This window comes from Terrapene carolina, unplaced genomic scaffold (assembly GCF_002925995.2).
Source record: "Terrapene carolina triunguis isolate 2854851 unplaced genomic scaffold, T_m_triunguis-2.0 Scaffold69, whole genome shotgun sequence".
Lineage (NCBI taxonomy): Eukaryota > Metazoa > Chordata > Testudines > Emydidae > Terrapene > Terrapene triunguis.
Window position 1 is genome coordinate 20240582 of NW_020664420.1, and position 72089 is coordinate 20312670.

At 42.0% G+C, this 72089-nt stretch overlaps 2 protein-coding genes across 2 annotated transcripts in view; one reads left to right on the top strand and one right to left on the bottom strand.

Annotated features, from left to right (window-relative positions):
• The first annotated feature begins 3216 nt into the window (after positions 1–3216).
• Positions 3217–54536, top strand: OSMR (oncostatin M receptor). The gene is made up of 18 exons (XM_024198978.3): positions 3217–3316; positions 14424–14510; positions 21371–21534; positions 27090–27258; positions 33018–33305; positions 34767–34896; positions 36106–36269; positions 37738–37883; positions 42779–42941; positions 43843–43919; positions 44594–44816; positions 45571–45771; positions 47342–47443; positions 47969–48148; positions 50050–50214; positions 52196–52271; positions 52565–52637; positions 53531–54536. Exons 2-18 carry the CDS (start codon positions 14441–14443, stop codon positions 54137–54139), a joined length of 3000 nt encoding a protein of 999 aa, XP_024054746.2. The 5' UTR covers positions 3217–3316; positions 14424–14440; the 3' UTR covers positions 54140–54536.
• A 10381-nt stretch (positions 54537–64917) lies between these two features.
• Positions 64918–72089, bottom strand: part of RICTOR (RPTOR independent companion of MTOR complex 2) — a 164303-nt gene continuing 157131 nt past the window's right edge. Inside the window, exons 36-38 of the mRNA XM_026649060.2 lie at positions 71501–71624; positions 70400–70538; positions 64918–69799 (exon numbers count right to left, since the gene is read on the bottom strand). Coding sequence (XP_026504845.1) covers positions 69725–69799; positions 70400–70538; positions 71501–71624 — 338 coding nt within the window. The 3' untranslated portion in view covers positions 64918–69724. The remainder of the gene's footprint in view (positions 69800–70399; positions 70539–71500; positions 71625–72089) is intronic.

Sequence of the window (72089 nt, forward strand, 5' to 3'; positions counted from 1 at the left end):
CCAGTGAATGTGGGAAACTGTACTTTGATCCATTATGAATTTTACACTATTGATCAATAAAGTATACAGTGTTACCCAGTATAAACTAGACTGAAAGGATCATGTCCGTCTTATTACATCAGATGTTATGTACTAAAGGAATTTTTCCCAGCAGAATTACTGGTAACATTTACATTTGTGTGTGAAATGCCATGTTCAGTGTTATGTCAGTGCTGCACTCAGGAGAGTGGGGAGGAGTGGCTGGCAATCTGCTTGCCCTATTCTCCCACAAAAACTGAAACCTTAGGAAGATGATGAGGGAAGTAGGGGCAACTTGAAAATTGGGGTCCTAAATCTCCACAGCCACCAGCTGGCCTATCAGAACTCAGTCAGCTCTATAAGAAGTCACAGTATGTGTTGGCAAGTACCCTCGGTTTTATCCATATAATGTAAACTGTCTTGCAGTTTGGCACAACTATCAATCCCTGCTTAGGAGAAGTTTGTACTGGAGTAGCCAGTGATGGTACAGGTTAGAACTGAGAGCCATTTGGGGAAGTTTGCACAGCACTTGCCTAAACTGTGCCCTCGATGGATCATATGCTCCCCTTCCCATGTAAAAAACCCCAAAGAAGAGGAACACCTACCTTCCGCATTGCCTGGTGTTTGGGGGAACAGCTGTTCTATCTAATCTTTCCTTTAGGATTGCTGGATTAGTAGTGATGCTGCTGAATAGGCTGTCTTGTGGCCAAAATGTCACACACAGATCACAGATTCACAAGTGGAGCCCTATGAGTTTCATGCCCTTCACTGTTCCTCTTTGTCTCTTGGCCTTCCACCAGCAGTGGCATTGGCAGTATTGCCAACCCTAAATGTTCAAATATCATGAGATTGGCTTTAAAATCACGAGATTATGTAAAAATAATACAATAGATGTGGTGTTCTTTTTATTTGCCTTCTGCTTTTTGAGCCTTTAGGGTGCACTGGAGTCACATTTTAAAGCTTTCTCCACAGCCACGAGGGCTAGAAACTTACTTTTTCTTTAAGAATGAAGGCTGAAATCATCACATATCTACTTGATTCCTGGAGCTAGGGCTTTAAGGAAAACAATAATTATCAACAAAGAGTCCTGTGGCACCTTATAGATTAACAGATGTATTGGAGCACAATACATCTGTTAGTCTATAAGGTGTCACAGGACTCTTTGTTGCTTTTTACAGATCCAGACTAACACGGCTACCCCTCTAATAATTATCATGATATTCATGACAAAATCATGGGAGATGGTAACACTGCATTGGCTACACCTCCCTGGCAACCAGTCCTGTCCTTAGGCATACACAGCATATGCGTAGATTTTTAGAGGCACAATCATCTTTAGCCTTAAATGCTTGGATCTTCAGACATATAGTTTTTTAAATAAATCCTTCAAAAGACCACCCTTATCTAAAATACACATTTTAATTTTAATTACTGTAGTAAAAACTTGCTTCCAAAGTCTTCCTGTCCATCCCTTTCTCCCTCCTCCCTCCCCCATTGAAGAGAGCCCTTAAAGGGACAACACCCCTTTCCTTCCAGATAGCTGGACAAAGAGTTTCCCTTTCTTTACTTCTGACTATCTGATGAACTAGTTTTAAAAGAACCCTCCAGCAAAATCAGTACCTAGTAAGATGTAAAATCCTTTGTTATGCCTAAAATCTTTGGAAACTTTTTTTAAAAATGGTGAAATTTCATAAACATGTCTATTGTTATGGAGATCACACAAAGTAAAATAGGGTTCCCTTTTTCTAAAAGCAATTAACATTGTTATGAACACACTAAACCTCTGTGACTGATTACTTTAAAATAATGTCTTTGTTTCAGTGAGTTAAATATGTAGTAATCTGGAACGATTACTTTATGAAGGCTTAAGAGTACATTTAAAATGTAAAATCGGCTTAGAAATAGTGATTAAGAAAACATAAAACAGAAGAACTGCATCATGCATTCCATAATATTTAATGTTGTATTCAGCAAGACAGCTGACTCACCCTTACTACAAAGTTTTGGCAAATAAATTTCTGACAAACTTCAGGGCATATCAAAAAACCTGTGACTGACATTTTTTATTCCCAAGTTTAGTGCTTTTAATTAGTTACCATCTGCATATCCAGTCTTCACCATCTGGCATGTTTTCCACTGCATGCCAGATGGTGAAGACTGGACATGCAGAAGGTATCTAATTAAAAGCACATTTTCTTTAGAAAGAAATTGCAGAAGTGTTTTTTTTAAATGTCATTTGCTTCATTTGGGTGAGCAGGGTGGGGGAGGGAAGAGAGGAGGGGCAGGGCCTGGGCAGAGTGGGGGCGAGGCCTGGGGCAGAGCGTGGGGTGGAGTATAGGCAGGGCCACAGGCAGAAGAGGTGGGCTGGGGAGCTAGCCTCCCCAAGCAGCAGCTTCACCCACTGCCCATGACAACAGGTAAGAGCAGGTTGGCTCCCGCACACCCAGTGCGCACTGCAGTCTCCTTAGGCAGGGGCCGTATTCACAGAGCTAAATGCGCCGGCACTGCGCATTCTGCGTGAGGGAGAGGGCATGGGGGTCTCTGCAGGGAACTGTGACTCTCTGCTGCCATGAGGCAGGCCGGGCGTCTCGGTATCCTTTGCTGCCTTGTCCCTCCCCCATCCTGGGCTGTGAGCCCGGGCTGCCATCGGGCATAGGGGCACCAGTTTAATCAGGGCCGGCTCCAGCTTTTTTGCAGCCCCAAGTGGTGAAGCGAAGGAGGAAAAAAAAAAAAAAAGATAAAGCCGATCAGTGGCACTTTGGCGGCAGCTCAATCGCACCGCTTCCTTCTTCGGCGGGTCCTTCGCTCCCTCTCTTCCTCTTCAGCGGCAGCTCAAAGAGGAAGAGAGGGACTGAGGGACCCGCTGCCGAATTGCCGCCAAAGACCTGGATGTGCTGCCCCTTTCCATTGGCCACCCCAAGCACCTGCTTCCTTCGCTGGTGCCTGGAGCCAACCCTGAGTTTAATACTACTACATAGATCCCCATAAATCCTAAGGACGGCCCTGCTGGCAACATTCCTGTGATTCTCCCCACCCTCGCAACTCCTCTCACTGCACAGAGCAAAACCCACGGTGTCACAGAGCAGCATTAGCTTACGAGTTTCCTTTGGCTGCTCTTCAAACATTATCCTGAGGGGAGACAGGAGAGGAAGACAGGAAAACAGGAAATAAAGTGCAGGGTTGAGAGAGAGAGAGAGGAGTAAGCCAGGGAAAGGGTGAAAGGAATTAACAAAGTTGGACTGAAGGACATGAAAATTGCAGAAGAAAGTCCTACAGGGAAAAACTCAGCTGACACCTGGTAGGTATTTGTGTTAGCATGTTATTTTTAACAGGTTCCTTTGATTTGTTTTGAAAAGGACAGGCCTTTTAGAATAATGTCCCGTACTTCGGACACTCTGTTATCATTTGTCTTTTCTTTTTTTCTTCTTCAGATGCAGTTTCTTTATTGCTGTCATCATCTGTCTCCCGGGGTTTTTTTGTTTGCTTGTTTTGTTTTTTAAATTCCTTCACCATCACACTCTCACTTTCATGCCGGACAGTTCTTGAGCCAGACCTGAGAAGGGATGGGAAGGATTGGTATGAGCAATGTTGCTGTTAAAGCCATAGCCATTGCGGGGAAAGGGGAAGGGAACACATTTGTTGGGGCAGTTCTTGAAGGAGTAAGACTGGTGGATTGCTAGTGTGCCTAACATCAGTTCCCTCTACGGATGAAATCCGCTCCTGCAAACCCTTCCTCAGAAGCTGACCTCACTCCCATGAATTGAGTTTGCAGTATCAGGTCTTAAGAGTCACATATTGAGGGTCCTTAAACTTGAGTAAACAGGCTGAAAAGGGAGTAAATGTTTTAAAGAATAGTGGAAACTTGGATCCTTAGCTGGTGTAAAGTGGCATATCTGTATTGAAACCAATAGAGCTACACTGATTTACACCAAATGAGGATCTGACTCAGGGTGTTGAAATGGCCAGAAGAAAATGTACATGACTAAAGATAAGGAAAAAACAGTTGGCAAGTAATAAGTTAGCCTTATGTGTATTTCTGATTTTAGTGCAGATGTGAAAAATATTCAGACATGCAAATTCCTCTGTTTATTGTAATATGGAAAATATTTTTTAAAGCCCCACAATTTAGTAAAATAGTTTATTTATGGATTTAATTTCTTACTGATAAAATTTAGGTATACAGGCATCTTTGCAGACACAAAATTAGCTCATAAATGTAATTTGAAGAAGCAGATTTTCTCTACAACCTAATGAAACTTGTGAATAAAAATCTCTCAAATTAGCAGTAAACTAAAATAAAAGACTTCGGAAACGGGGCCTGATTATCATTTATAGTAAAGGTATTTTACAGCACTCTGGCAATGGGTCTTAAAGTGAGTTTCATTTAACATCCATTTAAGGCCCCATTACATTACTAGAGTGGTGTAAAGCGGGTTAGTGTAAATAAATCTACTCATATATAGCCTATTACATCTACACATATACAGCCTGGTCCTGTTGTGTCATACTCCAGTATGGGACTGTTTGTGCAGTTAGCGCTACTCTGCATGAGTAAGGCTCACAGAATCCATCCCAAAATATGATGATATCGTATTTAATCTAATCACTGAGTGATAAAATATGTGGTTGAACCATTGTAGTTGACTACTAAAGAATTGCTATTTCAAAATATGGAATTATTTTGATGACTAAAGTAAATGGCAAGGAAAAAGTATGAAAATTCCATGTCTACCTTATTCAGGCTACTTGCGTGAGGGTTCCTTGACCTTTTTTACAGCATGCAGGAATTAAATAAATAGACATTCTGGTTCCAGTGAACTCATTACAATAATTCATGACTTCCTCTAGGGCCAAGCAAACTGAGGGTAATGTTTCATTAGATAGCACAGTACAGTAGTATTTCTCGAGGAGTATAACTTTATTATCTCTTTGGAATGACAACTGAACAATTCAATTAATCAGTGGGACAGGAGCTATATTTGTCATCTTTTCTGAGATTTGGGGGCATTTTTCATTTGCTCACTTTGGTCTTGCAGGCAATACTGTTGCCTGACTATTGGCTATGGGAATAACAGATGTTTTTCCTCTCCCTCCCCCCAATCCTTTTCCCCTTTGTTGTTCAATTATGACACTATTTTCCCTTTTAGAAAGATTTGGTTAATCTTAAAATGACTGTTCAAGAATTATGTTTTATTGAAATTAAATATGCATTTTATTCAAAGGTTGCGATTCTTTTTGTCCTCATGATGACAGCTGTGTGTGTGTGTTGCCTTCCTGCTTATTTTCTGGTTCCTGCTCTCTAAACTCAATGTTCCAGTTCCTATTCCTGTATATGTACATAGCATTGGGTGTGTGCGATTACCCAAGGCCTGCTGCTTCAAACCTGCTATTTGGACTGTTATGTTTTGTTCACACTGTTGCTGACTTGCCTGGTTCATGGTTATTATATGTTTTGGTTTGATTGACCACCTACTTGCATGTCTAGCTTCGATTTCCTTGTGTTTTGGTATAACTGTTCTGGGGTGGACCAGAGAGTAACATTATGGCGACGAGTGATTCTATTCTGCAATACAGGCTGCCTGCACATTCTTTGGCTGTTGACTGGCAATACTTTATTTGGAATTTTTGGAACTACAGTATGTGCAGATCTTGAACTTTGTGATGCTGCTAGATTACCCTTTCTACAGAACTACTTAGCCTGTGATGGCATTGATATTTATGATGCACTCCCAGAGCCCAAGTCCTCCTTTTGATGTGGCTGTGCAGCGCCTCAATGATTATTTTGGGACTGGAGATTCTGTTTTGCTGAGGAAAACATATTTTGAAGCTTGCCAGCAGCCCAACAAAACCATATGTGAGTTTGCGTGTCATTTGTGGTGCTTGGCCCAGGACTGTGAATTTGGGAACATTATGATGAACATGCTCAGGGATATTTTTGTGACTAGCATAGCCAATGACTGCCTGGGTGAACAGTTACTGGCTGAAGATGTTAGAACTCTAACTTTTGATGCTTCAGTTGCTGGCAGTGAGACATTTGAGAGGGCCCGGTTTGAAAGGGGTCTGTGTCTCAGACTGCTGCTACCTTTGTGTCTGCACTTAAACCATTAGCTGCTCCTGCTTCCATCACCCCAAAAAAGACATACAATGCTACTTACTTCTGTTCCACACCCTCAGCAGCAAAAGTTGCCAGCTTCTCACTTTCTGCTGTGGTAGTACGAGTCACTTGGTCAACTTCCCTGCCTGCCTGTATAGAACTGCTGTGTGCTGGGCTCGTGGGAATGAAGGACACTTTAAATTAGAGTACTGTCGTATACTGGTTCGCAATGATGGGAGGCCTGAAATGCATGCTGTAAACGTGGAGCCACACGCGACCACTTTTATCAGGGACTCTGATATGTCCTTTAGTACAATCATCGCATGCGGCAAGGCGCTGGGCACTGGTATCCCATATCCGATAAATTAATGGTGTACCTCTAAATGCATGGTGGATACAGGTGCTGAAGTTAACCTTCTCCCCTCTGGATTAGTTCACTGGTTATAAAAGATTGGAATTTGTATGTTTTGCAGACAGTGGGTAAAGCTATATGCTCTGTGCTCTACAAAGGCATAGCCTTGACTGAAATGTTTTATATTGTTAAAGAGACTCTGTGAATGCTGCTCTGTTGCTCTGTTTATAATTATTATTTTTATTGATTGACAGTAATTGGTATTAATCATGGGGTAGTTTGTTTACTACAGGTATTTGCAATCTGAAGCTTTTGTATAAATGAAGAATGAATGTTTATGGCTCTGTGGAAGACACTTGAGTCAAAGCATTAGCCATAACTATATATTTTACATATTAAGAATTATGTTTCTTACCTAGTTCCTAATCAAATGTTAGTTATTTAAATGTTTAAATTTTTCTTTTGGTTTTTAATGGGGTGTTATAGCCTTTCTCCTTGTAATTTGGTTTAATTAACTACAATCACACACAAATATCAAAATATAGCATTATATTAGATCAGTGGTTCTCAAACTTTAGCAAACCGAGGACCCCCATTTTGATTTAAAATTTTTCACAGACCCCCAAATCCCCCACTTAGCCCCAGGCCCCACCCCAGCCCCTTCTCTTCCCCGCCTCTTTCTGCCCCCCCTGAGCACGCCCCGTCCCCGCTCCTCCCCCTCGCTCCCAGTGCCTCCTGCACGCCACTGAACAGCTGTTCCCCGGTGTGCAGGAGGCACTGGAAGGGAGGGGGAGGAGTTGAGCAGCGGGGTTGATGGACCCCCTGGAGTACCCTCACGGGTCCCAGTTTGAGAAACGCTGCATTAGATCATTATAGTGCTGAATGCTGCAGCTATCTCAGGAATATATATGATGCATAGAAAGGAATATAATATTGTACCAGCCATTCTTAATGTATAATAAGTAACAATACAATATCATAAATGAAATGCACTAAATCAATTGATGCTGCACATGAATGGAGTTAGGTGGTCACATTTGTATTCATTTTTAGAAAGTAGTTTAAAATTTCAGTTTAGACAAACTTTTTTTTTTTTTTTTAAACTAAAGTAGTTTAGGCAAAAGGCCTGATGTTGCAGTTCTTACTCAGTCAAAATTCCCAGTGAATTTAGAATCATAGAACCATAGGGTTAGAAGGGACCGCCAGGGTCATCTAGTCTAATCCCCTGCCAAGATGCAGGATTTGTTGTGTGTATACCATCCAAAACAGATGGCTGTCCAGTCTTTTTTTGAAAACGTCTAGTGAAAGAGATTGCATGACTTCCCTAGGCAGTTTATTCCATTTTCCTACCATACTTACTGTTAGGAAGTTTTTCTTAGCTGGTTACATCTATGACATCAAAGTCAAAGAACAGAAGTGCACGCAAATGCAGATGGGCTCTCTCGCCTGCCCATGCTAGTTGGAAGGCGACCTGTAATAGAGACAGGCTTTATCAGATTTGCCAACTTGTTTCACATTAGGTGTGCCCCAGTGACTTGTTTAATGGAAAGTTAGCTTGTATAAGGACTACAGGATTGACCCCCTGGTTAGAGATAAAGACTGCTTTCTCATTTCATTGTGTGTGTGTCATGAGTGAGCTTGATACTATAAATTGCTGAGTGTGCTAGCTCCAATCTAGAACAGCACTTAAGTGCATATTTAATTTTAAGTTACTAGGACTGCTGATGTGCTTAAAGTTAAGCATGTATTTAAATGCTGTGCTTAATCAGGGCCAGGGTATTCGGCATTTCACAGTATCAAGGCCATAATGAGCAACAATTAGTCTGCATCACCAACAGCAATCAGATAAAATAATTTGGGCTAAATCCTACAAGACATGACTCCTTTATACAGGGAATAAACAGGGAATAATACATCTGAAATAAACAGTTATACTGGCAGGGCTGGTGCAAGGAAGTTTTGCGCCCTAGGCGAAACTTCCACCTTGCGCCCCTCCAGCCCTGCGGCAGCTCCTCCCCCCCCCCGCCCTGAGGTGCCACACCCCTGCGGCAGCTCCCCACCCCAGCTCACCTCTGCTCCGCCTCCTCCCCGAGCACGCCGCCCCCGCTCTAATTCTCCTCCCCTCCCAGGCTTGCGGCGCCAAACAGCTGATTGGCGCTGCAAGCCTGGGAGGTGGGAGAAGTGGAGCGGCCGCTGCGCTGGGAGGGGGAGTCTGAGCTGCACATATCAGCGTGCCGTCGGCAGCCTAGCCCAGGAACGCTGTAAAAAAAAAATTGGGGGCACCGCTTTTTGGCGCCCCCAAATCTTGGCGCCCTAGGTAACTGCCTAGTTTGCCTTAATGGTAGCACCAGCCCTGTATACTGGCATGAAATTGGTGCGAATGCAAACAGACTCAGCACCACTGACTTTAAATGATTTTTCCCCTAAATAAGGAGAGAGAGAGCTGTGTCTCTGTACTCCTTTGGTATAATTGAAATAAAATCCATTAAATAGAATGTTGTCCGAGGTTTAATGTTACTTACTTTGAAAGGATTCTGCTTAGTTGCATATTGCACTTATGCAGCAGAGACTAACCATTAGTCTACCAGAAAGGGAAATTTGTGCAAAACTCATATGAATAATTTTCCGTTGATCTCTCTTAAATTAGATCAGCTAGAATTTTTTTTCTAAATTTTTTAACAGTGCAAATAACTGGTTTGCTATAGCCAGCTCTTGCAGCAGTCCTTTGGTTATATGTGAATTCACTGAATATGAACATACTATGTATTATAAGTAGGGAGATCAATTATTTGGCCAAACAGTACAAAAATTCACTCCAGGTGACAAATTAATATATTCCTGAATCGGTAACATTTTTAACAATAAAGTCGGTATTTCCATTCCTTTGACCCCTCTTAACTGGCTGTCTCATATAACTAGTTTCTGTGTTCACGTACTTCAGCATAAATGCAGAGAAACTCATTGAAGTCAGTGCTCGTAGTACAGAATGTAAAGATAATTGATGTTCAAATTTGGGAGAGTCCACTGAATATGTTTGTACTTGTAAGAATTTTTTTTTACAGTGGGTAGGGGAGTAGTTTATTCTTGCTTCCCTAGCATGAGAAATTAAACCAAAATTGCTTCTGCCTGTGTCTTTAGAAAATGAAAGATTGTGTAGCAGTGTTCAAAGACAGTCGAGAATAACCTGACCATCCTAGTCAGCATTCTCTCTCTCTCTCTCTCTCTCTCAGTAAAACAAGTTCTAATGTCCAGCACTGTGTGGCTTATTGTAAGCATGCACTAGTTCCTCTCTTTGTCTACATTCGGTTTACTGTAATTTATTATTTTGTAAAGTAACCCACATGGTTTCACATAGCGCTTTTCAGATTCTGTTCTACCTGTGAAGTCAGCCTGACAAAGCTATAGTTTCCAGTTCCTTGAGTCTTGGACAGACATGAGAACAGTGGATTTATGTTGCGTGCATCCAGAAAGACATCTTATTAGCTTTCTTTAATCTTATAATATATGTATGTTAGTGTTTTTAGAGAAATTTTCTATGCCGGCTATAATAGATCTATACACAGTATGGTTTAAACACAAATTTTTTTTAATGCCTTGTGCTAATCCAGAAATAAAGTTGGCTGCGTTCTGTTTGCCTTTACTAAAATGAGACGAGCAGCAGATCAAATTAGATGAGTAACAGTTCAACTCCTGCTACTACGTGCTGCACTTAAGGGGAGGGGTTCTGTGCTTCAACTTTGCCTAAACAGTAATATGAGATTGGAATGCCACAGCTGATTCATGCTTTGGGGTTTTTTCTCTCTGATCAGGGTTTCTTTTACCATCAGGAATTGTCCTTTTCTTGTACTAGGTTAAGATTAACACCACATTTGTTTATTTCTCATGAGATGAGTAAACCCAGCCCCAACACAAATATCCTATAGTTGGCGGTTTTAGTTAGTGATAATTTGAGATTTTGTCCTGATTTTTGTAGTATGAAATGTCAGATGATGATTAAAACTTAAATAATGTCACAGTTCATGTCATTGACACATAGAACATATGGTGACATCAACACCACGATTATCACAGGAACATGAGCATAAGCTAGTATTTCATGGTTTAAACAATTTTGAAGAAAGCAGAATGCAAATGGGAAGATCCTATTGACTGAGTGGAAAAGAAAAACTTCCAAAGAGGAGGTTTGATTTTGCAAGTTTCTGAGCACTCATTAAGCAATTCAAAGAGTTCTCAAGTAGAGTTGACCTAAATCAGGTCCATTAAACTCAGAGCTCCAGTATGAATCTACAGAAAAACATGAGAGTCTCTGGATTAAGTTTAGAAGTGTGAGCAACAAGGGTGATGTTGTGGTGGGAATCTGCTACAGACCACCATACCAGGGGGATGAGGCTTTCTTCAGGTAACTAACAGAAGTTACTAGATCACAGACCCTGGTTCTCATGGGGGACTTCAATCACCCCAATATCTGCTGGGAGAGCAATACAGCAGTACGCAGACAATCCAGGAAGTTTTTGAAAAGCATAGGGGACAATTTCCTTGTGCAAGTGCTGGAGGAACCAGCTAGGGGCAGAGCTCTTCTCGACCTGCTGCTCACAAACAGGGAAGAATTAGTAAGGGAAGCAAAAGTGGATGGGAACCTGGGAGGCAGTGAGCATGAGATGGTCGAGTTGAGGATCCTGACACAAGGAAGAAAGGAGAGCAGCAGAATACCGACCCTGGACTTCAGAAAAGCAGACTTTGACTCCCACAGGGAACTGATGGGCAGGATCCCCTGGGAGAATAACATGAGGGGGAAAGGAGTCCAGGAGAGCTGGCTGTATTTTAAAGAATTCTTATTGAGGTTTCAGGAACAAACCATCCCGATGTGTAGAAAGAATAGTAAATATGGCAGGCGACCAGCTTGGCTTAACAGTGAAATCCTTGCTGATCTTAAACACAAAAAAGAAGCTTACAAGAAGTGGAAGATTGGACAAATGACCAGGGAGGAGTATAAAAATATTGCTCAGGCATGCAGGAGTGAAATCAGGAAGGCCAAATCACACTTGGAGTTGCAGCTAGCAAGGGATGTTAAGAATAACAAGAAGGGTTTCTACAGGTATGTTAGCAACAAGAAGGTGGTCAAGGAAAGTGTGGGCCCCTTACTGAATGGGGGAGGCAACCTAGTAACAGAGGCTGTGGAAAAAGCTAATGTACTCAATGCTTTTTTGGCCTCTGTCTTCACGAACAAGGTCAGCTCCCAGACTACTGAACTGGGCAGCACAGCATGGGGAGAAGGTGACCCGCCCTCTGTGGAGAAAGAAGTGGTTCAGGACTATTTAGAAAAGCTGGACGAGCACAAGTCCATGGGGCCAAATGCGCTGCATTCGAGGGTGCTAACGGAGTTGGTGGATGTGATTGCAGAGCCATTGGCCATTATCTCTGAAAACTCATGGCAATCAGGGGAAGTCCTGGGTGACTGGAAAAAGGCTAATGTAGTGCTCATCTTTAAAAAAGGGAAGGAGGAGGATCTGGGGAACTACAGGCAAGTCAGCCTCACCTCAGTCCCTGGAAAAATCATGGTGCAGGTCCTCAAGGAATCAATTCTGAAGCACATAGGGAGGAGAGGAAAGTGATCAGGAACAGTCAGCATGGATTCACCAAGGGCAAGTCATGCCTGACTAACCTAATTGCCTTCTATGAGGAGATAACTGGCTCTGTGGATGTGGGGAAAGCAGTGGATGTGTTTTTCCTTGACTTTAGCAAAGCTTTTGATACGGTCTCCCACAGTGTTCTTGTCAGCAAATTAAAGAAATATGGGCTGGATGAATGGACTATAAGGTGGCTAGAAAGCTGGCTAGATTGTCAGGCTAATGGGTAGTGAACAATGGCTCCATGTCTAGCTGGCAGCTGGTATCAAGCGGAGTGCCCCAAGGGTCAGTCCTGGGGCAAGTTTTGTTCAATATCTTCATTAATGATCTGGAGGATGGCATGGATTGCACCCTCAGCAAGTTTGCAGATGACACTAAACTGGGAGGAGTGCGAGAAATGCTGGAGGGTAGGGATAGGATACAGAGGGACCTAGACAAATTAGAGGATTGGGCCAAAAAAAATCTGATGAGGATCAACAAGGACAAGTGCAGAGTCCTGCACTTAGGAAGGAAGAATCCCATACACTGCTACAGCCTAGGGACCGAGTGGCTAGGCAGCAGTTCTGCAGAAAAGGACCTAGGGGTTATGGTGGATGAGAAGCTGGATATGAGTCAACAGTGTGCCCTTGTTGCCAAGAAGGCTAATGGCATTTTGTGCTGTATAAGTAGGGGCATTGCCAGCAGATCGAGGGACGTGATCGTTCCCCCTCTATTCGGCATTGGTGAGGCCTCATCTGGAGTACTGTGTCCAGTTTTGGGCCCCACACTACAAGAAGGATGTGGAAAAATTGGAAAGAGTCCAGCGGAGGGCAACAAAAATGATTAGGGGGCTGGAGCACATGATTTATGAGGAGAGGCTGAGGGAACTGGGATTATTTAGTTTACAGAAGAGGAGAATGAGGGGGGATTTGATAGCTGCTTTCAACTACCTGATAGAAGGTTCCAAAGAGGATGGATCTAGACTATTCTCAGTGGTACCAGATGATAGAACAAGGAGTAATGGTCTCAAGTTGCAGTGGAGGAGGTTTAGTTTGGATATTAGGAAAAACTTTTTCACTAGGAGGGTGGTGAAGCACTGGAATGGGTTACCTAGGGAGGTGGTGGAATCTCCTTCCTTAGAGGTTTTTACGGTCAGGCTTGACAAAGCCCTAGCTGGGATGATTTAGTTGGGGTTTAGGTCCTGCTTTGAGCAGGGGGTTGGATTAGATGACCTCCTGAGGTCCCTTCCAACCCTGATATTCTATGATTCTAAACGTGGGGTACTATTCACAACTGTCCAGGGATACTAAATTGGAATAACTGTTTGCTGTGGGAACATATCTTCTGTAGTGACAGGGCAAGGTGTTTAGACGGTGATGGGAATTGAGGGTGCTCTGTATCTCACAACATCAGATCATTACGGTCCAATCTTGCAAGTCAAAGCAGAATTCCTACCTATAGCAATGTGAGTTCCAGAGAGCAAAGGTGGCTTGCAACTCAGCCTGTAAATGGTTGAGACAAGGCTGTGGGTAATTTCTGGCAGAGAACTGTACATTTACATCATATTAAAGCAAAGTGTGAAAACAAAACGTTTTCATTTAATTTCAAGTAGATGCTAAGGGTTTGATCCAAAGCACATTGATGTTCATGGGAGTCTTTCCATTCAGGGGCGGCTCCAGGCACCAGTGCAGCAAGCTGCGGGGGGGCAGCAGTCAGGTGGCCTTCAGCGGTGTGCCTGTGGGAGGTCCGCCGGTACCACGGTTTCGGCGGCAATTCGGTGGCGGGTACGCCGAAGCTGCAGGACCGGCCGATCACCCGCCAAATCCGCGTGACCGCGGACCACCCACAGGCATTCCGCAAGGCAGGCCACCTGACTGTCGTGCGTGGGGTGGCAAAAAACATAGAGCCACCCCTGTTTCCATTGACTTTAGTGGGCTTTGGCTCAGAATGTATGTAAGGCAGATTTTGCTCTTAGAGCCACACGGTATTTTACAACTTTGTTGTTGTTCTCTCCTTGCTGATGGGAATCTCTCATTCACTTACATGGCAGACCCCTAGGAGATAAGGTATGTGGAGCTGAGGGCAAATATTAATGTTTATTGTTAAATTTAGGGAAACCCTCACAGCAGTTTAAAGACAGATTGTTTTGTTAAATTAGCTTAATTTAAACTTTGATGGGATTTGTGGATGTCTCCACATAGTGTAACAGATCCAAAAAGATAACTGTAATTTCTCTTTATGTCCTGTTTTCCTTTGTTCATGCTTCCTATATTTAAGTGATATCAGGCTCAATTTTCTAGCATGAAATTCAAACTAAAAGAAAGTTTATTCTTTTACAATTTGTACTTTTCAGGAGAAGGTGGATAACTGATGGATCATTTTGTGCTTCAGACAATACTCCTCTACATGGCGTTGTGCTTCAGTATATACCAAGGTCAAGGTAGAGATCTGAATGCATGCTTTTTACTTTGAAATGCATATACAACAAACAGAACTTTCTCTGTAGAAATTAGGGCTGACTCGTTTCCAGCTCTTCCGTTATTTGATAACCTATCGTGCTAATAAATCAGTCTCTTTTCATTACAAAGCATGTGGGAGGGTCAAAAGCACCACAGTTCACCTTATAAAATTACCTTTTGTTAAATCAATAACTCATGTTGATATGAAATCACACACATTTATCTATCTACTACTACTTTATCTCAGCCATTTTTGACCTGTATTTTCTTCTCTGGATTATTCATCTCCAATTTGCCCACTTTTGTACTCCTCCAAGACTTCTTCCTGTGACACAAAGGCCTATTGCTGCCAGCTTGCAAAGGGTTCGCTGTTCTGTAACAGCAACTCCTAACAGGCCTCACAAAGTCATTACACCTAGCGCACCACTTTTAGAGTATTTATCCAAAAAGGGTCATTGAAGTCTCTAATCAGGCATACTGATCCTCATAATTGTTGTGAGATGTATGTACGGATGATATTAAGGAGTTGTGTATATGTACTGAAAATATGTTTTAGGGACTATGTCTCAGGCAGGGTTGACATACAAAGGATGTAGTCACATGTGTACTCGATTCATATGTAAAAAAAGCATTGTAAGCCAACACAATGGAATCTGGTTTGTGTACAATGTCAACATGAAGATGTAAAGTCAACATGGAGCCAGCACACCAGGGAGTAAACTGCATGGGGTCATCCTGACTCTGGGGAGAAAACAATGACTTTGGGAAGTAGAAGGAGAAGGCAGAAAGATATCCTTCATCCCTCACTGAAGAAACAAAAAGGACAGTCGTTTTTGCATCTATGAAAGGGGGATCGACATCATGTCGGTTGGAGATGCTGGGAGATAAACTATCTCACCTAAAACAAATTTAGACAACAATTTAGCCTGTTAAAGTTCAGTTTAGATTGTAGAAAGCATGTTATACTTTTTGTTTTATATGTAACCATTTCTGTTTCCACCATTATACTTATTCACTGTCTCTTAAATCTTAGCCTTTGATAATAAACTTCTGATTGTTTTCACTGTAAATATATCTGAGTGCTGTGATGTTATATTGCAACTGATCCTCAGTTGAACCAAACAAGCTGATGTTTGCACTGTTCCTTTGGGGACAGCTTACCTGGTAATTTCTAGGAGTGTCCAGTGGTTAAGGGCTGGACACTTCAGGGGAAGTGCTTCAAGGGGGTTTAGGGGCTGGGATGCACCTATTGCAAAGTAAGGGCTGGCAGAATCCTGAGGAGATTGTTTGTGTAGCCAACAGATTGGTGACATCAGGGAGCAGACGCTCACTTAAACACAAGCAAGTCTCTCTTTCTCTCTCACTGAGGCAGGGGGATAACAAGGTGACTCACTTCTGGGCATCCCAAGGAAGCATCACACTTTTTGTTGCATGTGTCCTGGTTCTCATCCATAGTGCTGGGGCCCTTCAAAACGCTGGAGCTGACACTCCCATGGTTGTTGCTCCCCCTCTATATGCCACCTGGGGAGGGGGAACATCTGCCTGCCAAAGAAGGTGTCTGTGCTCCATCACTCTGTCATTCTTCCTTTATGGGAGGGCATTTTGGATCCCGCCAACTACACCAGTTGTGGATGGGTGCCATCCCAGGGAACCCTCTCTTGGCTACCCCTGCAGGAACCCTGCCCTCAGTTTCATCTTAGTTCTTTATAATGACTTGCTCTCAGGCCAGAGTATTTAAACAAGGTTCCCCCCATGCAGTCTTATTTAGTTAGTCTTTTCCCAAAAACACAGCTCAGCCCCCACCCTTCTTCATTTAGGACTCCTACAACTCATCAGGGGCCACGTCTGTTCTGTCAGGCTTGCTGCAGCCTTATAACTAGCTTCTCCCCACCTGGCCTCCCTTTGTAATTCCTGGGCAGAGAGAGATCAGGTCCCAAACTCTTAAAGATACAATAACCTGGGTCTTCTCCAAGCATTCATCTGGGATCACCTTCCTCTCTCTTAACACCTGCCTCTGCCCTTCCCTAGGTCTTTATCATCTCCAGTAATCCCAAAGACCTTAAAGAGACATACCACAGAGCAGGGGTTGACTGATGTCTAGTCCCTACTACCTTTAAGGGTACAGTTACCCTGTTACAGGCAGCATGGGAGAAAGTACGACGGTGCTTGTTTAACAAGTGGATGATGAGGACTGGAAGTATTGGCAGAGTGAAGGTGGGTGTCAAGCATTGTGATAGCATATGAGAGATAAGTAGCACTAGGAATAGACCGTGAAGGAGCTTGAATGTGAAGGCAAGTAGTTTGTGCTTGATGCTATGGAGTAGGGGGAGCCAGTGAAGCGATGCAAGAAGAGGGGTGACATGATTAAAGGGACAAGCTAGGATATAAGTGGGCCAAGACTGCATTTGTGAAGGCCAGAGAACAGGATGTTTCAGTAATTAAGACACAAGATAATGAGGGCCTGGATGAGAGGTCTACCTGTGTGGATGGATAGGAAAGGCTAGATCTTAGAGAGATTATGCAGGAAGAATAAGCAAGATTTAGACATGGCCTGGATGTGAGGCTTTAGAATGAGATCCGAGTTGAAGATGTTGTCCAGGTTAGCAATGTTCCCTCTAACTTTTTCCATCCATGTGCGGAATAAATTTTATGTGCACCGACGTATGTGCCCCACCAGTAGAAACAAAAAACCTCGATATAAAAGTTAAATAGGGATAAGTACTCAGAACAGGTTAGGCATTTTAGAACTCAGTATTCAAAAAATTACATTTAAGTGTAAGAGAAATAAAAATTATGAAATGCATAGACCAGTCAAAACACTACAATAACACACTTTGAAAGAATAAAATTACAGAGAATATATGTGCCTTGCAGGAAGTACCAATAAGTAACAACAAAAATAATACAAGTATATGTTGGGAGGTGAGTGTGACACAGAGATTGTGTCAAACAAACACACACATACAAACACTGTCTGTCACACACATACTGTGTCAAACACAAACACCATCTGTGTCACGCACACACACTCAAACACACACTGTGTGTGCGCGCACGACACAGATGGTGTTTGTGTGTTTGACACAGTATGTGTGACAGAGTGTTTGTGTGTGTGTGCATGTATGTATGTATGTGACAGACTGACACAGAGACTGTGTGTGTGTGACCAAGACAGAGACGGTGTGTGACAGTGTGACACAGAGACTGTGTGTGTGTGTGTGTGTGTGTGTGTGTGTGACAGACAATGTGTGTGACCGATTGTGTGTGTGAGACACAGGGACAGTGTGTGTGCTGGCTGCTGGGAAAGTTTCTGAGAGAGACACGCTGTGCTGTTTCTTTGACACTCACTGAAAGCTCTCCTGCTCTGTCCTGAGCCCTGTTGTCTCCCCTCCCCTGCTCTGCGGAGATGGGGTACATGGGCAGGGGGAGGGAGAGAGAGACTGTGTGAGTGGCTGCTGGGGAAATCTCAGAAACAGTGCACTGTATCTTTAAGAAAGACACTCAGCCACTCACCCTTCCGCGCAACAGCTCTGAGTCCCGAGTCAGGCTGTGTCCCCTGCCTCTCCCCTGCTCTGTGGAGATGGGACACCCTGACATCAGCACCCTCCCCCAGGGGAGCAGCTGCAGGACGGAGGAACGTGGGGGAAGGGGTACCTGAACACATGCTGCCAGCTGTGCGGGCTCTCCTAATCAGCTGGGTGGCACTTAAATCTCTCCTGGGCAGCTGCTCAAGCGTTCAGCTTACAGGGAACACAGGCTGAGTGACAGAGAGGATGGTGGCACTGACCACAGTGACTGAGAAATGAGGGAGAGGAGAAAGTATGGAAGGGGAGAGATTAAAAGCTTTGCTTTGGTCATGGTGGGCTTAGACATCCATAAGGAGATGTCAGATAGACAAGCTGAGATTTTTAGGTGGGACAGAACGAGAGAGATCTACCTCTCTGCTCTGAACCTGTGAGTCATTGGTTGAATTTATTTTTGCAAATAATACTGCCCAGAGACAAGACGCAGAGGGAGAAGAGATCGGGGTGGGGGTGGGTTGGGAGGTTGGATGATTCTTTAAATGAAAAAACCTGAAGGAGAAATTAGTGAGGTAGGAGACCTACCTAAAACTCAGCACTTTCTAGTCATTTAAAACTCTTTACAGCCAGCCAGTACTAATATACTAATTGCTGGGCTGAAATACAGGGGCAATTCCCTCTCAGCTTTCACAGAGAATAAATTTTAGATAGATGCAATGATGCTCATAGATCATCCCCATCTGTGGAGTTATTATTGTTTTTATTATGATAAGTGCCTAAATGTCACAGGGTATCATTGGCCCTTTATGAGGGAAGAGGCCAGTGCACCTCTGTGGGGCCCACTGACTCCTAATTAGGCTTAAAAGAGGGCACCTCTGTGACTTCAGGGCTTGGGCTATCCAGTGTACCCCTCCCGCCCCCCAGGTGGGTGGCAGGGCTCGGGCTGTCAGTGCCCCCCTCTCAGGCGGGGATCGGGCTTCCATGAATTCTTATTTATTCTTGATCTATCCATGACTTTTACTAAAAATAACCATGACAAAATCTTAAACTTATTCATTATCCATCTTCAAATCTCTCCTTAAAACTCTTTTGCCATGAAGCCTATAAAAAAACCTTAACAATTAAGTTTCTAGTGTGCTAAAACCATTGTCTGCCATGCTGAGCAATATTGTCACATTGTTTTCTTGTACTCCCCCATCAATGTCCTCCATATTCATCTGTTGTCTCTCATCTTATACTTCGAACAGAAGCTCTTTGGGAGAGAGACTTTGTGTTCTGTGTTTGTACAGAACGTAGCAGCATGGGGCTTCTATGTTCTACACTAATACAAACAACAATAAAATAATTTAAATGGACCAGGCAGATACAGGGTGGAGGAAAGGGATAGATCAGCAGCATGAACAAACACGATGGTATCCAACAGCATTCTAGTTTCACATTTGTTTGTGGTTTTTAAATTTATCATTTGCTCTCACCCTGAAAGAAGAATGCCAACATCTGCATGCCCCAAGTTCAGGGACTGTGAGGGGAAATGTGGTTGTGCCCAGATATGGTCAATTAGATTAAAAGAGGGGTATGCTCTGAGGAGTTTGGTCTAGCTGCCAGGGGGAGTCAGATTTTCCATATGAAGAGGAAATCTTGGCTCAGTTTTGTCTTCATAAAGCTGTCCTTTTAAGCTCATTTTGAAATCAGGCTAAAGGAAGCTTTTTGAACTCCAGCTGTGGGAAGTGTTTTCACTTGTGACTATTGCTCAGTTATGCAAGCCTGTTGGACTTGCCTGACTTGTCACAATAAACAGATTTGCCATTTTGGATGTCCTGGTAGGAACAAATAGAAAGTTTCATGCAGAAGTTGTGCTTTTCCTGTAAATGGTGCAAGTTAAATCAACCATATCCATTTTAATGAAACTTGCACTGGGTCAAGATTTATAGATGCCATTTTAAGGAACAGCAGTCCAGTGTATTTTTCTTTTTGACAGATGGATAATATCAACAGCATGCTTTACTTAAGGGTAAAGCCTTGAAAATATTCATCAGTTGCCCCCTCCCCCCCGACTTTATGATGAAAATATCAATGATGAGGATTTAGGTATTAGATTCATCTGGGACTTTTATTAACAATTCTGTTGAGGCAGGTGCTTCTGTAAATATCCACCAAATCCTAATGTCCCTGTGGTAACAGAGCATTAAAATTCCATCAAAATATCTACAAAGTCCTTCCAGACCTTTAAATGTCCTTTTAACTCTGGTTTCCCTAGTGTAATGATGCTGGGTTTCTCTCATCATACAGGTACTGAGTGCTCCTTCACTTACTGTAGAGTGCTTGGCCTGGCCCCTATAAAACTGAAGTGACCTAAAAATGCTTTATCTGTCAGAGTGCAACTTTGTTCCTCTGCAGTGCCTCCTTGAGCTGAGTGAGGTGAAGCACACTGAATTCTAGCAATGAATCGCTCTCTCTCTCTACCCCTGACAGTGCTGGGGTGCAAACAGGCCACCTTTTTTATCAGAGTCTAGTCAGTATCAACATGTATGACCCTTAATTTAAAATAAACAGTTGTGGCATCCCATGCCAGAATGACAACAAAAACTGACAGTTTTGAAATTTCAGTATTTGAGTTTTTTTGATCCCCAAAAATAAACAACCAACATAAAACAAAAACCTCGGGCTGGTTGTTGGTCAGACAGGGCCCTGCTTGACCAGAAACTTGGGTCTTCCTAGGATAAGCAGTTGCGGGAAAACATTCTACCATAATGGTCTGTAGCTTCCAGCAAGCTTGGTGCCAGACTGCCCATGAACCTGTCCTTTGCTAAACACCAAAAGTGATAAATCTGCATTATGGATTGCCTGAAGAATTTAATTTCTTTTAAAAAAACATGTTTTTTTTAAATATTCATGTATTTTGCACATTAAAGCAAACATTAATTTTTACAACACCCCTCTGTGATAGGCAAACAGTACAAGTGGGATTTTCAATAGCGCTTAGGCTGGCCCAACTTTTTTGCCATTCATGATAACGAGGACAGAGTTAAGTCGTCATTAAGTACTTTTGAAAATCCCAGCCTTTAGCAGGCCGTATTATCACCTTTCTTAAGGGAAGCAAAGTTTACGTGACTGCATGGGCACAGCGAGTCAGTGTCAGAGCTGGCAGTAGAATTCAGTAGGTCCTGGGAGCCAGCTACCCACTCTCAGGTTTGTGATGAAAATATTGATGGGCCATTTCTCTAGTGGCCCCAGTATTATAGCCTGTCTTGGCTCAAACAATTTGATGATGTTAAGCAGGCATGAGTGTTAATATTTTTAAACCATATTTATTCTTCCAGAAACCCAGGAATTTCTACCTACATTCCTCAAAGTTTCCAGGAATTTGCCTCTGCAGCGTTTGTTGGTGGAATGGGATGTTAGTGACTTAGCCCACAAGTTTGAACTAGAAATGGTTTTTGACATTCAAGTTAGTCGAACTGAAGAAATGGATGTTGTCTGGACAGTAAGTATCTTTTAAAAAACATATTTCAAATGTCTTCATGTATCAATATGAACAAAATCAAACATTCTGGTGTGTAGAGGTAGCTTTGTCACATGGACATGTCCAAGGCTTCATAAGAAGGGTCTACATATTTTACTAGGACCACACTCAATTTAACATAGAAAAGTTGTCTGATCATGGAAACAGAGCATGTTAAAATGGATCATTGAGTTCTAAGTCCATTACTAAGGTTTCCCCCAAGTGCATGAGGGTGCCTTGAGGACTCCTCCACACTTCTTTAAACTCCATACTAAGGGTCGCTTATTAGAGCCTCTATCCTCCTGGCTGAGGAAGAGAAGACAGACATAATTTCCGTTAGTGTTTCTTATAGCTTCCCTCAAGAAACATGAGTCTAGAATGGGGAAACAAGCTTTGGTCTCCTGTGTGTGAGCCATCAAGCCTGACTACTGATTTGTGAATTTTATTCCTGTTTTCTTCTACTCACCTACTTTAGATGGCTATTGCCCTTCTTATTTTCCATGCTGAGGAAAGTGCAAGCATGGGCCTTAGCAGTTGATGCCACTGCTGCCTCCGAGGCATTACCTATGAAAATCCAATGGATTGCACTGTTTGTATATTTTTCTGTGCCTTCCTGAGAATCAACACACACTGGGAATATATGTGTGACGGGATCCCCGGGGTGCAGCCTGGCACTGTGGGACTGCTGTGCTTCCTTAACTCTCCAGCCTGGGCAGTCTCTCACAATGCTTTGCTAGTGACAAGCAGCAAACCCCTCCAGGCGCTGTGATCACTCAGCACAATCACATGTGAAGCCCCACACCCAGCTAGGTTGCATGAATGCTCCCAGAGCCACTCTTGAATCACACAGAGAAAGGCACCAGCCAACCTCCCCCCCCTCCCCCCCTCAAGCTCCCAGCCTTGTATCTCAGGAATATACCATCTTGCACTGCTCAAGACAAGTTGTGCAAATTTATTAATTGGTTCACCACTTCATCAATGGAAAGTGGATATACATCAGCCTTTGTAAACCTGAGCAAACACCCTTACCAAACACTTCAGGCAAAATCACCGGTAAAGATAAACAGTTAAATAAATGTATTAACTACAAAAGATAGATTTTAAGTGATTATAAAAGTGATAAGCAAAAAGAGTTAGTTACCAAAATAAAATAAAATATAAGCACACAGTCTAAACTGTCAACCCTATTAGACTGGGCAACATCTAGATTAAGCAGTTTTTCTCACCTCACTGGATATTGCAGTCCTCAATATACAGGTTTGTCCCTTAAACCTGGGCCATTCTCCTTTGTTGGAGTCTTCAGTCTTCTGAGTGCCGTTGTTGCTTGAAGCGTAGGTGGGGGAAGGAGAAAGGTGAAGCATGGGCCCCCTGTGTTCTGTTTCATACCCTGAGTCCATGTGCTTGGAGAACACAAGTCCAGGCATGTCCGGTGGGCATTGCTGAGTCACAAGGTGAAGCAATCCCCGGGTGCATCTCCTGTGAGTGAGTCACTGAATTGTAACTCCTCTGCTGGACAATTGTCTCTGGAGAGCAATTGTCTTTTCATTGTCTCTGGAGAGCTAGTATCTGGGCACTTCCCAAACCTACAACATATTTTAGTGACAACCATACAACACATTCTCATAACTTCATATGCATTAATGATATACACATTTAGATAGAAAAGGACTTTCAGCAAATCATAACCTTTCTCTGATACCTCATATGGCCTGCTTTATATGCAATATCACAATTGTATACAGATGAGGAATATGGGGGTTACAGGACTCTCCCCTAAGGTATAGAATGTCACAACATAATCAAGAGGGAATAGCCTAAAATTGCTGCTAAGCTTATGCTCCAAGTCACCAAGTTAAATCACCTAGTAAACTGGTGTGAAACAAGTATGCTCCAGAAGTGCTTTAACAAAAGTGATATTTTTGAAATCCTATATTTGTAGGGCTTTTTATATTTTTTTAACCATCTGTTGATTGAAATGTGGGAGAATATTAACCACAGATGTTAAAACCTAGAAAAATCTGAGGAATGTCCTAATTTTCAAGGCCAGTTTATTATACAAGAAAGCCACTACCGAGGAGAATAGACCGAGAAGGTGGGATTTTTAGATGCATTCAGTGTTGATTGAACTCTGCTTTTGTTGAAGTCAATGGGAGTAGAATTAGAACTATGCTGAGCACTTTTGAAAATCCCATCTGCTAGGACATCAAGAATGCAACGTACAGAATCATGCCTGTTAAAAACTAGACTACACTAGAGGCAGGGAGGGTCCACGCAGCTGAAAGCCAGAATTGCAAAACTCCCATGGACTTCAATAGGGCCAGGGTTTTGCCTGTTATGTTTTAAGGAAGCAAAATGCCTCCCAGGCTGAGTATGGTTCACAGCAAATTGCCATTTACACCTCTCTAATTTGTGTATGCAGCACAGAGAATGCTCCTTCCCAATGGAATGCTATCACTCTCAGACCTCACGCAAGCTAAACTGACTTTTGGGCCTTTTGCATCTTTGGAAGAAATAGTTTTGGCTTTAGATCCATTTTAGGGGGGGAAAAGTGGTTAATGCCAAGAGGACAAATAGCCTTGATTAAGATAATAGCTAGTGCTTGGAAACAGACATAGCATCCCATTAGTCTAGCAATAAAGCTAATGCTTCTGTATAAAATAAATGGTCATTTGTGGCATCCTTACTTAAAGAGTAATAGACTCATTATAGTTATTTAGATTTATTTACTATTTAGGGCCCGATTCAAATTGACACAATTTAATAGGGAAGAATATGAGAGCTCATTATGTATTATCACTTCCCATAGAAATTGAAGTGATGGATTCAAAATCAACATGGGGCATGTTTGATTTGCCTTCCACTGAAAGACAGACAGGCTTGTAAATCCCAAGTCAGTAGGCTGAACTTATATGACTAATATCCAATGTATAGGGTGAAAGCTTAACATACAAAGTCCATTTGGTCAGTTGTTGTGTGTCACTACTAGCAGCTTATGTTCTTACTACTATTTTATTGTAAAGAAGAAAGTACCATAATAATACAATGGATGAGTGATATAGTTCATGCTGAAGCAAGTACAGTTTGCATACTATTCAGAACAGAAGCTAAAGAGTTCCCCTGAAATTAAAAATGACCATTAAATCATAAAATGCCACTGAAATCAATTGTAGAAGTCTGGGGAGAAAAGCCATTGAAGAAAGTGTTATCTTATGAACAGAGATAGTGATGCTGAATTCTAGTCCTAGTCAGAGCTCTCAGTGGAGCTATGCTGATTTATACCAGCTGAGGATAGGACCCAGTTTCTTGTTTTTTAAAAATGAGAAGCATTCTGAGTTGTACACTTGCAGCAAGCAATTCAATTAGAATAGTGTGTGTGTGTGTGCGTGCGCGTGTGTGTTCTTTTGTAGTGGCCTTGAGCCATGCTCCTGCACTGGGGCTGTGCAGAACTGCAGCATGCTGGGAAAAATGCACCCCCCTTCAGAAAACAGAGCAACATTTGCCTGCATGGCTAGTCTGGTCCTTGAATCAGTTTGAGTCGTGGTGACCACAGGGTTTCCCCGTGCACTATGTGCACTAGCAGGGATAGCCCCGTGAATGGTCTCTGTGCTCAGAAGGGTGTCAGGAATACGATTGCAAGGGATCTTCCACCAGGCAGGAACCAGCCTCTGTCCAGTCCTTCATTAATTTTGCTAGTATGTTATCGTTCACTTTTTTACAGGATTAAAACTACCAACTTGCTGTATAAATGATTCCCTAAGATCTCTTCGCTGTCATCAACATCTTTTCCATTGTATATTTTAGACAGTCGCTATCCTCATAGAATATTACAGTTGGAAGGGCCCTCAGGAGGTCATCTAGTCCAACCCCCTGCTCAAAGCAGGAGCAATCCCTAACTAAATCATCCCTGCCAGGGTTTTGTCAAGCCGGACATTAAAAACCTCTAAGGAAGGAGATTCCACCATCTCCCTAGGTAACCCATTTCAGTGCTTCACCACCCTCCCAATGAAAAAGTTTTTCCTAATATCCAACCTAAACCTCCCCCATTGCAACTTTCTTCTTCTTGGCATCCATAGACAGATAAGTATCCTTGCAACAGTAGTATATTTTAAATATTTTTTTTTTTGTTTGCAGATTACAAAGCCCCACCATATCTTTTAAACCATTTCCTACCATGCCTTTTGTTCCCCATCCCATTGTGGAACTTTCAGCTCTCTTTCAGCCTGAGGACTACAGTCAAATATAAAATTAATTCTTCACCAATACAGATATATACAGTAGCAGTGTAGAGTGAGGATGTACATAAGCCTCCAGATGATCAGAAAACTATCAAGTGTGCAGCTATGCATTGAATGGTGTGTGTTCAAATTAGCATAACTGCAAGTACAATCAACCTACTGGTAACCTGAAAGTGAAATTACTACTTTCGAACGTATAGGGCCTGATCCACCACTGCATGATTCTGATTTTATGCGGACATAGCTTCACTGATTTTAGTAGAATTGCACCGGCATAGGGTGGAAACAATACAATTGTGAATCAAGCCTGCAGTCTCGCTAACTACACATGTAAATGAGGTCTATAGTTACACACAAACTTTTTTGAAAATTTGAGATGCAGGATTACAACTGGGATTTTCAAGGAGCCTTAGGGAGTTACACACCCAATGTTACCTGGGGTTTTCAGAACCCAAAACAGTGGTAACTTACCTTTTATTTTAGGCGGTGTCAGGAATAAATTAATGGGAACACAGTGCTTCTGTCCATTTAATGATTGATATAAGCAAGCATGCTCTTATTTAAATACTACTCTTTATTAGATATTAAGCACACACACATAACTGGTTTAGGACATTCCAGATATAGTTACCCACAATCTGAGATGGTTTTGAGTGATTAACAGCCGGGCTTCCAGGACCCTTTTTCCATACAGCTGATGGGGAGTTTAGCGGTCAGCTCCTTGCCCGAAGAAAAGCTCCCTCAGACTGCTCTGAGGTATTTACTTTTGCCTAATTTTTTATAGCTAACTTTAACAAAGCACATAACCTATAGTGACTCCTAGTGGGTTAGCGTAACAACCTCTACTGGGTTACCAATTTTTTAAATTTTAATAAACTACTTATTATTTTAAAACATTTTAAATATTTTTAGTTAACAACAACATGTCAGGGGCACCTAAAACCCAGGCTGTGATTGACATACTTTTTATCATTTTTGTTCTATTTTTTAATTCTGATTAACAAACTACAAGCATGCAGCTGTCTGACCTTGTCTCACAAAGGCCTAAGATTATTCCTAGCTATGTAATGTTTGGTTTTCAGCTGGCAGTGGCTGAACATACAAAATGGCTGACTGTCGTACTGTGAAGTTCTGGGGCACACGCAGGAATGTCAGTTCAGCGGTAACACCAACTCCTACTGAGCCTATCTTATGTCATAACAGCTAAACCTAATTCCAAACTAAGCATTCTACATGTGTTTTTGTTCACCATACTCCGCATACTCTGCCTGAATAGCAAACTTACCTATTGTTTGTTTTTAGGAGTATTATAACACAACTCTCAGTAAATTGAATAAAACTCTGCACTGGAGTTGGGATTCAGAATTACCTTTGGAATGCATGTCCCACTCTGTAAGAATCAGGAGCATGGTGAATGATGAAAGATTCCCTAAAATCTGGAGTCGTTGGAGTCAGTGGGAGACCGTGCTGGGTAAGCAAAGCAAGACTTTGGAATATTTCCTTGCTGATTTAATGCTGTGGTTTAATTTGCTAGTGTAAAACCAGTAAAATATTGGAGTTCATGTCAGCAGTGGCTATGCAACATCAGTGGACCATTTTAGAATATACTGCTAATACAGCAGAACCCCGTTTATCTGATCTAATTGGGCTAGATCAGACAAGCAAAAATCAGGATAAACCGGAGAATGGGAAAATGTGATGCTGCAGCATCATCTAGTGGCCACAGGAGAGATCACCCGCTTCTGGCCTTGGAGTCCTGGTTGTTCAGTAAACGCAGAGAGCCTGCTAAGGGAGGGTCGGATAAATGGGGTTCTACTGTACTTGTTTCATAGAACCATAGAACTGTGGGACTGGAAGGGCCCTCATGAGGTCATCTAGTCTTCCTCCACCTTCCCTCCTGCCTCACCCCCCAGCGCTGTGCTGGGGCAGGATTAAGTACACCTAGCATATCCCTGAAAAGTGTTTGTCTAACCTGTTCTTAAAATCTCCTATGGCAGGGGTTCCACAGCCTCCCTAGATAACGTGTTCCAGTGCTTAACTATCCTTACAGTTTTGGTCTCACAATCAACATCAAGAAGACAGAAGTGACGTACCAGCCTATACCAAAAAAGCCTTATGTAGAGTCTATTATCACAGTGCATGTCCAAACCCTCCAGGCATTGGACAAGTTCACCTACCTCAGCAGTACACTGTCACATGCAGTTCACATTGATAGTGAAACCAATGCCAGAATTGCCGAAGCAAGTGTGGCCTTTGGCAGACTATGTGCAAATGTGTGGGAATGCACAGGGATTAATCAACGAACAAAACTGAAGGTCTACAAAGGTATCATGTTTGCAACTTTGATGTATGCATGCAAAACCTAGATGGTGTATAGATGCCATGTTATGAAGCTGAATCACTTTCACATGGGCTGTCTGAGGAAACTGATGAGGTTAAGATGGCAAGACAAGGTTCCAGATAGTGAGATTCTCATACGGGCAGGTATTCCAAGGATCCATACTCTGTTGATGAAATCACAGATGAGATGAGTAGGCCATGTCACCAGAATGTCAGGTGAGCGACTGCCAAAGATCTTTTATGGTGAACTAAAGTAGGGAAAATGCTCTCAGGGAGGCCAGAAGAAATTTTTCAAAGACTCCCTGAAGTTGTCTTTGAGGCATTTCAACAGAGTTTTGGGAAGATCTTCCTCATGATCATGACCATCTACCTGGCAAAGTCTCATCCATACTGGAGCACCAGTCTGAGTAGAGGAGAACTACTGAGGCAGAGCAGAAGTGCCAGCAGCATAAATCTCACAACAGCAGCATGTCCACTGTTAATCAAGTAACCCATAGTGACATCTCTTGTTCAGTGTGCTACAGACAGTTCAAAGCTCAAATTGCCCTGATCAGACAATCATGTGTTCACAGAAACCAAATCAATCAGTAATGTCATGGTCATCTTCAAACTCGAAGGACGAACAAGAACATCCTTATAGTTAGAAAGTTTTTCCTAATATCTAGCCTAAATCTTCCTTGTTGCAAACTAGAATGTTTACTTCTTGTCCTTCCTTCAGTGGGTATGGAGAACAATTGATCACTGTCCTCTTTATGACAGATTTGAAACCAGATATCAGGTCTCCTCCCTCAACCTTCTCTTCACTAGAATAAACATGTTCAGTTCTTTCAATTTTTCCTCACACAGTTTTCCAGCCCTTTTTCCATTTTTGTTGGACGCTCTCCAGTTTGTCCGCATCTTTCTGAAAATGTGGTGCCCAGAACTGGACACAGTACTGACCAGTGATGGGACAATTACCTCCTGTGCCTTACATATGACACTCCTATTAATACATACCAATATACTTGCCTTTTTTGCAACTGCATCACATTGATGACTTGTATTCAATTTGTGATCCACTATAACCCCCAGATCCTTTTCTTCCTAAGTGAAGTATTTCACACTTGTCTTCATGGAATTTCATCTTGTTGATTTCAGACCAATTCTTCAGTTTATCAAGATCATTTTGAATTCTAATCCTGTCTTCCAATCCAACCCCTTCCAGCTTGTTGCATCTGCACATTTTATAAATATACTCTCTACTTCATTATCTAAATCATTAATGAAAATACTAAATGGCACTGGCCCCAGAACAGACCTCTGCAGGACCCCTCTTGATACATCCTCCCATCTTAACAGCAAACCATTTTGCAGATACAGACTAACACGGCTGCTACTCTGAAACCTACTCTTTGAGTATAGTTTTTCAGCCAGTTGTGCACCCACTTTATAGTAATTTAATCTAGACCACAGTCCTTAGTTTGCTTAGGACTATGTCATGTAGGAGTGTGCCAAAAACCTTCCTGATATATTGTGTCTACTGCTTCCCCGCTATAGAATAGGCCGTAAACGTGTCAAAGAAGGAAATTAGATTGGTTTGGCATGATTTGTTTTTGACAAATTCACGTTAGCTATTACTTATCACCCTAGTTTCCTCTAGGTTTGAACAATTGTTTCATTTAGTGCATTGTTTTTAATGTTTTTACTGTCCTAGAAAAATGATAGAACTTCCAACTATTGTTTAATCTCATTAGAAAAACTGTAGTCAGCAAATTAAAACAGATAGAGTATTACTGTATACAAGCAGAGAAGAAAGATAGCTTGCTTTTTTTCCGTAGCTCTGTCACGGATTTGCTATGCGACCTTGGACAAAATGCTTCACCTTCCTGTGCTTCCCTTTATCCAATTGTAGCATAGATAGAACAAGGGTCACTTTCCTTACAGGAGATAATGAAGATTGATTACATTTTGTATAGTGCTTTGAGATCCGCAGATGAAAACTACAATACAATTGCAAAGTATAAAGTATGAGACAACCTGCTCACTAACACCAATCCTGGCATAAAAGTAGTAAAACTGTGAAAAGTGGTACAGATCTCATTAACTTTATTTAGAAAACAAACGTGTATGCATGGAATTCCCTCTAAAGGGCTCAGTCTTGCAGCCTTTGTCGACTGGGACTAGTCACATGGATAAAGTCAGTAGGATTCTGATCACAATAAATGGAGTTAAATTTAAAATAGACTTTTATATGTTTTGAGAGTGTGGTTTTTATTCTGAAAGAACAAAAGACTATATGAGATGAGAATGTTATCATGTTTTGGGCATCTGGTTGAATGGCAGGTTTCTTACCTGCATTCTTAATTTCAAGGTTTCTACTTAAGGAAATGAGAAATGTAAGTATTGAATAAGTTAATTAGCAAAACCTCATGCTATATGATGGTTTTATTTTACAGGAAACTTTTAATGCTGTTAATCCAGATTATATTAAATCATGTATTTAAAATATGTTCAGTTTTAGTTTCAGTAAAGTTAGATAAATTACTTTTTATACCTGGCTAGAAGGCAATTGAGTTGTACAACTCCAGGATCTCTTGGGCTATGTCTACACTACGCTCCTTACAGCAGCACAGTGTGCCTCTACAGCCGCGCCGTTGTAAGGACCATGGTGTAGCCGCTCTTTGTTGCCATGAGAGTGCTCTCCTGATGACAAAATAAAACCACCCCCAACAAGGAGGGTGGTAGCTTCGTTGGTGGGAGAGCGTCTCCCACCGATGAAGTGTTGTCTGCACCGGTGCTTTTCATCATTAAAACTTTTGTCATTTGGGGAATAATTTTTTCACACCCCTGAGCAACAAAAGTTTTAACGATGAAAGTGCAGTGTAGACACAGCCTGCGGGCATGTCTTCACTAGCAACGTTAAAGCGCTGTCGCGGCAGCGCTTTAACGTGGGTGTGTAGTCGCGGCATCAGCGCTGGGAGAGCACTGGTGCACTGTCTACACTGGCACTTTACAGCGCTGCAACTTTCAGCGCTGTAAAGTGCCAGTGTAGACAAGGCCTTAGTCTTTGAGGATAAATTTAGTCCTACTTTGTGGTATATCCGGAATGTCCTTTGCAATGCTGCTGTAGTAAACAAGGAAGCTATAATATCCTTACCACTGAAGTCCAACTTGTTCATTTGATTAGGGCTCTTCTAGGAAGGCAATGTCTCTTCGGAAGCTGTTGCATAATAATTCTTGGACTCAGTGCAGAATCACTTCAACAATTTCAACTTTGTAACAGCATCATGTGTTCTGTGAATGTGGGGCATAAATTAACCACCGGTGATTCTTGCTTCACTGTCATCAGGCTGTAGTATTCATATAAACTAATACTGAGAACCAAGAGTTACCGGTATTAATGTTTCTCTGAAGTTTATATTTTTTTTCCCTAATGCACAATTGTTGATTTGGCTCTGCATTCATGTACTAGTTTAATATGAACAGACAGAAGCCTCTCTATAGCTAAGGTTATAACAAGGTTTCTAATTCAGCGTGGTAGCCCTGTTAGTCTGTATCAGCAAAAACAAGGAGGCGTCCTTGTGGCACCTTAGAGACTAACAAATTTAACAAATTTGTTAGTCTCTAAGGTGCCACAAAGGTTTCTATTATAAGGCTTCTGGGACTTAGAGCCACAATGGTTTAGGCTGCCTTGGTGAACTCCTGGCCACATGGAAGTCAATGGTAGAACTCCCATTTGCTTCACTAGGGCCAGGATTTCACCCCTTAACTCTGTATTTCAATATTTCCACATTTTTGAAAAAAGGTAACCTTAATTTTAGAATTTCTAGACATTTTTATCATTTAATTAGGGGAGGGGTGGAAGGGATGAGGATGGGGGTTAGGATTTCAACTACAGCTCTCTAGTAAGTGTTGTTGTTTTTTTAAGTTTTGATACAGACTTATAACCTTAACTAGTTTCTCACAGGTTTGTGTCTGGCAATCATAATTAATATTAAGGACAAGAGACACTAGTAATAAACCAACTAGTAATGTCATTTCTGAATGAACTTCTGTGAACTGTATTCGTAGAACACAGGAAAAATTGACTGAATACAAGGCAGTGATTAGCTCTTTCAGATTGACTGTTTTCACTGGAAGAGCATCATTTTTGGTGAACTTACATGACTTTTAAAAATGTGTTTTGAAAGGATGACTAAACGGTTTAGTTAAGGAACTACTATCTGCACTGGTTCAGGTTCGCACAGGTCCTGCTTGGATTTAGATACTAGAAATGTTACCAAATGTGGCAGGAGAAGCACAGGGCCCTTAACTTGGGTCTTGGCAGATAAAAAGCCTTTCAAACTCACTTTTTAATGGATGAAATCTTTTTATTCTAGTTAGACTGAAGCCATAAGGGATCCATTTATGAATTAACATTGGACATTTCCTGGTCATTAAGGAACAAATGTTCACACATAGCATCCCAGCTTGCCTTTGCAAAATCGTATATACAAATCCCGCATTAGAGGCCAGATATAAAGCCCACTAAAGTTAATGGGAGCCTTTCCATTGACTTCGCTGGGTTCTGGATCAGGTCCAAGGGGGTGAAATTCACCACTGTACAAAGGCTCATGCACCACTTAAGTTTTATATCTTACAGGTTTAAGTAGGACTGAAGTGGGAGAACATCACATGAGGGTGTACAAATAGATGTTTGCATGTGGATAGTTGAGGTACAATTACCAGATGTGTGCAAATGCCTAGTTATGCATTCAAAGTCACAGGCACCTATCTTGAGCACCCTTTTGAAAAAAACTTACCCTAGTGCTTTCTCAGCTATCTAGTCATGGGGTAGACTGTTCACAAGAGACTCCACAGCATAAAGAAAGAACATTCAAATGAAAAGATTTATTCTTTTGTATTTTGCAGGCCTAGATACTTCAGATGACAACACACCATACATCTTCCCAGAAGATAAAGTTGTAGAGGAAGGCTCAAATGTCACTTTTTGCTGCATTGGAGGCAAAGATAGCCGAATTTTGAATATTTTGTTTAATTACACTGATTATTATTACCCAGACTCAAACACAAGCCAGCGAAACATGGTGATTACTATGAATAAGGTGTTGCATGCAGAAATACCTGGCATTCCTGTCTTTTGTAACATCTCTGGTAAAGGAAGCAAAAATTACAGTGCAACACTTCTCTTTGTGGGCAGTAAGTACACACTTTGCTTAGGGTCTCTTTCTGTTGCTGGGAGGGATTGTAAAGTTCAAGGGGTGAACTGAACTGCTATAAATTAGCTCCACAGAGGCCACCGGATCAATGCTATGCCTATTTACACCAGCTGAGGAACTGGCTCCGACTGTGTCCTCGCATTACACATTCCAGAGAAGAAAAGTTTGTTTTCAAGTGTAAAGAGTGCAAGTAGATTTTGACTAAAAGAGGTTCATGGATTAATCCCAAGACCTATTAATGCTTTAGCAAACAGATAAACCTGGGAGCTTAAATTAATAACTTTGGTAGATACTAAAAATCATGGACTGAATAAAGACACTAGATTTATGGCTTATTACAGTAATCTACTACCCTCCCTTCCCTTTCCCCTGCAGCTGCCTTCCTCCTCCAGCTGGAGGGGTGTTAACAGGCCACTTCACCTTGAACAGTCCCTTGAAATATGTGTTAACTACTTATGCTAAACAATCTGTTCTACCTTGTATTTAGCTGTGACACTCTGAATACATTTCCCAGGCTATGTCTCCACTACAAATTACTTCGGTAAAAGTTACATCGCTCAGAGGTGTAAATAATCCATATCCAAGTGTCGCAAGTTATACTGATCTAAGTGCCCGTGTGGTCAGCACTTCGTCGGACATAACTACCGCCTCTCGCTAAGGCGTCTTCACCAGAAGCGCTACAGTGGTGCAGCTGCATCAGTGCAGATGCGCTGCTGTAGTGTAGACATACACAGAGCTCTTCTTCAGGTCTGAGGCTAAGCTCAAAAGCTTGTCTCTCTCTCCAACAGAAGTTGGTCCAGTAAAAGATATTACCTCACCCAGCTTGTCCCTCTAATATCCTGAGACTAGAGTGACCAGATGTCCCGATTTTATAGGGACAGTCCCAATATTTGGGGCTTTTTCTTATATAGGCATCTATTACCCCCCATCCCCTGTCCTGATTTTTCATACTTTCTATCTAGTCACCCTATCTGGGACTCACACAGCTACAACAACACTGAATTAACAACCACAGACAAGCTTGGTGAGATCTTTTATTGTACAAGATTAGAGAGAGAGAAAAGATTTCGAGCTTACACAGCTCTTCTTCTGGTCGAACATGGTCTCCTAAGAATTCAGCCTGAATGTGCACAATACTAGCATAGCATAAAACTTTTCCCCTCCAAGTATAGAAGTAAATTTTAAGTTGGGTGATGCCCTAAACATTGGAAAGATCATTATTTTACATAAATAACATGTTTGGAGTACAGTGATCTTTCAGAGTACAATACATTTTAGTCTGCTTTCTTCTCTGAGGTGGTCTTTGTTTGAGTGCAATTGAAATAATAATGCCTGTAGTCAACCAGGCTTTGTACATGTTAATCGTTAGTTAAAGGCAAAAATGTTATGTAGCTGTTGCTACATTTGTCATGTTGATCTTCTCCTTGGTTTTAATTACAAGAACCACCTTATGAGCCTAAAGATCTTTCCTGTGACACTCGGGACATGAAGACATTAACCTGTACTTGGAATCCAGGAGAAAATACGTATCTTTATGGGCCTCATTCAACAAAATACCTCTTGTTTGAAAGGTAAGTTTTCTCAATTGATTAAATTAGTTCTATGGCCTGTGCTATACAGGAGGTCTGACAAGATGATCTAATGGTCTCTTCTGCCCTTGGAATCTATTAAAGTATTTTTCTCTGTATGCTATAAGAAATTGCACCCTTTTCCAGATCATTAAGCAATACATTCAAACAACAAAGGTTTACAGCAAAGAACTTTGGAGCACCCACCATTAACACTTTCTCATGTTGTAAACTGACCAACTAGCCTCACTCTTCGTTTTCTCTCCTCACCAGTTTCTGATCCATCACACTAATAAATTACCTCCTTAACCAGGACTGACTGATTTTCTTTAATAGGTTCTTGTGAGGGCCTTTGTCAAAGCTTTTTGAACGTCCAAGTGAGTCCTAGAAATATATTCTCCTTTACTCACTATTTTGTCAAAAGGGCTGGATGGCTCATTCTGTTCCCACCACCTTGTGGTAGTTAGAGACAGCCCAGGAGCCAAGCTCTCTAATCAGAGTGAGCCACACTCATTTTCTCACTTCTAGCCCTGCCTAAGATTAGGGTTGTTATTGGACAGTCTGGAAAGCATCAGTGTTCTATGGCCTGGATCCTACAAACAGTTATAGACATGAGTAAGTTTGTGCATGTGAGTTCAATCCATTCAGGACACTGTATAACAGCTTAACCTCTGCTGAAAAGCCAACAGTACTGAAAATACTTATGGGCTGTTACTGAACCGTCTTGCATAAAGCCATTTTAGAATTGAATTGGTCAGAATTTTAGTATTTACCTCCCATGGAATTTTTCTGTGGTCAACAGCAAGAACATTGGGAATTCATCCAATTCTCTATCCCCACAGTTCTCCTGCAGAATATTGAGTGGCATGAACAGTCAGCCCATGAAACAAGAAAGAAGTATTAGATCACCCAACCTCATTAGATAATCAGCCACAGTTGCTTACCAACTTCTGAAAGCTTTTTGCTTTTCAAATAAACCATTCCTGGGTACCCTCCTTTATACCACAGTTCTTTTAAAATATAATAGAAATTACTATTTGTTACCTTTGTTGATACAGAATTATGCATATACAATAGCTGTATTTTTATTTAAGTTTTAGTTCTGTTCTAGGTAGGCATCACAGTTTCTGAATCCATTATTGCACTTCTGCAGCATTTATGATTTTAAACCAAAGAAAAATAAACCAGTGTCTTTTTCCTTTCTCTTGAAAGGTTTTCCCAAAAAACATTGTGCTACCAAGAAACAGCAACGTATCTAGAACCCATCCATTGTTCTTGGGCGATAGACCAGCAGATGATATACAACTTAACACTGACTGCCCAAAACCCTCTAGGAGAGAGAAGTGCTAATTTTGTCCTTGATGTAGCTCAGAGAGGTAAGGATTTTTCTGCTCCTTGTTGATGTTTTGAAGGTTCTTTTGGGTAGGCTGAAGATCACCACCAGCAAACATTCTGGGGCCACCCCTCCTTTTTCTCTATGAGGCAGTATTGTCTGAAAACCTCTCTCAGATTTAAAGATAGAAATATGTTTGTTCCTTCCCAGCTTGCACTGATTCCCATTTTCTCTGTGCCCACACTTGCCTGCTCCCTCTTCAGTTTCGCAGCTGCTGTTACCGATGAACACAGTCTGATCTCCAGGTTGAGAGCTAAGTGATCAAAATTATCCCTTTTGTGGCCTCAGAATCTGCCAAATGTCCAAATGTGGGGAGTGATGTGCAACAAAGGGCCCAAATGAGGGGCCCAAAAAAAGGAGCCACTCAGGAAACAAAGTGCTGTGGGATCATTCCTTTGGCGTATAGAACTTTGACACCACAGTTTCACAGTTGCATGTTTCTGATGTAAATCTTCAAAAACAAAAGGGAGAGGACACCAAATTTGTGTGGGATGGACATAACTTTGAGACTAGACTGAATGATTCCCTCATAATGAGTGACATTTGAGTGGTAAACACATTATTACAGAGTCTGAGGGAGTGAGGCATGCCACCCATGAGCAGTGGATGACAGTAGTGTCGTCATGCTAGTGCATGAGACAAGAAGAGCAATTTACCGTAAGTAAAGCAGAAAAATTGACTATACACAAAGTGCTCTCAAATGCATAAAGGAAACACACTGAAAACACAAGAAAATGAGTTTCTTTCTTCAACTGCTTTTAGTTCTAGGAATTGTAGGTGCTTCTTGTAACAATACTAGATGTTTCTTTCTGATGGTATAAAGCTTTACGTTTTGAGTGCTCTTCTAACCAGTCTTTTTAGGCAAGTCCTGCCATTTTTCTATCGCTACAGATATTTGCTGTAGATTTTTTGCTGATTTTAAAAACATTAGCAAAAAAAGCAAAACCAAATTTACACCCAACATTTCCAGCTCTGCAGTATCAATAATGGAAGCATTCAAGGGTCAGATTTGGACACCATCTAGTCTACTACTACTTATGGAGCACATATCATCTGAGGATCTCAAAGGACTTTAACAAGGAAAGATGAATAGCAGTAGGCCCATTTTTCAGATGCAGAAACTGAGCCACAGAAAGTTTAATTGACCTGCTCACATTCAGTCAATAGAAGAGTGGTGAATAGAACTGCAAGTCTTTGGCTCCTAGTCCAGTGAACTATTTCTGGGGCTCAGAGCCCCCAGAGCAGTAGATAAACAATAAAAGACCCAATTTCTAAAAGCATCACTTATTTTTACTAATACATATGTCCCTCTGCCTGGAATCCCACTGGGAGAGATGTAATGAGGAAATCCTAGACTCAGCCTTGTAATCACTTTTATTGCTCAGTGAAGACATTTTGAAAGTGCTTGAGTTCAAGTTTTTCAGAATCTAACTTATCTTTCCCTTTGGCAGTTCATCCATCTCCCCCCTCTGACCTTTCTGTAGAACATAAGAAAGCCACAGAAGTCAGTTTATACTGGAGTATGCAGCCCAAGCACAAAGCAATTAAGCTGCTATGTCAGATGGAAAATCGCCACCCAAGTGGGCAAGTGGAACTGGTAAGAAACTTAAGTTTCAGTCTAGACAAGCAACTGCTGGTTTTGGATATGGAATATAGTATATTTGTTTCATGGTTTTTAATACCATGGGTAGTGGGTGGGTGAACCACTGGCCCTTAGTAGGTGGAATGCCAAATGTGCACATGTGTGTGTGATCGAATCACATTCTAGGAGAAATGTTCAGGCCTTTCAGGCTGTCATTGTTGGTGGAGACCAGGTGAGAGACAAAAGATGACTGGAAAAAGGCTAATGTAGTGCCCAGCTTTAAAAAAGGGAAGGTGGAGGATCCGGGGAACTACAGGCCAGCCAGCCTCACCTCAGGCCCTGGAAAAATCATGGAGCAGGTCCTCAAGGAATCAATTCTCAAGCACTTAGAGGAGAGGAAAGTGATCAGGAACAGTCAGCATGGATTCACCAAGGGCAAGTCATGCCTGACTAACCTAATTGCCTTCTATGACGAGATAACTGGCTCTGTGGATGAGTGGAAAGCAGTGGATGTGTTATTCCTTGACTTTAGCAAAGCTTTTGATACGGTCTCCCACAGTATTCTTGCTGGCACGTTAAAGAAGTATGGGCTGGATGAATGGACTATAAGGTGGATAGAAAGCTGGCTAGATCATCGGGCTCAATGGGTAGTGATCAATGGCTCCATGTCTAGTTGGCAGCCAGTATCAAGCAGAGTGCCAAGGGTCGGTCCTGGGGCCAGTTTTGTTCAATATCTTCATTAGTGATCTGGAGGATGGTGTGGACTGCACCCTCAGCAAGCTTGCAGATGACACTAAACTGGGAGGAGTGGTAGATACACTGGAGGGTAGGGATAGGATACAGAGGGACCAAGACAAATTAGAGGATTGGGCCAAAGAAATCTGATGAGGTTCAAGAAGGACAAGTGCAGAGTCCTGCACTTAGGACGGAAGAATCCCATGCACTGCTACAGACTAGAGACCGAATGGCTAGGCAGCATTTCTGCAGAAAAGGACCTAGGGCAGTGGTTCCCAAACTTTAACAGCCCGCGAACCCCTTTCACTAAACTGTGAAATCTCGTGAACCCCCTCCTAAAAATGAATATTTTCAGGGATTTAAGTTTAAATTTCCTCAGTGTGATGGATGCCCCAACTGCCCGGCCCCGCTCTTCCTGGGGCTTGGGCTGCCAGTCCCGCGCCGAGCGCTGGGGTTCGTGCTGCCGGCTCCCCCGCTGACGGGAGCAGGGCTCAGGCTGCCGGCCCCAACTGCCCGGCCCCACTCTCTCTGGGGCTCGGGCTGCCAGCCCTGCATGGGGAGCGCTGGGGTTTGGGCTGCCGGCTCCCCCGCTGACAGGGGCAGGGCTCGGGCTGCCGGCCCCAACTGCCCGGCCCCGCTCTCCCTGGGGCTTGGGCGGTCTGCCCCGCGCTGGGGTTTGGGCTGCCAGCTCCCCCGCTGACGGGGGCAGGGCTCGGGCTGCCAGCCCTAACTGCCCGGCCCCGCTCTCCCTGGGGCTTGGGTTGTCAGCCCCACGCGGAGCACTGGGGTTTGGGCTGCCAGCTTCCCTGCTGACCGCTGGGACTTGGGCTGCCAGCCCCAACTGCCCAGCCCCGTTCTCCCTGGGGCTCGGGGTGTCTGCCCTGCAACCGGGTCCTACCTGCTGTCTCCAATGCCCAGGGTCCTCAGTCCGCCATTAGTGAAATTTTTCTGGTGAACCCCCTGTAATGTTCTGCGAACCCCCAGGGGTTTGCGAACCCCAGTTTGGGAACCACTGACCTAGGGGTTACAGTGGACGAGAAGCTGGATACGAGTCGACAGTGTGCCCTTGTTGCCAAGAAGGCTAACGGCATTTTGGGCTGTATAAGTTAGGGGCATTGCCAGCAGATCGAGGGACGTGATCATTCCCCTCTATTCGACATTGGTGAGGCCTCATCTGGAGTACTGTGTCCAGTTTTCGGCCCCACACTACAAGGATGTGGAAAAATTGGAAAGAGGCCAGCGGAGGGCAACCAACATGATTAGGGGGGTGGAGCACATGACTTATGAGGAGAGGCTGAGGGAACTGGGATTGTTTAGTCTGCAGAAGAAAAGATTGAGGGGGGATTTGATAGCTGCTTTCAACTACCTGAAAGGGGGTTCCAAAGAGGATGGATCTAGACTGTTCTCAGTGGTAGCAGATGACAGAACAAGGAGTAATGGTCTCAAGTTGCAGTGGGGGAGGTTTATGTTGGATATTAGGAAAAACTTTTTCACTAAGAGGGTGGTGAAGCACTGGAATGGGTTACCTAGGGAGGTGGTGGAATCTCCTTCCTTGGAGATTTTTAAGGCCAGGCTTGACAAAGCCCTGGCTGGGATGATTTAGTTGGGGATTGGTCCTGCTTTGAGCAGGGGGTTGGACTAGATGACCTCCTGAGGTCCCTTCCAACCCTGATATTCTATGATTCTATGAAATTCTATTGTGAGCAGCAAGGTGGGTGAGGTCATATATTTTATTAGATCAACTTCTGTTGGTGGAAGGGACAAGTTTTTGGGCTTCACAGAACTCTTCCTCGTGTCTAGAGAAGATAACCAGAGTATCACACCACCAATAGATGTCTCCTGCCTTGTCTGTCTCATATCCTGCCACCAACACGGCTACACCACCACTGCAAAGGCGACTGAGAACAAACAAGTTATTGAGGCTGTCTCTGTGGGAGCAGCAAGATGAGAGATGAAATTCAAGAGCTAGGTTGGGACAGAGCCAATGGAGAGACTTTAGTAGTGAGTGATGTGGTCTGATCAGATGAGGAAGAGAATCTTAGCAGTTGCATAATTCATAGGTATTTAAAGTCAAAATGGACCGCAGTTGTTATCTAGTCTGACCTTGTGCATAACACAGGCCATAGAATTTCACCCAATGATTTCTGCATCTAGCTTAACATGGTTGAATTAGAACAAAATGTGTAGAAAGATATCCGTGGGCAAGCTGTCCCAGTCGTTAATCACCCTCACTTAAAAATCAGCATTTGTTTCCAGTTTGAACTTTCACTTTCCAGTCACTGTAAATCTTGGGAGAAGCAATAATAGAGGCTACAGGTGAGGAAGATGCATGTGTCTGGGTGGTGGGAAGGGAATGTGGCCATGGACAAGTGTTTTTAAAATGTTATGGAGCAAATAGCAACAAGTGACAACCTGGTTGGATGAGGAGCAGGAAATGAAGGAATCATAGATGCCCTGTAGCTTGTGAGCCTGAGACACAGGAAAAAATGGCTGTATGAATAGCAATGGCGAAAGGCGAGAATGCAGAAAGCTTAGGAAACAAAGTAAATTGCTCAGGCTTGGCCATGTGAAAGCTTGAGGAGCTGAAAACCATCAGGATATGTCAGAGTCAGAGTCAACTCCTTTCTCAAGACAAGATCAAGCAACCAGTCGGGAGGGGCAAGGGAAGAGGTATAAGGAACACTAAAAGCCAAAGAAAAGGTGGCCCTGCCCAGTACATAACCTCACTCCCTACCCCTCCCATGCAGTACAAAAGAGGTGGTACCGAAGCCCCCAGACTCAAGACCCTCCAAAACAGAACATGACCATACATTGTAAAGGGTGGTACCAGGGCATACAGTACAGGTATAATTAAGCCTACTAAAAAGGAGGCGAAAGGAAGGAAAAGCTCTACTGGCGTACAGAGCTGTGGATATGCTTTCTTGTTAACCCCAATAAACATTGCATTGCCTGCACTTTGGACTCTGGCCTTCTGCTTTCTGTTTGGGGAGCAAGAACCAAGGTAGGGTGGGGCAGTCCTAACAGACCCTCCCATTGTCTGACCCGCCCATAATTTTGCACAATTGTGAAAATTTAAATAGATAAAAATTGTAAAAAGTGCTTAAACAAACATCAATATTGAATAAAATTACAAAAAATTAAAATTGCATCCTGGCAAGCCTATGGATAAGTAATTTAACATAACTTGTAGAGGCCTGTGTTTTCTGGGACAGGTGATCCTGAATTCTCTTCCTACTGACGACCAGGGAAGTCTGTGCAGCCTCATTGTGCGGTACTGCTGATGACTGTGATGTCTCTATGACCAAAGAACTGTTGCAGTTGGCATTTAGACTTCCCAGATGTATTATGCTGACTAGTCTGCATATACATTTACTGCCCTCTATTGGATAGAATGCTAGACTTGCTGCAGTGTGTAAGAGCTTGCTACCATGTACTGGCAGGAGGCCTTATAAGCCCTTATATTACTGGAGGTAACGGAGATTTCAGCTTCAGTTCCAGTGGTAGAGGCCTATGTGTAGGGGGCAGAATGTCCTGAATTACTGCGTGGTGTCTGTGCAGCTACAGCATGTAGTATAGCTGATGTCCATGAAGACTTGTGTGAACATTCAATTTTCTGGCTTTCCTGACCCCCCCCTCAGCCTCCTGGACCTGGAGGAAGGTTGCAGCAGAGTCCATAACCTTGTTCCACATACTTTAATGAGTGCTCAGCTTGCCTGCTCTTCACAAGTTGATCTAGGGTTCCCTATGGTGCAGTCCACACAGGGGCAGCTCAGCTCCAGAGTATTAAAGGACAAGAAAAGCTTGAAAGCTTGTCTCTCTCACAAACAGAAATTGGTCCAATAAAAAAATATTACCTCACCCACCTTGCCTCTCTAAGTAAAGCACAAGCAGGAGTGTTCCACTTTTGTAGGAAGTGTAGATGGACAGGCCTCCCTGAAGATCTCCCAGCGGATGTGGGCCTCCCATATGTCCATGTATTTGGGCCTACTCTGATTTTTCCAGCATGTTTCCACATAATTTTCTGCATTGGGTCAAACTTGACAAGGCAGATGTAATAAATGTGCTGTTGATTGAAGCGGGGGACAGAATGACATCCTGAATCTCAGCCAACAACCTCTTTCTCATGAAAGATGTCTGAACCCTAACCATGTCACATTTCTCCTTTGCTTTTGCAGCACAATAGTTCAGTTGTTCAGTCAAATTCATATCCACACCTCACCCTAGCTGGCTTGCAGCCTTTCACCAATTATGCCTTTAGAATGCGCTGTGGTGCAGCTAGCCACTTCTGGAAATGGAGTGAATGGAGCAAAACTCTAAGAGTCAGAACAAATGAAGCAGGTGAGTTCAGTCCATTGGGAAGGGGGAGTGGGATGAGGCTGAAACTTGCTCTTCAAGTTGCTGTTCGCCATCTGCCAGACTGATGTCTGGAAATACCAGCAAGCTCCTTGTCATTGGTGTATGGGGCCGGAGAGGAAAAGCAAGCTTAAGAGCTGCAGGTATTGGGTCAATACCTGTTTAAAATATGTGCACACATGTGCACAGAACAGACTGATTGGTGAAACTTGAGCTTCAGGTGAAACCAGATAAGGTTTCAGAACTCCAGGTGCTTTATCTGAACCTTGTGCCAAACTCAATCCCATCACTTTTTTCCCTGACCAGGGAGGTGTGCTAGTTGACTTCTTCTTCCCTTTGCCACTCCCAGCATATCTTCAGCTATCTTCTATGATATCTCTGCCTTGAATTATACCATTGGCTCCCTCCTCCCTGTAACCCCCTCTTCCTATGCCTCCCCAGACTGTTGGCATAGCACATCTTTAAAAGGTTCTGTTTGTTTGTCTGGAATCTATCACTCAGCTAGGTCTCCACCACTTTAAATCTGAATTTCTGGTGCTTGATAGAGCCCAGAATGCACCAGATGAATCAGAACTGGTGAGATATGAAGTGGGTGCCGCTGTACCACTGAACAGGCATAGTAGTAGCTGTGCGTTTTGAGTGTGGAGGCATCATTCAGTGGTGGGAACATCCATGTGTGTGTTGGGGAGGGAGGGGAAGTGGGGCTTGGCACGGAATGATCCAGGAGTCATTTCTGTAGTTTCAAGGGAATTTCAGTTTTTGGTGTGGAGGCACAGGGTCGGTGAGTTTTGGGGTCTCGCTGTGTTGCAGGTGGGATATTAGGAAAGGTTTGGACAGTTCACCCTTCCCAATATACAGCAGCTTTGTCTTATGTGATTGATCACAGCTCCCTCAGGGAAACTTGATGTCTGGAGAGAAGTTACCCCAGTTTGGGGAGGACGGAATGTGACCTTATTCTGGAAGGTGAGTCTGGGCACAGAAATGGTTAAGAACGTTTACAGAAATGACTGGCACAGTATCTGGGGTATTTTTCCTGGCAGGGTGCAAGATTTCGCTCTCATTTTAGTTTTCCATATGATGTGCTGCTCTTGTGACAATGGAAACCATAATCACCACACTGCTTACACTGGTCCTGAGAGAGTCTTGATTTTTGTTCAAGAAGCTGTGGATTTGGACCATATGTTGCCTTTTTTTTTTTTTTTTTTTTTTAGTGGAACCTCCATTTCCCCCCAAGAAAATGTAGTTACGTTATGTTTGGGTGCCAAAATGATTTTTTAAAAAGTTAATGGAAAGCCTACTTTTTTTAAATTGTCCATTCAATAAGCACAAATAAGAAACAACATACACAAATCCTTCAGATTACCTTATTTCAAAACTCTCCATAATTTAAAAAAATATTTCTATATGCACATATAAAATATGGGTTAAGTGGAAATAATTGTCATTTGTTTAATGTCATCCTTTAAGTGAAAACCCATTCTCTCTTTCCCCCCCCTGTAAAACAGAGTATCACAAGTACAGTATCCTTCTGACCCTTAAAAGCTTCTACCATAAGAATCATGCCAAATACAATTTGTAGTAGTGTAAATTTAGCTGCAGATTAAATAGATCTTGAAATATTTTCCGTTTTTTCCCAGCCATTTCCAGACTTTAGAGCTAATGGTGGAAGTATTTCATTTGAGATAACCTGGGAAAAGTTAGAGAACACCTCTGAGCCTGAACACATCTCCATTTCTGCATTACAAAACAGTACTACAATTTCCATCGATAACCATTCCTACAAAATCAGCGTGGCAGCAAGGAACAATATTACTTCTTCACTTCCTTCAGTGATGATCATCTCCCGGGCGACAGATAATGGTTTGTGTATCTTCAATCCAGTTAAAATAACTTTTGTGGGTGCTTATCTTGTATAGTTATTTTACAGTCAGTAATATTTTATTTATCATCATGGAATAATTAATCTAGTCTTGGAATTAAAATGACTGTTTTGCCACTGATGTGTTTGAAAACTATTACCGTCTATCAATGGAGATCACTAAGCCTGTAAGATAATAGCAGTATTTGTATCTTTATCTGTTCCCCATTTTCCACCCACCTGGGGTTTTCACAAATATAATATGGTACATTCATGGGGTTATCCCAGTGAGCAAAATACATATGGGTTTAACCAACAAGGTCCTCAATCCTGCATTTGGATATGGATGCAAGGATCCCACTTACATAGAACTCATATCAGGATCAGGGTCTAATGACCTACTATTTCGGGCTCCAGTTTTGTGAGCCTGCAGTTCAGTTCCTGATATTACAGATTTTAATGCAGTCACCCAACTAGAAGGTATTTGAGTAATTAGCCTCTTAGTGGTAGGGATCAACTTTCAGGGTCCTTTCCCTATTGGGGGTGAGTATTTCATAATGATGAAACATTATTGAAAAGACAAAATCTGAAGTTTTACTGGCATCCAGTCATCAGGTACAGTAATGGCAATACTAGCATAGTAATTCTACCAATCTTAATTCGACCTAAAGTATAGGTCTTCCTGCTAGAAAAGATATATATTCTAGATAGATAGATATACTATTTTGTGAAGTGCTTTAGTCCATTCTTTCCAAGGTGCTGAAGAAAAGGTTGATCACACTGACCTTGAAGAAGAAAGAGTTAATGGCACAGTTGATGGCATTTGTATTTCTTGGAAGGCCACAAATGCATTTGATGGATACATTGTCGATTGGTGCAACTTTCCGAGGTCCCAGCATTGTGACTTTCAGTGGAAGAGATTCGATTTCAACACCGCCAGTTGTCTCATCAACTCAGGTGAAAGCAGAACAATTCTACATTAAGATGTTTATGCTGCAACTCTTTGTTAGGGCATTGGGTGGCATGCACCTGAATTTTAGGAAACAGTTTCTGGGAAATCAATTATTAAAGTCTAACACAGGGGTCAGCAACCTACGACACGTGTGCCAAACACGGCACGTGAGCCGATTTTGAGTGGCACGCAGCTCCCTGCCGCGGTCCCGACCCCCAGCCCCACCGCCCACCACTTGGTGGCTCTGCAGCAGCAAGCTTCCCCCCTCCCCCGCTTCTTCCCCCAGTGTGGTGCTTTCCTGCCCCTCCTCCTCTCCGTCCCTGCGCCAATCAGCTGATGGCCCTAGCGAGGGAGAGGGGGAAGAGCGGCAGCGTGCACACAGCTCCATAGAGGACGCAGAGAGAGGTAGGGAAGGAGCCTGGGGGAAGGGGGTGGAACACGGCATATCCCTTCCAGCCCCCTGCCATGAGCCGCTCAGGGCAGGGGGCTGGGAGCACCCCCACGAGCCGAGCACCCCAGCCTTCTGCCCTGCACCCCCCACCCCTCTGCCCTGAACCCCCCCACCCCAACACACACCCAGCCTTCTGCCCTGCACCCCCACAGCCCCATCCCTCTGCCCTGAATCCCCCCCACACCCCCAGCCCTCTGCCCTGAACCCCCACACCTTCCCAGCTTTCTGCCCTGCACCCCCACCCCCCCAGCCCTCTGCCCTGCACCCCCACACCCCAACACACACCCAGCCTTCTGCCTTGCACCCCCCACAGCCCCCAGCCCTCTGCCCTGATCTCTGAACCCCCCCACACACACCCCAGCCTTCTGCCCTGTACCCCCTCCCCCAGCCCTCTGCCCTGACCCCTGAAACACCCCCCCCCAGGTCTGGGGTCCCGGCCGCAGGCCCTGATCAGCCCTCTGCCGGCCTAGGTGAACAGAACCCCAGTAAGATCAGTATTTTAATTTAATTTTAAATGACGCTTCTTAAACATTTTGAAAACCTTGTTTACTTTACATACAATAGTTTAGTTATATAATATAGACTTATAGAAAGAGACCTTCTAAAAACGTTAAAATGTATTACCGGCACATGAAACCTTAAATTAGAGTGAATAAATGAAGACTCGGCACACCACTTCTGAAAGGTTGCCGACCCCTGGTCTAACAACTGCCCAGTGTGTCAGTTTTCTTTCACAGAATCATAGACTGTAGGATTGGCAAGGACCTTGAGAGGTCAAAGTCCAACCCCCTGCACTGAGGCAGGACCAAGTAAAGCCCATTGCTGACAGGTGTTTGTCCATCAGGACCATTTGTGGTATTGTTTTGTTTACTATCTTGATCAAACGCCACGAACAGGCGGTCAACATTACTAGAATTTAGCTGGGATTCGGTTTCAACACCTCCAGTTGTCTTACCAGCACTAAAGAGCTGTGTTTCCTAGGGCCTCCTTTTGGTAACTACAGTGGTGCAAGATCAGGATTTTTAATGAATTATAGATCTCTATATAAATCAAATGTGGTTCTGTTTTCTTACCTAAAACTACTGAAGCTTAATCTTTTTAAAAACAGTTTTATTATTTTCTAGCTGCTTTCATGCCTGGGGTGAGATACAGCTTCAGGGTTTATGGATCTCTAGCTAATGAAGATTTTTTCCTGGGGAAGAAGGTTGGGTACACTAAAGAACTGGGTAAGCTGAAAACATTTTACATGTGTACATATTTGCTAAATGGGGCTCATGAAAATAGAGGGGAGTTCTGTAGCTGTACTGTCTTTTCTCTGCCTCCTTGCACTTAACTACAAGCAATGTTTGACATACACAATGTTGCTTCCCCCATTCCCATTGCATACATGTAATAAAACCCTATAAAATAGCCTCTGATGACTGCTATGAGGCAGTTTGGTTAGTATAGATCTCAGGAAAACGAGAGTCCACACCAGTCAGGGAAACTGAGCTATAACAACATTAGCAATAATTATGATTAAACAGTTGTTTCTATGCATGATGTAGATGGGCCACAGATGTTTTTTGGTACCAGGAGGCTTTCAGGAAGAACAGGCTTAGTTCAGTTTTTATTTGAAAATCATGATGTTCAGTTTATAAACAATGCAAATTTAACAAGAGACAACAGCTGGGAATTCAGGAGCAATGCCAAGTGAGGAGATAAATTGTCTAGCAATTAAACAACATGTTTGTCAATTTCCTTCCTTCCAGCTCCTAGACTCAACCCTCCAGGGGAAATAACTGAGATGACTTCCCATACTGTAACCATAACTTGGGATTCTTATCGCATAAATGAGTCACAGCCTGGATTCATAAGAGGTTATCATGTTTATGTGAAAACCATGGAAGAAGAATGCAGTTTGAAGGGATCCACAAAACATGCTCTTTCAGGTAATTGATTCTTTGAACCCAGAAAGCTGTACACCCATCAATCCAATACATCGCATACTGAAATGTGTGAAAGGCTGCACATTTTTTGCTCAGGAGATCAATAAACTGGAACCTCCTGAAAAGTTCTTTACACTTACATGTTAGGCAGATAAATCAACACACTGGGGAATAAATGGAATGATTTTGACCTCTAAAGTGAGGTAACTGTTGCCTTCTCTCCAAGGACTGAGTGTAGAGTGCTTTTAATTGACAGAAGCAGGACTCTACTAATACACAGAGAATTATTTAGGGCCCCATTTTGTAGGCCATTATGCAGGGAGCTTCCATTGACTTCAGAGTGCACTTCACAGGTGGAATGGCTGCAGTATCAGCTCCCTTCATTGCACTGAATTTCCATCTCTTATGAACTGAGTTCTGGCAGAGTTTTCAAAATTCCCACTCATTCTCTTTTTGGAAGACAGACGAAGAAGCTGCTATCAGTTTTATTATGAGAGTGGGGATTTTTAGAGGTAGTTGGGTCCGATTTGTGTGCTGATGTTTTCATAGCTTTAGGGTTGTGGCTCTGTGGAAACTCCCCATCTGGTCCATTTGCCTTATTCCATTAAGTGAATATGTGCATAGCTCTGCTCTCAGGGCCGGCTTTAGGCCAATTCCCTTGTTCGTCTAGTGGTGAAGCTGACCCGGGGACTGTGTTAAGCATTTGTGGCCCAGAGCTACTTGGCATATTGTCTCTGATTTTCCTGTCCCGCATTGAACTCTACTCAAGATGGCAATTTCAGTGCATCCAAATTCTCAGACCCTCCCACTGAATGCAAAAAAAATTGTTTATTCTTACCTGTTGATTTCTCTTCTCCAACATGGACCGTGTCCTGATTCACACCAGTGGGTCCATTCCCCTCTTCTGAGAGGACTGGTGTCAGGTAAAGCTGCATGTCTGTGTAAGTCTGGGCTGTCGGGCATGCCCACCAGCATCCTGTCAGAACAAGATTAACTGTGGAACAGTCGGCACTACTGTAACTGTACATACCTGCAAATATTCCCACCCAGGAAGGGTGTAAGAGCAAAGCCCTACCACCCTCCACCATCTGATATACTGAGGCTGGGGAGGATGAGGGATGTGGCTAAGAAACACTTGAAGTGGGAACAGATTGCTAGCCCTAGTTTCTCTGTGTCCCTTGTACTGCAGGCATTTCTGCCTCTCAGCTATCAGTAAGGTGCTGCGGGGTGGGGGATGGAGGGTGCAGAGAGAAGAAAGGGACAGAGGCAGAACAAGAAAACAAAACCTGCTGAAAAGCTACTAACAAAAGGTAAGTGAATTGTGGAAGTGGAAACAGAGCTCGTAGCTTGGCAGAAGCAGAGACTTCTGACAGGAAGTTGGTGGCTGGTCCCCTACTGGATTGGCTCTCTCAGACACACTGTTGCTGCTATCTCCAGTCCAATCAGAAGAGGCGCCACGCAACCCAGCAGTAATGAGTTAGAGCAGAGATTCTCAAAGGAATGTATTCTGCGGGGGCATGAGAAGCCGCTCTGCCTTCAGAGCTGGGAGGCCAGAAAGCAGCGGCTGCTGGCCAGGCGCACAGCTCTGAAGGCATTGCCACTGCCAGTAGCAGTGGAGAAGTAAGGGCAGCAATGTGCCACCCTTACTTCTCCGCTCCTGCTGGCAGCAGCGCTGCCTTCAGAGCTGTGCGCCTGGCCAGCAGCTGCCACTCTCTGCTCTGCCTTCAGAGCTGGGCAGCAGTATATGTACTTGTGTGGCAGGAGCTGTGGGGGTGTAAAGGACTATCGACACAAAGAAGGGGGACGCGAGAACCACTGAGTTAGAGTACATCCCCTTCCTGAAAGGCAACGCACATTAAAAAACAATTGAGAGTAATGGTTTGTAACATCTCCTTTGATTATAGATGGTACAGTCCTATGTAAATACACTATAGAAAACCCAGAAGAAAAGAGATACGTGGTGAAACACCTGGTGCCAGGAACAACATATGCACTGGCAGTTAAAGCTTACACCGCCGGAGGAGAGACCCCCATCGATGCCTATATACATGTAGATACACTACATGACTGTGAGTTTAGAAAATGAAAATATGTGTTCGAGGGGCTGGGGGGGAAGGGGAGAAGAAGGGAAATTAGCACCTATCACTGCTGGCTTCTTTTCTAAAAAGAAAAAAAAGGTTTATTAGATTAGGTAGAGATGAATGGATCTGAGAAAGATCCCAGTTAGAAGATGTATTTATTAATGGATGCATTCAAATAATACTAATTGCCAAATTAAACGTTTTAGTACTTGTATAGCTCCTTTTACCTAGAAACATTACAACATATTTAAAGCATTTTACCATGTTATTTAAGCCTCATAAACCCCCTGCAAGGTAGCTAAGCAAATGTATACCCACTTTGCAGATAATAACACTGAGGCTCATTTACAGAATTAAACCAGTGACAGAGTTGAAACCAGAACCCAGGAATACTGACTCCTGGTCCTCTTCTCCAAATACCAGACCATACGAGAGTACAAGAGAGGAATTTTATTTAGTTCCAGCTAATTTTATAACCTATAGAAGACTATAAACCATTTCATATACTGGCTGTTGCTTTCATGACCAAGTAGTTAATTTATGTGCAAATAAGAGTGCTGGACTTTCTAACACAGATTTGTATGAAAAACTGGCTTACAACACCAACTCTTGCATTCCATGCTAGATGTGACCAAAGAAGGGTCGCTGCATGAGAACCATGCTCACTAACTGTGGCCATATTAGACAGAGAGAAAAAAAGAGTAATTACTTACCTGTAATTCTGTTTGCTTGAAGATGTCACACCAGAATCTGACTCTTGGGACTTGTGCTCCCAAGCTGAAACTCCCCAGCTTTGTCCTCAGAAGAAGTGGGAGTGTTGATTATTGCATGAAAACCGTACGTTTTACACTGAGCAGCATGCACTACCACTACACCTCAGTGCCTAGACCCTCCCAGACAGCTAATGAATTGTATGTGAAAGCAAGGGCTCCTAACCCAAACCAGTGAGAAGTAAAATAAAAATCCATAAATTAACACTAAAAAATGTCCCAAGAGAAGCCATCCCTTCTGCCCCCTTTGGTTAATTTAATATCAAAACTCAATTTCCTGGTTTGTTACACCACTGCATGACTCTGTTGGTAACTATTGTGGAAACAAACTCTGGAGGCTGAATTCGGTTTGGTGCTGAGCTCCCTCAACTCCCTTGATTTGGCACTTGGAACACTGTAGTATTGGGCCTTTGGCCCCCAATAAGCAAAGCACTTAAGTATGTCCTTACATCCTATTTACGTCACTTCTTTCTTTTTACAGGGATAGATGGACTGGAGATGTTTAAGTGCTTTGCTAAGTAAGTGTCTTCACCGCAAAAAAAAAGTATTTTTTACATTGGTGTAACCGTTTCAGTGTAGCACCCTAGTGGAGACAAGGCATAGGCAGTTTTTGCTTCAATGTAGCTGCTTGAGGTAAATCCCAGAGGGACATAGGCTTGACCTTGAACAGTTACATCGAGGTCAGAACTACACATGCTTTGTCTCCATTGGGGTTTTACTGCAGGATAGCAATCTCAGCATAAAAAAAACACACCGTTTTTTGCTGTGAAGACATAGCCAAAGGGAGGGTATTTACATACCTACTCCCTGAAATCTTTGATATTTTCATTTATAGTTAGCAAATCAACTCAGGTAAAATGATGGTGCCTGTAAGTAAAAAGCAATTTTTTTTAAAGGACTGGTAAAGCTGAACTTTTGGCAATAAAAGTAAATGCCAAAAAATACATGTTCACTTATAGATTTGAAGGCCAGAAGGGACCATTATGATAATCTAGTCTGACCTTCTGCCGGGCACAGAGTTTCAGCAAGTGATTCCTCTATCAGCTCTAGTGACTGCTAGTTGAGCTAGAGCAGATCTTTTAGAAAGACATCCCTGCTTGACTTAAAGATGATCTTTTATCCTAGAAGCTCTACTTGTATTGATTCAAATAAGGGAAAGTTAGAAAACTGGTTTTTGAAATACTATTTTTCTTTCATAGCAAAGATTTACCTTCTCGTTCTGCTAGTGATCATTCATTTTGTACTAAGTGCCGTGTGCTTCTGGAACATCAAGTGGTAAGTTCATTGCAATATATTTTCCTTCTGTAAATAGAGAAATGGTCTGTTTTAATCCAAAACGGATTTGTAGTTTGTCCATTTAAACCCCCTTCATAATACCTCCTTCATTTCTCTCTCTGAGCATCTTAGTAAGTGGATGCCCTGAATACTTGGCTTGCTGTGGTATACAATACATGGCATCGCCACTTATTTTTGTAAGAATCTTAGCCCTGCTGTACAAGTTAAGGGAGAATGAATGTTGACAAATGAACAAAACAAAGTTTCTTACTTGTTTGTCTGTGGTTTTCTAGGGTGAAGGATTGCTGTTGTCCTGAAATTCCCAATCCTAACAAGAGCAAAGTCCTCTCATTTAATGGATTAAAGGTGATTAGATTAGACAAATCCAATAACTTTAATTTTTCCAGTCTCAAACTAAGATCCAGCAAAAAGTATTATATATTTTTTTTCTGAACTGATTATTATTTTTAATAATGATGCTCATTTTACAAATGGCTTGTCAGATTAACGTTACTTTTGGTTGAAAAAGTCTCCATTTTCCATCGACATGACTCTATAGTAATTAGTTTACGCTTTGAAGTCTGTCTTTGCAAGGATAGGATCTAGACAGTTACTTTAAAAGTTATAAAAGCTCTTTCCACACTCTCAGACCTGTCAGAGCAAAGTCCTTCTAATACCTTTAGATATCATAGCTTTCAAAAATAGAGCTTAATTTGACTATTCCTCTTTGAGACATGCACTAGATCTTGACTAGGTGAGTCCTGTAAACTATGCCTGATTGCTGCTTCCTCTCTTGATGTTTGCTACAACAAGAAGTCAGACTTCTGGGAGAACTTAACCTGCCAATGTTTATGTTCCTTGTGGATTTTTAGAAGGGCAAGCCCCCCAAACAGGCTTAACACAGTCAGTTGCAGTCTTAATTATGGTTTCCAATGTTACACGATGAAAACTGAACAGATGTGCAAGTTCTTAAATTAAAGGGGCATGGTCTCTCATTGCTCAGCAAATTTCCTTTGTTGAGATTAGATAAAGAGCTCTCCAAAATTGTCTTCTAATTAGATCCACTGAAGATCAAACTTCTAGTGAATTAGAACCATGTGTATGCCCCTTCCCCTTCCAATCCTATACATCTTATAAAAATTCTAACTCTACAGAATTTACTCTACATTTCTAAAAATGCTTAAAATAATCATTCTCTTTTTACCTAGTCAGTGTATTTTTCATTGTTCTAATGTAATTGTCTTCTCATTGCTCTGCAGCTTAATTCTGAAGCAGTAATGAAGCTAAATGACTGCATTCCTGATACTATAATATTGGAGAATACATTAGAAGCAAATACACTGCAGCTGTGGAGCCATGGGACTATCTTAGAAAGTGAAAGCAAAGTTATCAATCCTTCCTGGGTGTATTTTGTTCAAAATGAAGAGGGAGATTTGATGTGCACACAGTCAGCTCCAGAAGCTTGCACTTCATTTGAAAACTTAGCCTATTCTTCCCAGACTGCACTTGGTTCCAGCCTCTATCAGAACCTCTGGATGTCAGAAAAGAGTGAGCCACAGTTGTCTATATTGTTGTACCAGCCACAGCATTACATTGAAATTCTGAGTAAAGACACTGTCCCATCATTAAGAGAAATCACTGAGAGTGAAGGTAGTTTAAGATATATTTCACAAATAGAAGTACCTCATTCTGAGGTTAAGTTAAGTGATTTGCCCCATTCCACTGAGCCGATGGAACATTCAAATGACAAAATACAAACAGTCTTGGGTTCAGAGCTGGTGACATCTACATCTGACGAAGACGTTCACAGTCAGGACAGCTCTACTTCTAGCAACTCAGCAGTGTTATTGCTTCTAGGCCAGCATTAAAAACTGACCTGCCTATTTAAACAATCTGTATGCTATAGTTCAATCAGAAATTAGGGGCATTAAGCAGGAATTACAGGGTGAGATGGTATGGCCTGTAGTATGTACACATTCAGATCACAACTGTCTCTTCCAGCCCTAAAATCTATGAATGTGCGAGATAAGATGCACCATGACTTGTGCAAGGTCATTAAACTACCACAGAGAACATAGTCATTCTCTGATCACAGTCAAGGGACACCCTTCACATGTATTATCCCGCACGGACTTATTGCATTGCTGATGCTAATATAGAAGGCATGTATTGTGAACCTCAGCATGGAACATTACTCCTAGCTTTGAACTCCCTGGCTTTGGTTGGTTGGGGTCAGAATGTTTGTTAACTGTGTTTTGTATTTAATTTTCCACATAATAATAAAAAAAATTGCCATGAAAGGTCAGCTGAAGCCTTCATTCTGGGGACTAAGTGCTTAAAGGAATTGATTGTGGTACACAGCACTAGCTGCACCTTTGACCCTTCTCTGGGCTCTCTGAGTGCACCCCTTCAGGTGCTAGGCCTCATGCCTTCACCACCTGCCTCTAGGGGGGAATCCCATGATTCTCTTGCTTAGACTGAGTCTCAGGTAACAGCCCTCCCTCCGTGTACCAATCATGATTGCCCAGCTGGGTTCGGCCCTGCAAACCCTTCAGCAACTCTGATCAGAAGTGAATATCGGGACCCAGAATGGCCTTTTCAGAAACAAGGGATTGTTTCCTGTCAACAGTAGAAACAAAGCATAACAAGAGCAAGGGTGTTTTAACACAAGAATTACCTACATCTCAATCTTACCTAAGCTTAGGGTCCAGGCACCCTCACTTCTGACTGCTGAGTTCAGTCTGCATCCCAACAGCAGTTAGGGAGTCCATCCAAAGTCCTTTGTCTGCCCTGTGTTTCTTGAGCCTAGTTAAACCAGTTTATGTGGCACACCAGAGGGGTTGGGTAGAGATCTTCACAGCAGTTGCTTTTCTTCATTGTCGGGTGTTTGCAGGGCAGCTGTTATCAGGTTATTGTCTTTCTTTCTGGGCATGTAGCTCCTTTTGGAATTACCCCTCTTTACTCATATAGCAAACCACAAACCACCAGGTGGACATATACTGTTCATAAAATGTTACAACTTCCACATCCTTCACAAATGGAGTCAAATCAAGAAAACGAATAGTCAGGTTGATTATCAGAAAAAAAATAAATCTGTCATTAAGGTGAATTTGAATGTGGAATAGTTTCCCAAGAAAAGTAATGAAAATCCCATCATGTGTTACATTAAAACTCAACTGGACAAGATATTAGAAAATGTACTGTAGAGAAGAATCCTACATTTGCAGGGAGCTGAACTGAGTGATCTGTGATCCTTGCTGTATCTAATTTCCATGAAATATCTAGTAGCTAAGAAAGAATTTGATCTACCATTTAAAATATTACAGTTTTTTAAAAGGATGTATTTGCAATTAACCAGATCATTTCTAAGGATATATAAAAAGGAGTTTCCTCTAAAGAAAAATTCTTATGAGCAAAAGTGAATAGTTCATATAAACTAATTAGATGCCAAACGTACAGACTATTCCCCAAATTATCTTCAGAGGATCTCAGTAGGATAGGCAAAGTATTTCAGGGGCCATACAAGCGAGTGACTAGGTCCTAGTCTGTCAAAGGTGTAACCCAAAATGGCAATCCCATCAGAGATGCCAAAGACTGAATGAGCAAGAAGATCTGTTTCATCTCTGGCTATAGTTCGACACTGGATGGAAGCTCATATGGACAAAGGAGTTCAATCTGGAACCTTTTACAAGCACCCAGCTCAGTTTTAAAATGCCATTTTTGAGCACAGCTTTAGAATCAAGTATATTTTCACAAAATGGACAAAGTTATCTTTTACAATGTAATGCTCCTGAGCCAAGATCTTGCATATTAAAATGAGTGTGATAGTTTTCCTCTTAACTGATCACTCAGACGCACTGGCAAGAGACTACAGCAGTGGTAGTCTATTTTTTGTCAAGTTCCAAATTTCTTGGTCAAGGTTCAGACTCCAAAGAAAATAATAAAAAAATAACAATGATAATAATAAATAGAAAGATTTTGGGATCCATTCAAAAGCGTCTGGCTGTCCAGATTTGGCCCACGGTCCACCTATTGACTACCCCTGGACTACGATGTAATAGAAGTACAGACAAATGGGCTGCTACAACATTGCAACCATAGAAGCACAAGGTATTCTTATCCATCAGTGTGCCTATCAGTGTGGTGGGAAAATCATGCATTTGAAATTCATAGAATCTGGATGGATACAAGCAGTCACTGATACTTTTGGTACAGAACTTGTAAGTGTAGGGCCAAATCTTCAGAAGCATGAAAATATAGTTGAGGTGCACAAATATCCCAGCATGCATAGATCAGCAGCTTCGTATTTATTGAGGTAGTTAGGTACCTACGTTACATGTACACCATTGAAGATTTGGCCCATATTGTGGCAGTATTTATATTTGTGAGCCTGAAGACAGGTATAAAATATGGTAAATAACTTGCTTGGTTTTTGTAGTAACAATATACCTATATTAAAAAAAATCACTATCAGTCTCATAGTAGCCACTTTTTCACAAAGAAAATTCTAATTCCTTGCTCTCCCTACTTCCCTGTGCACACACATACACACAATACGATACATCTTACCTAAGAGAGTAGCTAGGATTTATTTGGTTTATTTCCATTATCAGTTCCTAAATAACAAATTATTTACAACTTTTAACATTAGATTTCCAATCTGGTGTCTACCAAAGCTCGTTTTTACCTATTCATCATCTAAGATGGCAGTCTCAATTTCTCCTTTGCTTGGTATTATACATTTCAACGTTTAATCCATAAAGTTCAGACCACCTATCCAGCAGGAATTGAAAATAGACATTTTTATTGTTAGTGAACACTACACAGTAGCTTGCAACTTCTGTAAATATGCTCTTGATGATGCAGTTTGGCCATTTGTTGGAGTTTATCTTCTACTAAGACTCAATTGATCTACAGTTTTGCTTCGGACAACATGATAGAAAGATAGTTTTTCCTGACTTACATGGGTTTTGATGGAAGTATCAGCTAATCTATATTTCTGCACAAGTGACTGACAGACACATAAGGAGGAAGCATCCCTCGCCATCCGGGTAAAAGCAGTGCTAGGGCAACATAGGAACCAGGAGAGCAATTTTCTTAGATTAGCACATTAAAAGAACTGGTTATTTGTATTATAGTAGTGCTCAGAGGCCCTGTTGCGCTGGGAGCTGTAGAAGCATAGTGCCTGCCCAATTCACGTATCGACATGGATGAAGCACCTAGTTGCACTGGTGATTTTAGTAGATTTCATCCTGCACAAAGATTAGTTGGCCACATTGACTGTCAGATCAATCTTCAATACTGTTCATTATGAAGTGTTATTAACCCATCTTCAGCTGGGCAGTTAGAGCGTGTACAGCCTGGATAAGCAGAATTAACTCTCTGCCTTTGAAGAAAATAGAGTTGTTTCGTCTCAAGAATTTTTCTTTTCCTTTATTAGGGGCGGGAGACCTTTTCTAGATGAGAGACCAGGTAACCCCATTTCTCATAATATGGAGGTTTTTGATATTTGGGAAGCTAGAAAAGGAAGGGGAAAGTGGGCCATTCTGGATCCAATTCTCATTTGCCCTCTGAGAAGCTCTTATCCAAGAGGGAGAAAGAATGAAGGATGAGAATCTATTTGTCCCATCAATCAGTGGAGCAGGCGTGCATGTTTGACAAGATTAATCAGAACAGGAGATGAAGGAATCTTGAGAGAAAGAGTGAGCAGGGAGGCAACAAAGACCTCCAAGCTGTAGCTCCTGGATGAAGGGACTCCAAAAGACACTGTATGTCCCGCCCTCTAGCTCAAGCTCTCGAGTCTGGGTCATTCTGCAAGTTTACTTTCTGGGTGTCATGGGGCCTCAGGTGCAGCATCTCTTTAGCCCTTAGTAGAGCTGGCTGAAAATTTTCTGATGGAACGACAAGCTATAAGTCCTTGGCATTTTGGAAGGAAGGATACTCAGGGCATCTCATCTCCTTGTGGACTATGTTTGAGGTAAATTTTCAAAGCCCTTCTGACATCTAAGGTGTGCCACCTTTCCTCAGTAGGATGCTGTGGCATTGGACGGAATGAAGGTAGAACCACCTCTTGGGGAGTGTGAAAAGAAAAATTCACCTCCGGCAGAGGTGCCAACTTTGTGATTTGCCAGGGTGTGCTCAACCGCCGCTCAGCCCCAAGCCCCACCCCCACTCCTTCCCTGCCTTTTCCTGCCCCTGCTCTGCCCCTTCCCCGTTCATGATGGCTATCAGAAGAGAAATTTTGATGGATAAATAAAATGTTGACACTGACATCAGTGATTCTAAGGGATGGTTTGTCTGGGCTCTCAGTTCAAGTGAGAAGTCCCATTCGGGAAAATGAGGTCTAATCTCCAGCTTGTGTAACCGGACTGCCCTAAGGAATCTAGCTACCTGGTGGTTCTGTGCCAGAGAACCCATGGATCCTGCGAACATCATGCTATTAAGGGCAGACACTGGACATGCAATGGTGCTGGATTAGAGACCTTTGTCAAAGCCTTCTTGGAGAAATTGAAGATAGCCAGAATTCCTGGATTTCCAGGGCTTGCTTCATGTTCTGCAAAACTTGATCCAGACAGAGTATGCTTTCAAGGTCAATATTCTTCTAGATGAAATAAGTGTTCTGATGACTTTGGACGACAGACCCAACAGTACTAGCGCTTCCCTTTCAAATAGGAAGATTGTTAGATGCAGCCAGTTTGGTCTGGATGAAGCAGAGGACTTTGTGAGAGGAAGTCCTATCTCTTTGGAAGCTGTAGTGACAGTCCTAATTTCAGCTCTAGTCCAAAAACCAAGGTCTCCTTGGCCAATGTGGGGTTACCAATATTACTGTCACTTGTTCTCATTTTATTTTCTGGACCACCTTCCCTAATAACGGGAAGGGTGGAAATGCTTAGAGGAGGCCCTGTGGCCATCTGTGTGATAGTGCATCTGTCCCCATGGATCTGGGGTCCACTCCTCTGGTGAATTACTTTGGTCTCATCACATTCATGTGGTTTGTGAATAGGTCAGTTGAGGGCAGGCTGACAGATTGGACAATTAACTCGAAGACTTCCTGATACAGGGACAATTCAGTATTGTTCACCTTGGGCCTGCTGAGCCAATTCACCTTCTTGTTCAGGTCTCCCTTTACGTGAACTGCCCTGAGGGAGAGGAGAGTGTGCTCCGCCCATTACATGATTTCCATTGCTCTGGCATGTAGCCCTGAGCTTCTTGTTCCCCTGCGGTTGTTCACATATGTGACTGTGGTCATGTTATCTGACTGAATCAGGATGTGGTTCCTCTCTAGGGTGGAATGAACCTTGGTAAGCTCCAGCTTGACTGCATAGTTCTATGAGATATATGCTGTTGATTCTTTCCTCCATGTCGTAGATGCCATGAACTGTTTAGGATGCCAGGTGTGTTCCCCTGCCCTCCAGACTGGCATCGGTTGTCAGGATCAGGGGATCTGGAAGGCATATGTGCATTCCCTGGCGGGCATTGCCCTGGGCTGACCACCAATTTAAGGAGTTGATCACCTGTGCTGGAATCCTTACTTGATCTTCCATGCATTCTGGGAAGTGGTCCCATACCTTTAAGATGAAGCCTTGAAGGCATCTGACGTGTGATTATGCCCATGCCCATCCCATGGAGTGATCCTTACACACAATACTAAAAGGCCTAGCAATTGAATTCTCATGCAATAGTGGGCCCTCTTACAGTTCCAAAACAATGTGAGGTCATCTTGAACCTTCTGGAACCTCTCTAGGAGAGGGATATATCCTTGCTATCAAGGTATCTATGTCCACTCCCAAGTGAGTTATTTGGGTGGACAGAATCAACACGCTTTTCTCGAGGTAGATGATAACGCCATTCGCCTGCAGGAGATTCAAGATAGGGATGTAACGCTGTGTGCTGTTTCTGATTAAGATGTCACTCAGGAACAATACAGATGGATACCATGCAACCTGAGTCTGGCTATGATTACCATCACCACCACCACCATCTTTGTAAAAACACGTGGGGCTCAGGACAGGCTGAATGGGAGGCATCTGATATTGAGATTGCTTCCTGCTGTAGGCAAACCCTAGGAACCTGTGATGGCACAATCTGCCAGGTCCACTGAAGTCAGAAAGGTTTCAGAGTGGTAGCCGTGTTAGTCTGTATCAGTAAAATCAACGAGGAGTCCTTGTGGCACCTTAGAGACTAACAAATTTATTTGGGCATAAGCTTTCGTGGGCTATAACCCACTTCATCAGATACATGGAGCGGAAAATGCAGTAAGTAGGTATAAATATACAGCACATGAAAAGATGGGAGTTGCCTTACCAAGTGGGGGGGGGGGGTCAGTGCTAATGAGGCCAATTCAATCAAAGTGGATGTGGCCCATTCCCAGTTGACAAGAAGGGGTGAATATCAACAGAGGGAAAATTATTTTTTGTAGTGACCCAGCCACTCCCAGTCTTTATTCAGGCCTAATTTGATGCTGTCAAGTTTGCAAATTAATTCCAGTTCTGCAGTTTCTAGTTGAAGGCTGTTTTCGTTGAAGAACGGCCACTTTTAAGTCTGTTATTGAGTGTCCAGGGAGATTGAAGTGCTCTACTACCGGTTTTTGAATGTTACAATTCTTGATGTCCAATTTGTGTCCATTTTTTCTTCTGTAGAGATGTACATGGCAGAGGAGCATTGCTGGCACATGATAGCATATATCACATTGGTAGATGTGCAGATGAACGAGCCCCTGATGGTGTGGCTGATGTGGTTGGGTCCTGTGATGGTGTCCCTTCAATAGATATGCGGACAGAGTTGGCAACGGGGTTTGTTGCAGGGGTTGGTTCCTGGGTTAGTGTTTCTGTTGTGTGGTGTGTAGTTGCTGGTGAGTATTTGCTTCAGGTTGGGAGACGGTCTCTAAGTGAGAACTGGCCTGTCTCCCAAGGTCTGTGAGAGTGAGGGATCGTCCTTCAAGGATCTACAACCTATTCTGATGATGCGCTGGAGAGGTTTTAGTTGGGGTCTCTAGGTGATGGCTAGTGGTGTTCTGTTACTTTCTTTGTTGGGCCTGTCCTGTAGTAGGTGACTTCTGGGTACCCTTCTGGTTCTGTCAATCTGTTTCTTCACTTCCCCAGGTGGATAGTGTAGTTTTAAGAATGCTTGATAGAGAGAAACACCTAGAGGATCTCTGTCTGAGGGATTGGAGCAAATGCGGTTGCATCTGAGGGCTTGGCTGTAGACAATGGATTGTGTGATGTGGTCTGGATGAAAGCTCAAGGCATGTAGGTAAGTATAGCGGTCAGTAGGTTTCCGGTATAGGGTGATGTTTATGTGACCATCACTTATTTGTACTGTAGTGTCCAGGAAGTGGATCTCTTGTGTGGACTGATCCAGGCTGAGGTTGATGGTGGGGTAGAAATTGTTGAAATCCAGGTGGAATTCCTCAAAGGCCTCCTTCCCAAGGGTCCAAATGATGAAGATGTCAAAGTAGCACAAGTAGAGTAGGGGCATCTGATCAAGTGGGTTATATCCCACGAAAGCTTATGCCCAAATAAATTTGTTAGTCTCTAAGGTGCCACAAGGACTCCTTGTTGTTTTTACTGAAGTCAGAAAATCACCCTGGACAGGGATGACACCATAGAGGTTAGGGTCTCCATTCAGAACTTAATTTTCTTCATCTACTTTCTGAGCCTCTTGAGATCTAGAATGGATTGGATTCCCCCTAACACTTCTGAATGATAAAGATGGAGTAGAACCCTGAGATTCCTTTCTTCTGAGGGAATGGTTTCTATTACTCCCATATCCAGGTGAGAAATTTTGTTCTGGATTAGATCTTGCTTTAAAGGGTCATTTGAGATGGGCTGAATGAAAAACAGATAGGGTGGAGCCTGTAACTCAAGGGAGTATCCCTGGCTCACTGATCTATTTCCCCCAGAAATGGGAAATCCTGCCCCTAGGCTTCAGCTCCTGGTGGAAACCTATGCAGTCTTTGTCATAAAGAGGCTTTGGGAGCAGCAGAATTCCCTCAAGGGTTGGCTTTCTTCCCAAGCCAAGATTTCACAGCTTTTTCTGGAGAATCTGCTGTCTCTTTGCTGGTATTTCTGTGAGAATGAAGGCCAAAAGGAACACTTTCATCTGAAAACTGGTCTCTACTCTCTCTTAAAGGCATGGTGTGGTGTCAGAAGGGCCTCTTTAGATTTTGCAGCATTGTCCACCACTGCCTTGTCTAGCTTCTCTCCAAAAAGCAGGGCTCCTGTGAATTTGGCAGAGCACAGCACCAGCTTTGAGTGGCTATCCATCTTCCAGTGGGACCGAGCCATATGTTATGCCTGGTCACTGAGCTGGTGGCCATGGCCTTGGTTGAGATTCATCGTGTCCAATGAGGGAAACTTTCTTTAAAATAGATCCAAAGTCAGGGTGACCTTTAGCCATGAGGGCTCAGAGATCTTCCAGCTAGGAAAAAGATGTCTTAAGAATGCAAGTAGCTGTCAGGGACTCTCTGAGGTAGGCCTCAACGTCTTTATTGAGAGTGGCCTTCATTTTTCTATCCATGGGATCCTTCGGATAGAACCGTATCTTGAGAGGGGGGATGCTACGGCAAGGTCAACCTTTGGTATCTCAGTAACTGGGACTTTCATTCCTAGATCCTATAGAACCCAAGATCCTTTCTGTTAACATGCTTGCCCTTGTTTGGCTTTCCCCATTCATCCCAGATTACTTCCTTGAAGGAGGAGGGTAGGGGAATCACGGCCTCAGGGGAGTATTTCGAGGGAGAAATTGGCTCAGAGACTTACTCTTGGGATATTTTTTTAGGTTGAAACTGAATAGTAGATACAACCTTGTTGGTATATGGCCTTGAATTTCTCAGGGTGGGGGGAGACAGGGGAAGTCTTTCCCCAATCCTGATCAGAGTCAGAGCCTGACAATTCACCATTCTCTGTGGAAGGGGAAAAGGAAGAGGACTCATACCACCTAGATCTTTTTACACTTTCTTCCCCTTTTTTGTGTGTCCTTTCCTCCCCTGCTGTGTCCCATACCCCAGGGATGTGGAAGAGAAAAAGCTTCTAGAGCCCTCCTGGCCAAATTGGGAAGTGCTTATGAGCCCTGCTTCTTTCCCCAGTATGCTCAGGACCCATTTTGGGGGTCAGGGAAAGGAGGAGGGAGGGATTTGTGACCCTGCAAAGTCTGCCCACTCTCTTTTCCAGGGGCCCCTTGGGACTTACCCCTTGAGTCAGCTGGCTGGGGTCCTCCTTGTCCTTGGAGCCTTTCCCTGCTCTGCCCAGTGACTCCTGGTTCATTTTACCCATGCTGGAGTCATGGCAGCTCTAGTGGGTAGCGGATCCCACATGCCTGTCCAACTCATAGCCCTTGGACCTAATAGAGTTAGGTATAGAAGGCTGGGTGAAGCCTGGGAACAACTCACTGTCTTCCAAGCCTGAGGAGGGCAGTCTGACAGATGGAGCAATGTATGGATTTCATTTGGTGCTTTTTTAGGCTACTCTGCCATACCTGGAAGTTGCAGAGAAGCAAACAGAGAGGCACTGTAACTGCGGCTCTCAGGAGTTCCAACACCCAGCTAAAAAACTGGCCTGGGAGGAGGAGGGGCTGAGAGGGAGATCACTACTGCCCCAAATTTTGACAAAGAAATCCCTCCCACCTCCCAGGCAGATGTGAAGATGGGAGCTGTCTGCATGCTGCCACAGAAGCAGAGAAATTGAAAACAAGTGGGAGCATGGCCAGATGATGCGACTCCAAAACTCTGATCCGTTTCCATCAGCAGCAGCGAGAGGAAAGTAGCCTAGATGTCAAGAACTGAGAGAGAAGCTGGGCTGCAGAACAAATGGGAAAGCTTGACTGTTTGCCACGAGGAGGAGGAGGAGGAGGATTGAAAATCCTACATCAAGACTGGTTATGACTTACCTCAGAAATGAAGAGAACCCAGCCACTAGTCCAGACCAGTGGCAGCCACATCACATAAATTAACTGTACTTCAAAATAATATATGATATGAAAACAGTCAAGCATTAGTAAGCAGATATCCAAGCAAGGATAATCCTTTTTGTGTTATTTTCTAATGACATATTAGTCAAAGAATAGAGTGGGAGAACTGTAATAAAAACTATATACCAGTATAGTATATCCTGCTGAGTCCTTTGTCACTTGATATCTATACGATTATGGAAAAATTTCTTTATGGGTTATATTAAGAACTGGTCAAAAACTAAAAAACATGAAATTTTCATTTAGTTTTCAAAATGGAGTTTTTTGCTTTTTGAAATATATCATTGACACGTCATCGTTCATTTCCAAAATAGGAAATTTTCAAAAGTGATTTTTTAATAATTTGAATTACTTTCCAAAAAACACTTTGGTGATTACTGCAAGTAAAAGATTATGTGGTGAAAACTGTTTAATTGTTTTTCAAAATTCAAAAATCATGTATGAAAATTTGTAATTTAAGTGATAAAAATTAAAGTTAATTTATTTTTATAAATTGATGAATCAAAATATTTTTTGGAAAATGGGAATTTTTCCTCAAATGGGCATTTTTGACAAATTTTCATTTGAAAAATTTAAGTTGGCTCTAATTATATTTAGTAACTCAAATACATTATATAATAGGAAAATTCCAACTCATTTCTAGTGCTTAGAGGTAGTTAAGACACCAGGACAACTGTAAGTAGTTTAAGCATTTTATTAACAATGCATCCCTTTGATAAGATTATACTTCAGGAGGCTTTTAATGCCCATGGACATGAACTGTACGCACTATACAAAAACCAAAAAAAACACAAAAAAAGATCAAGGTGGGCAAAGCCGTGTTGAGACAAGCCTCTGTTTAAATTATACACAGCTCAATGAAATATTCTTACGGAAAATATATAAATACTTTTTCTTTCTATGTTACAGGTATACAATATAAATCAGATTTCAATGTCTGTTCAGTGACCTACAAACACTAGAACCTCCAAATATGTAGCAGCGTATTACTAAATAATAATAAAAAAAGTAAAGAAACCACATGGGGCAGGGAAAATAAGTCTTGAGATTTTAACAATCCCTTCCCTCTTCAGAAAGACTAATTTACATCATCTCTTATAATGCAGTTTTAGGGATATTGACAGCCAATATTGGAACATTTTTTCAACTACATCTACAAAATGTCTGCCTTTTCCCCCTAAGACATTGCATTTTGTGCTAAAACAACCTATTCAGTGGCAAAATGGCAAGTTACACTTTTTTGGCATAAATTACATTTCTCAAATTAAATAGTGTATTTTACAAAGCAAGTCAAGCAAAATGTGCAATTTCTGCATGCTGTGGCATTGCTATCCGCCTATTTTACAAAAATAGTTCAAAGAAAATCCGCATTCTTTAATGAACATAAAAATCTGTTGTGAACAAAAATATCTAGGAAATCAGAACATGGAGCTAATAATCAAACAAATCGAAGAAACAAAAGGCTAACCTTTTCCACTTCCTACCAAGGGGAAAACTCTAACACGGTTTCTAACATGTTCCCAAAGGTCTTTCATAAATTTAGGATTTCACTTTCAGTACTAGTATACCTTTAAATAAGCACAGAGTGGTATAAGTGAATGGAACTGAAAAAGATTACAGAACCTTTTCAGCTGCCTCCACAGCGAAGCACAACTTGTTAGAACCTTCTGTGTAAGAGCTGCAAGGGCATGGGGAGAGGGCTAGAGGAGACATTTCCAAACTTAATCTAAACTTCTTCCATGAAGAAGGATTCCTCCTCATGAACGTACATTCACTTTACAATGTTACATAAATTAGCCCAGATCTAGAAAAGCAACTGCGGATTACAGTGCAGACTGAAGTGGAAGCATCTGAAATTTTTTACTGCTCATTACTCATTATTCATTCTCTAGATGTTTTAGAACTATTTCTAGAATAATTATTTCTCTTCCTTATACTACTATCATAACTGTAACTGTTTTTTGTTCAACTCCCTCTCACCACAAATTAGATTCACATTCAAGCTCACTGCATATGTTTTTTAAGAATAATGATAAAATATATGAATGATTTCTCACTGCTGCCTGGTACATACTTTAAGATGTATATAAATGCAACTTACTTCTGAGTGTTTCAACCCAACCCCCAGGTCACTCCCACCTCCAAAAATCTCCAGACAAGTAAGCTTTTATGGTGTAAACTATTGAATACTTCGTCATTTTAGTGTGTCACAAAAAAACAGAAGACATCTGTAGGTAAATATTTAAGATCAGATTAAACAGGGCAACTCTGATGAGCACTATTCTGTTTCTCACATACTTTATGTCCAATGGCCAAAATTACTGAATGTGCACACCTAGGCATAGGTAAGTGATGATCTACTGCAACTCTCCTTGAAATCAGAGAGCTAGGAGTGTTTAACACCTTTGAAAATTGGACCTCTAATCTAGATGCCTACATATGGCTTTAGGTGGTTAACTTCAGGGACCCTCCTCTGAAAATTGTGGCCATACTGTAATATATATTCATTCATGAGCTCTATGTCACAGCAAATACAACTCTTGGGAGTATACTTAGAATGCAAATACTGTAACTGAATGCTATAGGGTTTAGCAGGTGATCAACAGCATTACAAATCTTTAGGTTTGGAAAGATACAGAGTGAGCAGAGTCTGTCAGCTTCTCATGTCTCCTTCTAAAATTGGGGGGGGGGGGAGTTAAGCATAAGGATTTTCAATTAGGTTTAAAATAAGCTGCATTTTACAATTATTTTTCTCTTTATGTAAATATATCTAAATAATATTAAAGGAGCAGAATAAATGCTCTTAAATTAGGAACTTTGCAAAAGGATATTTTGAAAATTCACTCTAAAATTCAAAATTCACAGTTTATAACTAATGCAAATGTCACAAATTACTCCAAATCATACAGTACGCCTTCATCTGTCAATTAACATTAAAAATTAGTGTGAACTAAATGTAATTTAGTTCTAGAAATGCCGTATCTATGAAGCTTACAGTACTGACATTACATCTATTATGCATATTTTGTTGAAATTTACTAACATTGATATAGATACTTGAAAAATTAATCTTCTGCTACCATTGAGATCAACCCTTAAGTTTTCAGCAATGTTTCCATACATTAACTTCTTGGTGTAATGATTCCCCACATAACTGGGTACTTCAGAATACATAAGCATTCAAGGGTGGAGGATCCAGACCTGGCGGTGAACAGCGGAATTAACAGAGTGGCATCAATTTTTAAAAGTATATTGAAATCTTCATTTGCTTACTTTTTGTTTATTGAGATACCTTTCTAATGTTCTTTCTATACTGTCGATAAAAATGGTGACAAAGTTTTGTTTTTTTAAATAAAGGTGGATAAATGGCTTACATTGCCTTAACTGCAGAAAAATAAACAGATTTATTTGATTTAACACCATCTAGAGTTATTAAAACAAAGAGTTCATACTCTATTCTAACTGAGGTAGTGTTGGAAACTACTGTATAACACATGCTAATCCCATTTTTGGTGGGAATACTACATTATTTGCTTTGGAGTTTATATCACTATTTCTTATATTGTGGTTATTTTGGTTTTGCAGAAATGTTTATTCCTTAAGACCAGAGAAGTCCAAATAACTACTGTTGGGTAATGTTTTCCATTATCGAATATATTTCATAGACACGTTATACTGTTATTGGTGTCATTGATGGTAAGAGTTAAAGTGGTTTCCTTCTGCTCTTTCCTTCAATGGGATCTCATGAAAAGATGAAAAACTCAGGGCACTAAATTTTACTGTGAGAGAAGCAGTTTGTAGCCCTGCAACTGCTTTGCTGTCAGGTGTTGGCATGCAGTGCACTCACTGAAATGAATTCTGCAAAGCAATGATAGACAACAAGATGATATTGCTTTGTCCCCAAAATGAATGTCCAATATGATCAAATTAATTCTACATTTCATTAGGAACTGTGTTTTGCTCTTATCAGCTTCACAGGGCTATCTATGGAAACCTCCAATAGCACATTAGTTAATAAGGTAACATGAGGGTTAGGAACTATTGGGATAAATTTATCCTATCTTCATCTAAACTATCTAATTTGACACTTTAATTATAAAAAAGGTAAAAGTGAATGGGTTAAAAAGGTGTTCTATCTAATACAGTCCAGCTGAATGATTCACATATCAAAACCAGGCTTTCTAATGAAGGTGGCCATGCTACTGTATATACAAATTTGCATATATTTGTATTTAATTCTTGTAAAGGCTTCCAAATCTCTTTAGATACATAAAAGGTTTTTTTTTTAGGTTGCACTCAATTTATCAACCTCAATAATAACATGATGAAGGCAGTTATTGTACCCATTTATCGGTCATTGTATCAAGTAAATTGTGCAAAAGATCTAAAGAACACCAATATAAAATTAAAGTACTGCTCTTTCAAAATTTGGTACTTAAGGCTTTTCACTACAATTATTAGCATTATCTGGTGATCAGACATATGAAAATTAAAGCAAACGTTTGTTTTAGAAAAATGTTTCCCATGGAATGTGGAAATTACCTACTACTATGTATTTTACCAAAAAAGCAACAATGATCAAATGTTTTCTAGTTTAGCTGATACAGTATTCACCCTATCTGATACAAATCATGCTTGTTAAAGATTTTCATTTAAGAATAAGACCAATGTTCACAATACATGAGCATGAATATAGAAACCCCAAACACCACATGCATAATGTACAGGGAAAACAATCAAATTTCAGTTGATTTAAAAAAAAAAAAAAAAAAGGATTTGTTGTTTTTTAAATCAGAAACTGTAGTGAAAATCCTTAACCAATTTAGATAACATGTTGTATGTAATTGCCACAAAACTGGAGAGTGTGCTAATAAAATAACAACTCTTGCAACTATAGTAACATTAAAATAACTTATAAGAAAACCCCAGATTCATGGAGGCTTTTCTTTCTATCTGAGGTTATGAACCCCTCAAGTAGTGTTACAAACATTAAGAAAACTAACATAGAAGGCCCAACGTTAGTCCCTTGGCGTCCATTGTTACAGTATGCCCCACTGTCGGCAATGGGTTATACTCTCGTGTACCCTGACTCCTGGCGTCCAGGGGTTAATAAGCAAGGCATCATTCTGCTTATCTGGAACAGAATTTGAAGTCAACCATTTAAAACAGGTCTCTGCACACTGTCGTATATTGTTTAACTGTCATATTAAAAATGAAATGAAAACCTGTGCAGGTGTTCAGTGCTTGTTTCTTGCATATATTGGTAATTACTATTATTAAAACTATGGTAATGAGTTACAATTCCCCAAGGGCTCAGGGGGCTGGGGCAGTGATTTTTGTTGAGAAAAGTCTTCATTCACTCTTCATGTACCAGTAATTTCTGGAACTGTCTAGGAGATGGTGCTCCTATCTTTGCTGTCCAGTCCATCAGAAGTTGTCTGAGGCTTTCAGCAAGTCCATATACCATGCACTGTACAAAACTGAGGTCAGGATTCAGCTGATGTGTCAATTACTGGTTGTTTTGGTGGTGTTGCTAGAACAGCCTCTGCTTCTTCATGCATCTAAAGGGCAAAGAGGATGCAGTATTAACTTACAGGTGTTCTACCATGAACACATCACAGAACCACAAAATTGGCACGAGTGCTCACTTCATTTAGAGCACGATGAAACCTGAATCCAATTGGTGCATCTTTTGAAGTTAATACTGTGAAGAACTGAGAAATATTTTTTATGAATATTGTGCATGCCTGTGTGTGCTGATGATGGGTTACTTACCACGGAGGGAATGCCAAATATAGGTAAGACACTAGAAGAATAGGTCTCTGTTTAAATCCCTGTCTCAGAGTGCTGTGCACCTTCTGGCAAGTAAATCATACTTTGTTTTGAAGAAACTTCTCCTGAGTTACTGCATACTAAACAGAGGCTCCCGAAAGGAAACCCTTGCCAAGACCACCGGGGCTTATTAGGTATCATGACTGGAAACCAGGGGATGTAACCCATAGACCCAGTCACATAGTAGCTGGATCACAGGGTCCTATGCAAAGAGAAGTAGAGGCATGGACCTGTCACTTGAAAAAAGTACACACAGGGGATGACAAAAGGGTCTCAGAAGGGGCAGTTTACCCAAGGATCATGACAAATAAATCTTCACTTCTACTTACTTGTAAAAACTGTACATCTTGAAATAGCTCCTGAATGAACCTTCGAGATGGCAGTCGAAATGTGCAGTGTGCTAGCAAGTAGGACACCTCAGAGTAAAGGCAGATGTCATCAAATGCTTGGGGGAATTTCTCTTTAATGCTAATTATTTAGGAAAAGAAAGCAATTTTAATATACTCTCACATGTAACCATCATAATATTTTTTTTTAAACTGTTCAGCTAAATATTGGTCATAATGGTTGACAAAACTTCTCTCTTCAGCGACAGAAGTTGAGAATTTTTAATTTGTTCAGCCAAAACGATCAACTCATGTAAGAAGAGAAGCACCTAATCCAAATGATCTACAGGATTATTATACTGTTTGGGCACAAGCACTTCTCAACATGTTACATTAGCTAACATTTTGTATCCAACCAGAGGAAATTTAGATTAAATGAAGTTCTATATAAGTATACGAACAAAAATCTCAAATTGGAAAGCACTATTCAAGTCCTTAGGCTAGATTTTATTTTAAAGTGAACAGCACAGCATAGTAGTTTATAACCAAATAGTACAGTATATAATTAAAAGCAACAGGCACTCATTGCATGTAGTGAAGCATTAAGAAAATTCATACAATAAGGACTTTAAGCAGTCAAACTTTTTTTAAATGTACAAAACCACTGCATATCAAATGCACAAAATACCATAATGGTTAAAGGACTATTATGAAAGAAAATGAGACAGAGAAAACAAGTAGATATTAATTTAAGGTTTAATAATAAATCTTAAAAGGCAAGTCCTTAAAGTCTGTCATTCCTCAATCTGTCCTTAACTCCCACCAGTATACATAGGCATGACAGAGTTCCTACAAAATAGTACAACCATACATAAAAAATATGTGTAGTGCTTAGCATTGCAGTTAAGCAAAAACTGAGCCCTAATTTTGGATTCACTTAGTGGAGACATTATGCCAACCCATCTCTACAGACTTATGACAAAATCAGTTTTGATGCTTTTTAAAGCCAGGAGAAAAACATGAAAAAAAAATAGTTATGATTTTACAAGATATCTACACTGAATGCTGGTAAAAACTATAGTTTGAAGGACACATTTTACTTACGTTAGGAGTCCAGTTTCATGGCCTTTTGTTCCTACTGAACTACTCAAATTGATTACTAAGCGTAAGACTTCTTTTCGCAGCAGTATTCGGCACACTGGTGTATCATCTGGAATTGACTTTACTCCTTAGGAAAATAAATTCCACAGTATGAATTTCAATCAGGACACTCTTTCATTGTGTTAAATGGAAGTGTCATGTACTATACAGCTGAACCGTGCTAATTCACAAAAATCGCTGCATTTTGTGAACTACCAACACACACACACGCTAAAAAATGCAAAACCAACAAAACCCATCACCAAATATACTTTGTTCATTTATTTTACCACAACAGTAATTTAGTTTTAACTAGTTAGATTACAGCTTAAGTATACTAGTAAATATTGTGCAATATATTTTACAACAACGAGGTCTTAAAGATGTAACACCCAACTACATTTCTGTCCCTGCTGTGGCACTGGCAGACCAGGTGCCAGCTCTTGCCATGGCTTTAGGCCTCGGCAGAGCACTGATAAATTCAATGCTGGAAACCAGTCTGTTTCACCTGTGTGTTAGTATGGATAACATGGGTGCTGGACTTATAACAAAG

Excerpts from the sequence above, each read along its gene's own strand:
- OSMR (XM_024198978.3), top strand. The coding sequence starts at position 14,441 with ATGGATCATTTTGTGCTTCAGACAATACTCCTCTACATGGCGTTGTGC. Across the intron at positions 34,897-36,105 it reads AAATACCTCTTGTTTGAAAG|GTTTTCCCAAAAAACATTGT; the intron begins GTAAGTTTTCTC and ends TTCTCTTGAAAG. Across the intron at positions 47,444-47,968 it reads TGGGTACACTAAAGAACTGG|CTCCTAGACTCAACCCTCCA; the intron begins GTAAGCTGAAAA and ends CCTTCCTTCCAG.